The sequence below is a fragment of the Miscanthus floridulus genome, chromosome 9 (assembly GCF_019320115.1).
Source record: "Miscanthus floridulus cultivar M001 chromosome 9, ASM1932011v1, whole genome shotgun sequence".
Classification (NCBI taxonomy): Eukaryota; Viridiplantae; Streptophyta; class Magnoliopsida; order Poales; family Poaceae; genus Miscanthus; species Miscanthus floridulus.
In genome coordinates this window covers 59,797,749-59,869,837 of record NC_089588.1, presented here as the reverse complement: position 1 = coordinate 59,869,837, position 72,089 = coordinate 59,797,749, and the positions used below count along the sequence as shown (strand labels likewise).

Here is a 72,089-nt window from a genome sequence, read left to right as displayed (position 1 = left end):
GGGAGGAAAACCCTCCTCTTTCCCCTAATTTAATGCGGATAGGCATGCGGTGGGACATGTCTAGGCTGATGGGACATGCCCTGCCCAACAAAACATCACCTAGTTAAGACAAGATGTGGCCTGGGTAGGGCCCACCCCTACCACAACCCAGGCATAGGAAACAAGGTGCAACCACACAAAACAACCCTCCACCTTCCTAGGAAGGGCTTGGAAGGGCCCAACAATGGGATCGCCATCAAGGAGAGACCAATGGGCTACCTAAGTCGATCAGACGACTTAGGAGACTATCGAGAGATAGGTAAGGAGCAGTGGGATGCCTCGTGTGGGCTATGCCATCTTTGTCATGAACGATGGACATGGATCCCATTCGGACATATCCAATAAGAGCTCCTCAAACCTGTCACTAGAGTCATAAAGGTAACATTACCAAACTTTCTTACTTTATTTTATTTTTTGATGCATGATCATCCTTTCTCATACACGCATTCACACACTCATCCATACAATCATTCATTCATCCCATGCATCCAAAGCATTGCATATGCAATTGATGCATCACAATGCTTCGTGTTGCATCACGAAGCGGTAGTCGCCTCATTCGATATGAGCGACGACCAACTGGGGTTTGAAGGCTGGCCCACGAAGGGCTTGAGGCCACCTCACGTCAAACAGAGCTAGGGGAGAAAACATAGATGAGCCCCAGTAGCCCTTGCTCGATCTGCTCTGAAGCAGATAGGGTCATCTCAACCTTCTCGTTTGATCCTAACCTTGAGCCATGCCCACAGAATCTCCATCGAGGGGAGGCCAGTGAGCCACCTGAGTCAGTCTCCAGAACGGCTCAGGCATCTGCCCAGAGGCGGGTAAAGGAGAAGTGGAGTGCCACATGAGGGCCATGTCGACCCTGTTACGAACGATGGACCCGGATTCCACTCAAACATACCCATTAGAGAGCTCACCGAGCGTGTCACTCAAGCCATCGAGGCAAGCAATGTTAGCTCAGCCCCTCTAGTTGTGGAAACCATAGATGGGGTAACGCACAAAACTAAACCAACCCCTTGACCATGCCCAACACTTGGGTCCACGCTCTGTCATTTCCCGACCCCTCGGGCACGCCTGATGTTTGGGTTGGCGCCCGATGCCTGGGTCCGCGCTCCTAGAAATGATGGCTTAGAGCCTAGGAAGGGGAGACGTGCGAAAATAGGAGATGTTTTTTCCTACTGATTTCACTATCCTCTCCTCTATCTTTAGTGACATCTGACCCCAGCAACGGCAAGGGGTTGGATCTCACTCGGGGGCTACACCAACCGAGAGCGCTCGCACACACCCGCTGGCAACTCAAAAATCCCCCAGGTGATTCTACTCAAATCGCTTGGGGGCTACACCCAACGGGTGCGCTCACGTGGACCCGTTGGCAAGTCAAAAAAATCCCCCAAGCGATTTCTAGGACCACCAAGGCTACACCTCTTGCCTGCTTCTGCCTCACCTAACGTTTGAGGGCTGGCCCCGCCTCGCTCTCGTCCGAGGGTTGGCCCCGCCTCGACTAACCCCCAAGGGTAGGCTTTGCCTTGGCCGATGTCTAAGGGTTGGCTCCGCCTCACCCGATGTTCAAGGGATGGCCCCACCTCGACTGACCCCCGAGGGTAAGCTCTGCCTCAGCCGATGTCTGAGGGCTAGCTGTGCCTCACCCGACGTCTAAGGGCTAGCTCTACTTCGCCCGATCCCTCAGATATGGTTCCTAACGGAAGCTCACACCACCGCCAACCACTACGGGCCAGAAAGTACAACCCCAGGTCAAACTTCTAGCATCGTGCAGGGAGCGGTCACACCTCAGAATGACTCATCTCCATGACATATCGCTCTAGGGGACTCACATCAATGCACAATGACGGATGCAAGGTCACTATGCTGCCTACTCCCTGTACAGCCGCTAATTAGCATGCTGGTTTGTTAGTCCAACGCCTGGGTCCACACTCCGTCTCGCCTGACCCCTTGGTCGCGCCCAATGCCTGAGTCCATGCTCCATCGCACCCGACGGTGACTTACGATCTTACACCCACCCATTGCTCTTGTACAACGAGTATAAATAGCCCCTTCACGACTTCTTAGAAGTCCCAAAAGGGCTCGGGGGCTCCTATCGGGTTCATAAACCCAAGGTCCCCGATGGGCCCACTTCCCAGCGAAAACTTGGGCAAGCAGATGACATTACAACAACGCGTGACTCCTGGGCCAGCCCAGATACCAAACAACAGGCCAGAAGAGCGATCTAGTCTCTGACCAGAAGGCCGGGCCATGGAGGGGACGACGCTCGCTTCCGACTCCAACCTGCTTTTCCGACCGGGAATATGCCAAAACTCTACTTATAGCTCTTCTTCGACCGGCATAGTCGGAGCCGACTGGGAACGACCGATCGAGGACGCTCGCTCGGTGAGGACCCAAGAATCAAGCAGAGCAGATAAGGCAAGGCGCTCAAGTCAATCGCAATACCGAGGATCATACCCTGCATGCCTATAGGATGATACCGCCAGGACATCCCAGAAGGGTGCTCTACAACCTTCCAGGCATGTTAGAACCCAAACAGTGTTGTGGGCACTGACATTTGCCTTACAGTATTGTGGGTGGCGTCATTTGCCATACCAGGCGAACACGGTAAAACCTGCCACATGCGTCTGACATAAACAATATTATGGGCGCCAACAACCGTCTTGTACCCGACAGCGTAGGCAATAAGACTTAATAGCATACGCACACACGCACACACTCTCTCTCTCACTTGTAAGGCCATCCCCTTCACCTATAAAAGGGGATGCGCTCTCTCCCAACGCAGGACGGTCATTCCGACTCTCTCTCTACTAGCTTCAGACATTCTGAGCACTCGAATAGCTCCATGGCTCTAGAACTCTAAAGCTACATAGAGCATATGTTCTAATACTTAGTGTACGTTGGAGCTCCCGTCACTCTGACCCTTTAGTTCAGAGCCTGACTAGACCTTCGAACCCCCTTCTTATTCCCATTCGTTTGTAACCCCACAACAAACTTCGAGCACCTAGGCTCAGGAATAAAGTCACCGACCGACTAGAACTAGACATAGGGCACGTTGCCTGAACCATTATAAACCTTGTGTCTTTGAGTGCTATGCCACATCCGATCACAACACATGGCAAAACTATAAATATTTACTTGTTGGTTACTTTTCGCACTGACACTATGTGTGTCTGTGCGTGACTACTACTGCTACAAATTTCAGATGCTTCCAGGAATATTTAACCCCATACTTTACGCCAAATGTTTGTTCCAACGGTTTGCTGTTGACACGTATATCAAGATTGAGAGCTCTTGATTAGATTATATACGCAACCATCAAAGGGAGATTAGGGCTGACCTATACCAATGATTGGTGGATAGCCTGCATGCATGTGAAGGTAGAGCAGAAGCTGTTGGAAAAGCGGACAGTGATGCCTTCATCATTTATTAGAGGCCCACGTGACATGAGGCGTCGGTACATGGACGTCATGGCTCTGGTACGGAGGTTTGGTAAACCAGACATCTTCCTCACTATGACATGTAACCCGAACTGGGATGAGATCAAGCGTGAACTCTACCCTGGTCAGACGCCACAAGATCATCCAGATCTTATTGTTCAGGTCTTCAAAGCAAAACTAGAAGAGCTAAATGATAGGCTACTAAAATAGGATATTCTTGGAAAGGTCCGAGCGCATGTGTATGTTGTGGAGTTCCAAAAGAGGGGTCTACCGTACGCACATTTTTTGCTAATCATGGAGAGGAAGTACAAGATCACGTGTCTAGAGCAGTATAATCTTCTCATCTTGGCTATGCTCCTGGACAAGAAGTACCCAGTCTTATACAAGATGGTTACCAAACATATGATGCATGGCCCATGTGGAGTGCTTAATCGCAATTGCCCATGCACAAAAGGTTGTGACTCATGCAAGAACCATTACCCTTGACCTTTCTGTGATGTCACAGTATAGGGCAAGGATTCATACCCTGTTTACAGACGATGTGAAGATGGTTGAAAGGAAAAGGTTCGTGGCCACGAGCTCGACAACAGATGGGTCGTTCCTTACAATTTGTATCTCCTCCGTCTGTTCAACTGCCACATCAATGTTGAGGCATGTGGGAGTATCAAAGCAGTCAAGTATCTATTTAAGTACATCTACAAGGGTTATGACCGAGCGTTTGTGGCTGTGAGAGAGGCTGATAAGGAGGACATTGAAGGGAACATCGATGAGATCAAGCAGTATAGGGATGCTAGATGGATAACCCCTCCAGTAGCCTTGTGGAGGATATACGGTTTTGATTTGAGCAATAGGTACCCTGCTGTTTTGTTCTTACAGCTCCATCTTCCAGACATGCACATGGTGTCATTTCACCAGCATGAGGGGGGTTCGACGAGGTGCTTAATCATCCAGGTGTTGATAAGTCAATGCTTATAGTGTACTTTGAGATGAACAGAACAGATGAAAGAGCCCGAGGTATATTGTATCAGGACTTTCCCGAGCTCTATACATGGCAAGCACAGGGCAAAGTGTGGAACAAGAGGGTACATGATACTACATTACAATAGATTGGAAGAATCGTGTCTGCTAATCTAGTTGAGGGGGAGCGTTACTATCTTAGGGTTCTCCTGAACTATGTGGTAGGTGCAACCTCCTTTGAGTGTCTAAGGACCGTTGACGATGATATCCTACCAACCTTCCATGAAGCTACAGAAAGAAGGGTCGTAATCAAAGAGGACAACTCGCTTGACAAAAGTCTCTCAGAGGCAACCGGGTGGATGATGCCATATGCACTACGAAGGCTCTTCGCAACAATATTGGTATTTTGTGAGCCCAATGATGTATTCCGACTGTGGGAGAAACATAATGAGGCAATGTCGGAGGACTACAGGTGCAACAATCAATCCAACTTCATGGTAGAGCAGATGGTCCTCATAGATTTTCGAAAATTGCTACAATCAATGTAGAAGGATATGAAGATGTACCCACTTTCTGATATCGATGACACATGACGCATCTTCTGATATTCCTAGAGAGATTTTTGAGAAGGTTAGCATTGAGGCAAACGAGGATGATGTGGCTTTGTTAGACACCCTTAATGAGGAGCAGCGGGTTGCATATGATGAGATTATGTCATCGGTTGATACCGGTCACAGGGGTCTCTTCTTTGTGGATGGTCCTGGTGGGATCGGAAAGACTTATCTTTACAAAGCCCTTCTCGCCACTATACGTAGCCAGAAAAAGATTGTCGTGGCAACAACTACATCTGGTGTTACGGCCTCAATAATGCCTGATGGCAGAACTGCCCACTCACGCTTCAATATTCCCCTCACCATTGATAATGGGGCCTTCTACAACTTCACAAAACAGAGTGGTACTTGCTAAGCTACTTCGAGCATCATCTCTCATCATTTGGGACGAGGCTACCATGACAAAGAGGCAGTCTGTCGAGGCGCTGGACAATAGTCTCCGTGATATAATGGACCAACATGAGCTGCCATTCGGAGGGAAGATCGTGGTGTTCAGTGGAGATTTTAGACAGGTTCTTCCTGTTGTTCGAAGAGGGTCGAGGGCTCAGATAGTCAGTGCCTCGCTGTGGATGTCGTACCTTTGGGGTTCCATGCGACATCTAAAACTGGTGCTTAACATGAGGGCAAAGAGTGACCCGTGGTTTGCAGCATACCTATTGCACGTCGGTGGAGGTTCTGAGGAGGTGAGTGGTGATGATGAAATTTGTCTTCCTCATAATATATGCGTACCACACACCGGGGAAGATAGTGATCTTGATACTCTAATTGATTGCATATTCCCTAACCTCAATGCAAATATGTCAAGCAAAGATTATATCACCTCCTGGGCGATATTATCTATGAGAAACGACTAGGTTGATATGATAAATATGAAGATGATAGGATGTTTCCAAAGGGATGAGATGGTGTACCATAGCTTTGGCTGTGCGATAGACGATCCACACAACTACTTCCCTCACGAATTTCTTAACACTTTGACACCCAATGGTCTACCTCCACATGTATTAAAGCTGAAGATTGGATGTCCGATCATATTGCTTAGGAACATTGACCCTGTGAACGGACTTTGTAATGGTACTAGGCTTATCATACAGGGGTTCCAAAAGAATACCATGGACACAGAAATTGTGTTGGGATCGCACGCTAGAAGGCGGGGTTTTCTGCCTCGCATACCCTTATGCTCGTCGGACGATGAGATGTTCCATTTCCAATTTAAGCAAAAGCAGTTCCCTATTCGTCTCAGCTTTGCAATGACCGTTAACGAGGCACAGGGGCAGACTATCCCTAACGTCAGGGTATACTTGTCGGAACCAGTATTCTCGCACTGCCAATTGCATGTAGCGCTATCAAAAGCCACGACAAGATCAAACATTAGGATTTTAACCATGCCGGTTGCTTAGAAGGATGTTAACAATGGGAAAGGGAAAGGGAAAGTGAAGGAGAAGGGGAACAAGAAACTGATAAAAGATATATTCACGAAAAATATCATATATAAAGAGGTTCTAACTTCATGAAATGGTAATATCTCACGTGTTGATACATATTTTTTCAAGATAGTCAACAACACTTTAGCTTTAAAAATTAACGAACAATTTATATGCAGGATACATTCAACTATAGCTTCAGCCATTTGCATGCTTCACCTGCAAAAAGTCAGACACCTCATCTTAAAAATCTTATGGACCATTTTTTATTTGTGACCCGCTACAGCTTGTTGGTGTGCGTGCAAAGCACGCTCTTTTGATCGAACTATTTTAATTATCTTTCTTTCTTGAAGACATGTAATATTAATGTTCCAAACATCACATTGCAATATCTTTTGTATGTAACAGTAGAACACATGCTCGTACATATGTTATCATGGTATTAAGTTTTTCCGTTGCAACGCACGGGCTTTTAGCTAGTAATGTAAAATAATCATTTCCTTTAATTCCCTGCTTTGAGATTCGTACCATTTTTTTAAAAAGGGAGTAATGGAGCAGTTGCCCTTATCTTGAAGGTAAATGTGGAGTGACCTCCGACGGTAAGCGCTCAAATAGTGTGCAGTCTCAGTACCAAGAGTTCAAAAGGCAAAAAAAAAAAAAAAAAACTGTGAAGAACTCAATTACTATAATAAAATAAATATAAACAATCTAGTGTCTGGAATAGTAAAGGCCGAGATTAGAAGCAATGTAAAATTCTAAAACTGTTTAAATCTCTATTAATGGCTGGTGTGTCATCAATCACTGGAAAACGTTGATGCTTCACTTGGCCTATGTGCTCAGCTTCTTGGGCCGGCGCCGGCGGCTCTCGGCATCCTCCATCCGCCGCACGGTACACTCCAGCGCGTCCACACGCTCGGCCAGCGCGCCGATCACCGCGCACTGTTGCGCGCTCTTCTCGCACAGCGCGACCACCATCTCCATCACCTTCCTCGCGTCCACACCGTCAGAGGCGGCGCCGGCACTTGCAGTCCCCATGGTCTCCAACGGACACGCCGGTTCCTTGCGCGGTGGCTCCTGGTCGTCGGGCGTGCCTGCCACGAGTGCGTTGTCCTCCATCACCATCTCCCACTCGCCCTCCGCGTCCGAATCCTCCGGCTCGTCGACATCAACATTGGCGTCGCCCGGCACCACTTCCTTTTCCTCTCCCTCTCCCGCTTTCGCCTCAGGATCGCTAGCGGCTACTGCTTCGTCGACCTCCACCTGGGTGGGCGTGTCAACCGCTGTCTTGATGCTCTCCATCTCACCACCGCGCTCCACGGCGTCTGCCAACTCCGGCGCTGCCGCGCTCTCCTCCACCGTCTCGACGGCCGTCGCCTCAGGTGCGTCGACCTCTGTCGCGTCCTCCACAGGCGCCGACGACGGCGCCGACTTAGTCTCGAGCGCGTCGACGGCGTCCTGCAGCACAAGCACTCGCTTGGTGACCCTCCTCCGGTAGTCACGCGCGCCGCGCACCGCGTCGAGCCGTAGCAGCATCCTCATCAGCGCCTCGCCCACGGCGACGCGCGCCCTGGGGTCCGTGACTAGGGCCTCCGCCTCGGACGCCATCTTCTTCCGGACTTGCTCCGCCTCGTGCGCGACCTCGCGCACCGCCCGCACCGACTTCCTCGCCAGGAACCCGCGCGCCGCCGCCTGCATCCTCACCACAGCCTCCTTCGCGGACATCGCCGGCGCCACCGGTTTCGCGCGCGCTCCCGGCGCCTTCTGCTTCAGCTCCGGCTCCGGTTCGTTATCCGAGTCGGGCCCGTGGACTGGGATCGAGAACGACGTCTTCGTCTCCCTCGTCTTCCTCGCCCTTGGCGCGGGTTTCGCGGCCGCCGGCTCGGCGCCCGCAAAGATGCCCCTTGTGGACCTGCGGGTGGCCGCGGGCTGCTGCTCGTAGTAAGAGTCGTAGTTGTACGGGGCGGCATAGTAGTAGCCGTAAGGATTGTAGTCGAAGAACCGCCGATATGCCATCGCCGTTGCTGTCTCAACCCTCGAGCTTTTCTTCTTCGGTGTCTGCGTTTGAAGATGCAATAGGAACGTGGCGTGTTTATATGAGTACTGAGCAAGGGGGCAGGTGATTCGGATTCGGCCATGAGCCGACGAGCGGTGGAGCAGTCCGGAGGAGTCCAGTCCAGGGCCTAGGCGCTCGATTGGCTATTCTTGTAGCGGCAAATCCGGCGACGACCACGAGTCTTGACCTGCTCTTTTTATATGAAGTCCGGCAAATTAACTCGTGATCGAATTCGAATCAATCAACCGCAACGGTTCAAGTTTATAGACGCGTTCAAAATCTTGGCTACATCCATTATTGCAACCGCAGGAGATACTAATAGACATGTTTTTACTCTATTTTTTTCTTCTAAACTATCAAATATGTTTATAGTCGCATTGAGAAAAAAAAAAGCAATCAAACATTTATGCAAAACAACAAAAATATTACTTATCTAATCCTCGGTTTTTTACATGGCAGCTCTCATCATGGATTGCACTATTACATCATATCCATATAGTTTGCAAACACATTTATTTAAATTAGTTGGATAACAAGCTGCTCAAATTTTGAGTTCATCATAAGATTAGTTGGACAATCAACTTATCCATATTTGAACAATAATATGTTTTGTTCTTAATCAAAACTACGTTAACAAATTAATAGTGGAAATATTTGTATATTAGTGAAAGGTCAAGGTTCAATTTTTATGTTTACAAGCAAGCATGCCCATTCGTTGCAACGGGATCTAATACGTAGTGAGTTGTACCACGGGTCATAAGTTCGAGTCAAAAATTAAATTAACTTAGTGGTAAAAATCTTTGTTTCCTAAGGAGTCAAAGATTAAAATGGATGTGATCTCTTACTTATTATTTGTTTTTATTATTATTATATTTATTAGAACACAAAAAAATCAGGTGAAGAAAACAATGAAAACAAAATCAGAAAAGTGGAGCCAGTGTCAAAAACATCCACGAGAAAAAAAATCTGAGCATACTTGAAACCAAGTAGAAAACAGTCATGAAAAAAATTGGAATGTATTTTAGAAAATAGCCACGGAAAAAAATCAGAACATATTCGGAGCCTAATGAAAAACGTCTAAATGAATGTAAAGCAACACGTACTCGGAGCAAGTAAAAACGGACAAACCAGAAAAAAGTGAAAAAGAACAAAAAAGAAGAAAGGAAATAAAGAAATTCTACCCTTCTTTCCTCTTTATTAGATTTCTATTCTTATATATTTACATTTGGATTAAGATTCCTATTCTGGGTACTCAGGAATTAGAGAGTAATTGGATTAAGATTCCTAGTTGTTCTTATTATTATATTTTTCTATTAGGATTAAGATTCGTATTCACCCGAAATCATAGAGATCTAGTGGATTAGGATTTCTAGTTATATAAAGAGAAGGCTATAGACGGTTTTCCACATTCATAAAGTTAGTTAAGTAATGGTCGGATAAAAAATGGGTGGAGAGAAATTTTGCCTCTTTATTAGTAGGTATAGTTATAGATATTTATATATATATAACTTATATATCTATATCTATATCTATATAATAAAGAGGTAAAATTTTGGACCATTTTATTTGTTCATCTATTTTCTGGTCCGTCTTCCTTCTACTACCAGTACGATGGAGAGTTTTTTTGCATCCAGACTTTAATATATGACTTGTGCTCGTACGAGTTAAAATAACACTGGTATCAGTACCACTTCCATGCTGGCTAGGATTCGACGACAAGCAATTGCCTCATATGTGCAGTTGTGTACGAGTTTGATCCGGCCAACTATAACGAAACACGATCGTGTGCGTATGGACGATTATCACTATCTATTTATACTCCTAATAATAAAAAAACTAACCAGTCCTGACTATCAGTATACCACCCCGTCCGTGTTTCTCCGTGCCAGGAGTCTCGAGGTAACGCTGATAGTAATCCTAATGAATAAATTTCTCCGATCTAATCTGATTTCCTAATAAATAAACATCATGTATTTTTTTCATCGTTTCCGTTTCTGTTTCTGCCTGTTCCCGTGGTTGGTCAGATGTTTTTTTTCTTTTTTTTTCTTTCCTAATATTAAGCGGGAGAGGTAGTCCGTCCGCGGGTGTTTTTAGACTCCGTTTTCACGTGGTTTTGTTTTTTTAGTTTCGTCCATCTTTTCTTTTGTTTTTCTGTTTTGCATCTTTTTTTCTCGGTTTCCTCATTTGTTTTTCTTCCGTGTTTTTCCCTTTTTTCTCTCCTATAAAATAAAAATTTTGTCTGCTCTGACTTTTCCTTTCTTTTTGTGGTTTTTGTGTTTTTCAAACTATATAACGCTCATTTTGATTTCTTACTAATGCTTTGATCTCTAGTACTAAATCACCCGGTCATATTTTTTAATGAGTATTTTCAACTTTTTAATAGATATTTTCACCATAAATTTATTGCATCCATTATATCCTCTGCTCGAGTCATGTTACATTCACGTGTCCGCTTCCTAATGCATGTGTTTATCATCGGTTTTTATCTTCGTGTCGGGGTAGAGGTAGCTTTGTTCTCCTTCCCTCTCTTCGAGTCCTAACATGTTCCACATCTAGAGTCTCATTAGCATGTGCAAATGAATTGTCATAGAACTATGGGAGCCATCGAGAGGGCGTAGGAGAATAATAACGATGAGGCAAGACAAAGGACACATAAAGCATACTGAAATTATGAGGACCTGCTGTTAGGAAGAACGATAGTAGAGCAATCGACGGACCCTCACGTGATCCAACTTGAAAGGATCTAACAATACCTAGAGGGGGGTGAATAGGCATATCTAAAAATTAACTACAAATGCTAAGTTCAAATTTGTCAGTCAATGTCGGAAGTCCCGGCATTTAGGTCGGAACTCCCGACGTCGTCAGAAGTTCCGGCGCAAACGTCAACAGTCCCGACGCCTACGTGAACTATAAAAGCAGTGCCAAATTTAACTTTGCGGATAAAGAATCTTACAACCCCACTTTCTAGTGGTTTGGTGAAGATGTTGGGTCACTCCCTTGATGTCGTAATGCCTCCAAACCGTAGATCGAGTCCAAACCCTAAAATAAAACTCGAGAGAGACAAATACATACAAGTAATCTCTAGCAATCACAACAACAAGCACACGGGACACAAGATTTATCCCAAGGTTCGGCAACCCCACAAAGGAGCTCCTATGTCCTCGTTGTTGAGGTGACCACAAAGGTCAGAGTCTATTCCACCTCATTGCCTCTCTCAAAGCGACCACAAAGGTCACTTGAGCTTTCCACTAAGAAATCAAGGGTAATACAAACTTCCCAAGGCTCTTCCACAAGATGGAAGCTCTTGGGCAACGCCTAGCCGGCTAGGGGCAAAGTCCCAAGAGTAATAGACGCAAAATCAACGAACTTGACGAAGAAATCAAGTGATCAAGCTTCTCAAGATAATGCTCTCACTTAATCCACTCTCCTTTCACTCAAAACCCTAGGGGAATCGAAGATTGGAGCAAAGGGGGAAGGAGAGGGGTGCCTTTGTTGCTTGGGAGCTATTGAACACGAAGGTGTGAGCTGTGAATGAGTCTGTAATGATTAGAAGTGAAGAGAGGGCTATTTATACTCTTAGTAGAAATCTAACCATTCAAATCTACGTCGGAAGTTCCGATGCAGATCTTAGGACTTCCAACGTTAACAGAAAACACTGTTCACCCAGGGTCAGAAGTCCATACGAGCAAGTCAGTGTCGGAACTCCCGACAAATGTCAGGACTTTCGACGGTCGGGACTTCCGACGGTCGGGACTCCCGACGTACGTCGGGACTTCTGATGTGCGCAGTCAGTCAGCCAGCAGAACCTTAGATGTCGGGACTCCTGACAAGGGTCAGGACTTCCAACGGGCGCAGACAGCCAGCTAGAAGAACTACTAGTGTCGGGACTTCCGACTTGGGTCGAGACTTTCGACTGTCGAGAGTTTCGACTCACGTCGGGACTTCCGACGACCACAGTCACTGCACACGCTAAGTCACTGGGCGTCAGGACTCCCAGCATGAGTCGTGACTTCCAACCGTTGTGAGTTTCAGCTTATGTTGGGACATATCTCATTGAATCTTTCAATCTCCCCCTTTTTGATAATTGATCAACTCTTTGAATCTTTCACAGTACTAATAGCTGCGACATATCTCATTAAGATCAACTTAGTCCTAATTTGGATGTCATCAATACACAAAAACCCACAAAGGGGGCAAATGCACTTTCAATCTCCCCCTTTTTGATAATTGATGACAACCAACTTAGGCTTTTATAAGAATGAAAGAATTTAAAGCTTTTGAACCCCAAAATTTATGAAGAGCTCCCCTTTGATGTATGCATTAATTTGAATTTCAATTAGAATCATCTATACATGATTTGCATACATCAAGTCAAAAGGCCCCCCTAAATTTTGCAATCGTGGGGTGTAACAAGTGTGTGTGTGTGAACAAATATATATCCGTGAAAAGAAATGCAATATGACATGTTATTTCACACAACAAGTAAAAAGAATATGATGGCCAAGATTTCAAGGTAGAAATTTGAAGCAACACATGGCCATCACAAAACACATCCATCATCACAAGTAGAGACAAGCACAAGCTAATAATCTAGATAGATAACCATAAATTGTCCTACAATCATTCATCACAAAAAAATATAGATAGTTGTCCACCACAAACTAGCCACCACACGGCATAGTTCATACACGCTGAAGGTTTTAAAGTTTTGAAACCAAAAGACCAACTAGCTTATTACAAGATGAATCAAAGCCTAACACTCCCCCTTTATCAGCAAGTGCCAAAAGGGGTAGGCCACATGAATAACCAACTACTCGTCCTCATAGTCATCATCGTCATCTTGATCACCATCATTGTCACCACCGTCGTCGTTGTCATCCTCTTGCATGTAGTCCTCATCATCGTCGGTGGCTTTGCCCTTGCCATGAGGGCGAGAAGCAGCAACATCCTCATATGCCGCACATGCCTCATCATATAGTGCCAATGGATCACGGGGAGGCACAAACGGCGGCGGAGGAGAAGACACAATACCTACTTGCTGCTCCAAATGATAAAGCCTCTCTTGCATATCGTGCTCACGTTGAGCACTAGCACAACACTGTCCAAACATGTATGTCATGAGAAACTTGAAATTGTTGGACCTTTTCTAGAGGAGGAAGACGAGAGGGGCTCAGCACTAGAAGAGTGAGCAGCAGCAGCAGGTGGTGAAGCACCACGACGAGAACAAGAACCCAAAACACCTTTGCCCTTGGCTTGGGCTGCAGCACCCTTGCTCTTTAGTTCTTTAGCAGCAATGATGGATGTCTTATTGGAGATCTTGAGGAGATTGTGCTGAGTGTCAATGGGGAACTAAATGCTGGACACTTGCTCAATGACATGCATAATGTATGGTGCATAGGGAAGATGCTTCACTGGATCCTCAGTAGCATCATGGATCTTGTTCCAAATATAGCGGTTGATGGAAAACTTCTGAAAATCATCGCCAAAGCGCTGAAGCACCTTCTGAGAATCATCACGGAGGAAGGTGGAGTCACATACCTTCGGATACAAGATTTGTCGTAGGATGTTATTTAGGACGTAATAGTAGGGCTTCAGAAACACTATCCGTCCATCAGTTGTATGTCCATCAAGATACATGTGCTGGTACTCCTCCAAAGCTACCTCCTCATACTCAGCCAACTTAGGTGCAGTGCGGTCGGTGTGACTCAAACCAAGAAGGTGAGAGAAAGTGATGAAGTCCATCTTATAATGCTTGCCTTCCGTGGTCCAATGAATAAAGTCAATAGCACCGGTAGGGTCTCTCTCATGATGATAGGAAGCATAAAACTAATAGATGAGCTCATTGTTCTAATGCTTTCTAAACTCCAGCAAGTACGACAACCCCATTGAGTGTATATCATGAACCATCTGCTCCAGCTTGGGCTCTATGAACTTACCAAGAGAATAAGCATCTATGCACTTCATCTGAAGAACCGGTGGCTCCCTCTTCTTCAAGTACTTCTGATAGATGATAGAATCATAAAAGTCAAAGTGGAAGGGGTGCCAGAAGCGATACTCAAGCCAGAGATCCTTCTTGTCCTTAGCATAAAGGTTCCTTCCCCTCATGGACCTGATGTCCTTAACTCGGTGACGATAGTCAACTGGCAGCGGAGGAGTCCAACCACCAGCATGATTAGGAGCCATGGCAGGCTCCCGCATGATCGGCAAAACACCCGGGAAGGGAACAAGCTGAGAGATGAACCTCAGACCGCGAGTCGGTGTGCGAACAGGTGGAGCAGTAATGGTGCGGCCAGCACGCTTAAGAGCTTCCTCTTCTTCATCAACAATTGGCACATCCCCAACAGAGGCAGGAGTAGGAGGAGGAGCGGCAGCCGATGGCCCTTGATCATCATGGTGACGGGTAGCACAGGAACCACCAGCACCACCACGCTGATATGCTGCCTTGGTGCGGCCAGATGGCCTGGGGACAGTGGCCTAGTCTTGATTCTTCTTGGACCTCTTCTCCTTGTGACGTGAGGGACTGCCACCGTCCATGACTGCGGAAAACACGAAGGGGAACTAAGAACCAAGACAACGAGAAGTGAATGAACATCAAGAATTGAAGAAACATGAATGGAGTGGTCACCCTAGGGTTGGGAGTTCCGGCCATAGTTGGGACTTCCGATAGCCAGGAGTTCTGGCCTGGCATCGGGAGTTCCGACGGGCGGAACCACTGATGCTCACCGGGACTTCCGACGCACAAGATGACGATCCCATTCACGGGGCTTCAAATCGCGACACACATTCATACAAGGAAGATAGAGGAGTAGAGAGGAAGAAGGAATAGAGGCAAATCGCAAGGTACATTGGATTAGGGTTAGGGTGCCACGGTAGTACCTTGAATTGAGGAAAGAGGAGACGAAGAGAAACGAAATCGCAGTCCACGAACAAATCTATGAGCACGAGCACCTCCACTAATGGAATCTCCACCACTGATCTAAGGAAGAACACCAAGGCACGGGCGGTGGAACAGGGGGAGAGAAATCGAAACCTTCGACGGTGCAACCGGAAGGGAGAAGGCGTCGGAGCTCCCGGCGACCCAGAGCACGCCGGAACCGCGGGCAGGGCGCGAGACAGCGCGAGGAGGCACAAGGGCAGCGCGTGGAGAGGAATGTGATAGCGTGTGGAGAGGAATGCAGGGTGACGGGAGGGTGGGGAGGGAGAGAATAACCACAGTAAAAGGGACCGGTCCGGGTAAATGAGAAGGTGAAACGGTGCGGCACGGTCAAAACGGACGACGTGGCGTGGTCAAAACCCAGATCTGTGTTGGGACTCCCAGCATACGTCGGGAGTTCCGGCGGTCGGGAGTTCTGGCGCGAGCTATGACTTCCGGCCGTCGGGAGTTCCGACCTACGTCGGGACTTCGGCCATCGGGAGTTCCGACCTACGTCGAGACTTCCACGTAGGGAAACTAAGAAACACCTCAACCTACACTCACTCTACCATGTGGGGCAAAATATGATGGACACTAACATTTTCACAAGTGACTAGATGTCATTCAACCAACGCAAAGCAATAGTCACTCATAAAAATTATAAAATAGATTTTGAAAGTGTCACACAATGTTTTCTTAATTCTTTTCTCCTAACTAGATCAAACAAAATGTGTATGCAAGGGATCAAGCCATGTTACGAGAATCAATGATATTTAGTTCACTCCTCAAAGCACAAAATCTTGACTCATCTAGGCGCTTTGTGAAGATATCGGCTAATTGTTTTTCGGTGCTCACATGGTGAATGACGATATCTCCTTTGGCTTTGTGGTCTCTCAAAAAGTGATGTCGGATGTCTATGTGCTTTGTTCGAGAGTGATTTATAGGGTTGTTTTCCAACTTAATGGCACTCTCATTGTCACACAAAAGTGGAATTTTGGTTAACCCACATCCAAAATCTTTTAAGGTTTGCTTCATCCAAAGTAGTTGGGCACAACAAGCACCGGCTGCCACATACTCGGCTTCGGTGGTGGATAAAGCAACGAAATTTTGCTTCTTAGAGCTCCAAGACACCAAGGATCGACCAATAAATTGGCAAGTCCTGGTAGTACTCTTTTGGGTTACTTTGCAACCGACATAATCTGAATCGGAATAGCCAAGTAACTCAAAAGTGGAGCCCTTAGGATACCACAAGCCAAGATTAGGAGTGTGCACTAAATATCAAAAAATCCTCTTAACAACCATCAACTGACATTCTTTCGGATTAGCTTGAAATCTTGCACACATGCACACGCTAAGCATAATATCGGGCCTAGATGCACAAAGGTAAAGAAGGGATCCAATCATGGAGCGATATACCTTTTGATCGGCGTCCTTTCCTCCTTGATCAAGATCAAGATGTCCATTGGTTGTCATGGGTGTTTTGTTGGGCTTGGCCTTGTCCATGTTAAACTTGTTCAACATGTCGTTGGTGTACTTGGTTTGACTTATGAACGTGCCACCTTGAGTTGCTTGATTTGAAATCCAAGGAAGAACTTCAACTCTCCCATCATGGACATCTCAAACCTATTTGTCATAATCCTACTAAATTCCTCACAAAAAGCCACATTAGTACTACCAAATATTATGTCATCGACATATATTTGGTAAACAAAGATATCATAATTGACTTTGCGAGTAAACAAAGTAGCATCGGCCTTTCCTATCTCAAAACCTTATTTGAGTAGGAAATCCTTCAAACAATCATACCAAGCTCTAGGGGCTTATTTGAGCCCATAGAGCGCCTTGTCGAGCTTGTAGATGTGGTTTGGATATTTGGGGTCTTCAAAGCCCGGTGGTTGCTCTACATACATCAACTCGGATAGGAGGCCGTTGAGAAATGCACTCTTCACGTCCATTTGATATAGCTTGAAATCATGATGAACGGCATAGGCAAGTAGAATGCAAATTGATTCTAGCCTAGCCACCGGTGCATAGGTCTCCCCAAAATCCAAGCCTTCAATTTGAGTGAATCCTTGAGCCACCAACCTTGCCTTGTTCCTTGTTACCACGCCATGCTCATCTTGCTTGTTGCGGAAGACCCACTTGGTTCCAATCACATTTTGCTTGGACCTTTCCACCAAGGACCAGACTTCATTCCGAGTTAAGTTGTTCAACTCCTCTTGCATGGCTATCATCCAATCTAGATCATCAAGTGCCTCTTCCACCCTACGAGGTTCCAAAGGAGAAACAAATGAGTAATATTTACAAAAACTTGCTAAACGGGAACGTGTAGTTACCCCTCATCGAATGCTCCCCAATATGTTATCAATGGGATGATCCCGTTGAATGGATTGATGCACTCTAGGATGTGGCACTTGAGTTGATCTTTGGATGGGTCCATCATCGTCATCATCATGGTCATGATCGATTGGAGGATCACAATCATGAGCTTGTGGAGGATTGACTTCACTTCTTTCTTCATTGTTGAGTTGAGGTTGAGCTTGCTCATTATTGACACCATCTTCATGAGAATGACCTTGTGCTTCATTTGATCTCCCATCTTGATTATTTCTTGTTACGGAAGCTTCACCATGTTTATTGGGTGAAACATGATGAATGGTTGGATCAAGATCATCATGCACAACATGGTCTTCATCTTCGTCTTTGATGGGCTTTACTTCACCAATGGCAAGCTTCTTGATTGCTTTATGTGGAGCTTCTTCATTACCTACATTCTCAACATTGACTTGCTCCTTTTGAGAGCCGTCGGTTTCATCAAAAGTCACGTCTACCGCGATTTCAATCAAACCGGTGGTTTTATTGAAAACATGATATCCATGTTCGTTAGTACCATAACCAAGCATGAAACCTTCATCAACCTTTGGTGCAAACTTAGAGCTTTTGGATTTCTTGTTAAGTATGAAACACTTGGATCCAAAAACTCTAAAGTAGTGCACCTTAGGCTTATTACCGGTTAGAAGTTCACATGCGGTCTTTTCTCTTTTCTTGTGAAGATATAAGCGGTTGATAGCATGGCATGTTGTTTGACTGCTTTCGCCCAATAGTTGGTTGAAGTCTTGTACTCATCCAATATTGCTCTTGTGGCTTCTATGAGCGTTCAGTTCTTCCTCTCCACAACACCATTTTGTTGTGGAGTGTATGGAACCAAAAACTCATGCTTGATTCCATCTTCATCAAGAAACTCTTCAATGTTGGTGTTCTTGAACTCCGTCCCATTGTCATTTCTAACTCTCTTGATTTTGACATCAAACTCATTTTGGGCTCTTCTTGCAAACTTCTTGAAGATACCTTGGACTTCACTCTTTTCACGCAAAAAGAATACCCAAGTGAAACGAGAATAATCATCAACAATTACGAAACCATATTTGTTACCACCAATGCTTATATAAGCGATGGGTCCAAATATGTCCATGTGAAGCAACTCCAATGGCCTTTTGGTCATCACAACATTTTTGACGAGATGTTTAGCTCCAACTTGTTTTCTCGCTTGGCATGCACTACAAATCCTATCTTTCTCAAAAGGAACATTTGTTAGTCCAAGGATGTGTTCCCCTTTTTGAAGTTTGGCCAAGTTCCTCATCCCAACATGGGCAAGTCGACGATGCCATAACCAACCCATGCTAGATTTTGTCATTAAACAAGTCTCGAGATTTACTCTATTTGATGTGAAATAAACTAGATAGAGTTTTCCTTTTAAATGACCCATAAATGCAATAGAGGAATCCTCCCTTCTATAGACTTCCACACCCTTATCCGTAAAGAGACAATTGTAACCCATCTTACAAAGTTGTGAGATGGACAACAAATTGTATCTCAACAAATTCACAAGTAAAACATTTGAAATGGAATTATCATTTGATATAGCAATTTTACCCAATCCGAGAACTTCTCCTTTTCCATTGTCACCAAACACAATATTCCCACTTTGATCATGACTTGGTTGGAATGATGTGAACATGTCCTTCTCTTTGGTCATATGATTGGTGCATCCACTATCCAACACCCAACTTGTTCCACCAGAGGAATATTCCTACAAAGACAAATTAAGCTTTTGTTTTAGGTACCCAAAAAGATTTGGGTCCTAGGGGGTTAGTCACATAAAACTTGGGCACCCAAACACTCCTCATGATTTCTTTCCTCTTTTGGGCACCAACATACTTAACCACAATCTTGCCATCCTTGCCCCAACAACACATATAGTCACTAGCATAGCACCGTGGAAGTGGTGCTTGTGGCTTGGGGACATCGGATTGCTTTGTTTTGATTGTCTTGTTACTTATAGGTTGGATCTTTGGAATGTAGACCTTGTTGTTGGCCTTGCATATAAGCTCATCAAGAGCAACACCCTTGTTGAACTTCACACAAGGCACACCATTGATCATGTTCCTTCCATTGGCCTTTCCATCATACCTATTGTAGCCAATGCCTTCCTTAATTGATGGGTGCCTTGATGACTTGTATATGGTCTTGTTGGATTCCTCTTGACACTTGCACCCATTCTTCAAGATCATGTTCAACCTATGAATCTCCTTGTCTTTCTTCTCTAACTCAACAAGATTAGTTGTATATGCATTCACATCAATTTTATAGCATCTTTCACAACCATTACTAGTGGAGACATTAGAGTCTTCGGTTGCCTTAGGAGAAGTTGAAGTGCTAGCCCAAAGAGTACTATAGTTTAGCTCAAGATTTTGGTATTTTTCTTCCAAGCTGGTGAGGCTTTCTTGAGCTATACTATTCTCATTCTTGAGGCTAGCTACTTAATCATTAATCGAGGAATGTTCCTTAGTCAATTTCCCAATTGAGTCATTGGCTAAAGACAATTCAACGGTTAACTTCTCAACCTTCATCTTTTCCTCGGCGATAGATGCTTCAAGAGCAAGGTTTTCTCTCTCTCTCTCTCTCTCTTGAGTGATTATATCTCCTTGCATCTCTAAGCATCTATCCCTCTTCTCTAATTTCTTTATTAGTGTTTTTATTTTAGTGAAGGCCTTTTTACCAAATTTCTTTATCATGATTGCTTCAATTTCTTCTATGTTATCATCACAACTATCATACTCATCACTAGAGGGATCGGGTGTAATATGTACCTTCTCCCCTTTTGCCATGAGACAAGTTGGGGTGTAGTAGTCATTGTTGATGAGGTTGGAGAAGAGCTTCGGTGGTGAAGATAGGTTGGGGAAGAGTTTTGGTGGTTAAGTTGAGTCGGGGAAGATCATGGTCGGTGAAGAAGAGTGGTGGATGGCGATGTTTGCAGCTCCCTTCTTCTTTTTCTCATCATCACTTGAGTCACTATCACTTGACTCCCATTCTTCCTCAAGATGAGCTTCACCTCTCTTCTTGCCTTTGTTCTTCTTGTCTTCATCCTTGTCGTGCTTGTGCTTCTTCTTCTCATTAGGACAATCGGCTATGAAGTGACCGGTTTGACCACATCCATAGCAAAACCTCTTTTTGAATCTCCTTTTTCCATCACCATAGGTCTTGCGGTTGCTTTTCTTCTTCACAAACTTTCTAAGATTTCTAATCACAAATGCAACCTCCGCATCGAAATCTTCTTCTCCACTTGAGGATTCATCCTTCACTTTCTTCTTCTTCTCTTGACATAAACCTTGACCTTCATGTTGTTGAGTTGCTTTAAGGGCTACACTCTTGTTGTATCCCATTGCATTAGGATTTTGATTGTGAGCATTGATTGCATCTTCATCTAGACACTCATGATGCTTGAGTTTGGAAAGAACTTCTTGGGGTGTCATCTCATCATAACCGGGCCTTTCCATGATCACGGACGCTAGCATGTTGTTCTTGGCTCTATAGGATCTCAACATCTTTCTAGCAACCTTGTTGTCATCCCATTCGGTGCTTCCAAGAGCTCTTATGTGGTTGACCAATGCCATGAGCCTATCAAACATGAATTGTGTTGTTTCATTTTGCAAGAACACAAATCTTTCCAATTCACCATGAAGTAACTCAATGTTGCCTTTTCTCACACTCCTATCTCCTTCAAATGACACTTTCAAAGCATCCTAAATTTGTTTTGCACTTTCCATTCCATTTACTTTTCTAAACTCATCTGGAGCTAGGCTTGACACAAACAATGCTACGGCTTGTGCATTTTGATGGAGGTTGTGCACTTCTTCTGGAGTTATCTCTCTATCTTCATCGGTAGGAATCATCACACCAACATCCACAACTTCCCAAAGTCTTGCGGCAATGAGATGCATCTTCATCTTGTAAGACCAACCGGTGTATCTTGTTCCATCAAAGTGAGGTGGCTTGCCAATATTGACGGACAGAGTATGTAATGTTGAACCTTTTTTGAGTTGTCCATAGTCAAAGCTCATGTTTGAATATATTCCCTTTCCATGAGCATGCTCACCGGCTCTATATCACTAGCGGCATCTTTGTTTGCTTCATTCTTGTCACTTGTATCATTCTTGCCACTTATTGCATCATCAACCTTCTTGCTCAATTCTTCCTTCATCTTGCTCATCTCATCTTGCAATCTTTTTCATTTCATCTTGAAAGAGCTTGACTTGAGCAGCCATCAACTCTTTAGCTATTTTCTTGGCCATCTCGGTGGCAACGGCTTGCATCTTGTCGGACTCCGACATTGTTTCTTCTCACGCGGTGAAGCACTAAAAGAAGACCTTGCTCTGATACCAATTGAAAGGATCTAACAATGCCTAGAGGGGGTGAATAGGCATATCTAAAAATTAACTACAAATGTTAAGTTCAAATTTGTCAGTCAATGTCGAAAGTCCCAATGTTTAGGTCGGAACTCCCGACGTCGTCAAAAGTTCCGGCGCAAACGTCAGCAGTCCCGATGCCTACGTGAACTACAAAAGCAGTGTCAAATTTAACTTTATGGATAAAGAATCTTACAACCCCACTTCCTAGTGGTTTGGTGAAGATGTTGGGTCACTCCCTTGATGCCGTAATGCCTCCAAACCGTAGATCGAGTCCAAACCCTAAAATGAAATTCGATAGAGAGAGACAAACAAATACAAGTAATCTCTAGCAATCACAACAACAAGCACATGGGACACAAGATTTATCCTGAGGTTCGGCAACCCCACAAAGGAGCTCCTACGTCCTCATTGTTGAGGTGACCACAAAGGTCATAGTCTATTCCACCTCCTTGTCTCTCTCAAAGCGACCACAAAGGTCACTTGAGCTTTCCACTAAGAAATCAAGGGTAATACAAACTTCCCAAGGCTCTTCCACAAGATGGAAGCTCTTGGGCAACGTCTAGCCAGCTAGGGGCAAAGCCCCAAGAGTAATAGACGCAAAATCAACTGGCTTGACGAAGAAATCAAGTGCTCAAGCTTCTCCAGGTGATGCTCTCACTTAATCCACTCTCCTTTCACTCAAAACCATAGGGGAATCGAAGATTGGAGCAAAGGGGGAAGGAGAGGGGTGTCTTTGTTGCTTGGGAGCTGTTGAACACGAAGGTGTGAGCTGTGAATGAGTCCGTAATGGTTAGAAGTGAAGAGAGGGCTATTTATACTCTTAGTAGAAATCTAACCGTTCGGATCTACGTCGGAAGTTCCGACGCAGATCTTGGGACTTTCGACGTTAACAGGAAACACTGTTCACCCAGGGTAAGAAGTCCATACGAGCAAGTCAGTGTCGGAACTCCCGACAAGCGTCGGGACTTCCGACGGTCGGGACTCCCAACATACGTCGGGACTTCCGACGTGCGCAGTCAGTCAGCCAGCAGAACCTTAGATGTCGGGACTCCCAACAAGGGTCGAGACTTCCAACTGTCGAGAGTTTCGACATACGTCGGGACTTCCGACAGGTGCAGACAGCTGGTCAGAAGAACTACAGGTGTCGGGACTACTGACTGTTGGGAGTTTTGACTCACGTCGGGACTTCTGACGACCACAGTCACCGCACAGGCTAAGTGACTGGGCATCAGGCTCCCGGCATGAGTCGTGACTTCCGACTGTCAGGAGTTCCGGCTTACGTCGGGACTTCTGACACATGCAGTCATAGAAGAATATTCTACGTGCTCGGGGAGTGCTAGAGTGTCTCTCTATTGATTTTATTTTTATGTTTGAGCACTCTATCTTCCTTAGACCAACTAAGTTTGCATCCCTCTTTATAGTGCGGTGGATCCTAAACTCAAAAGCAAAAATAAAAACTTTGGAGAGCGCTTTGAGTTTATCCACCTTTACAGCTTCAAAAATTGAGGGATACCATTTCATCTTTATCAACTCTTTGAATCTTTCACAGGACTAATAGCTGCGACATATCTCATTAAGATCACATTAGTCCCTAATTTGGATGTCATCAATACACCAAAACCCACATAGGGGGCAAATGCACTTTCACAACTACTCCTTGTTGGGCTGACCTCCACCAACTGTTGCATCGTCGCGTGCACCAATGGCATGGACAGGTCTCCCATGCGTGCCACAGTTCTCCATTGTTAAGGACACTAAGGATTGCACGCTCGCTCAACCGCGATCATCGGGCCCTACCTATGCCACGTCCACTCAAGCACCACTAGAGCCACGGCGACACGAGTGTCGTACCGCCCCATCACGTCATTGCACAGTGCTAGCCCATGTCTTTGTCAGTGTTTGGCGCACTGACGTCCTAGGTTGCCTGATGGTGACAATAGACGCACGTGCTGTCGTGGCTGCTGTGCGCACGCACGGCTTCGCCATGCAGCCACAATCTTGCCACCAACAATGCATTAAATTATTCTCCCGTTGTAACGCACGGCCATATATATTTGCTAGTATAATATTAAAGAAACAAAATTTCTTCACTCATTCTTTTCGTCCCCTCCCAAACTACCAGGGTAATTGAGTGTTTCTTTCATACCAATTTTTTTACTTCTCAATCTGTACTAATGCCCTCTGTGTCTTGAATGCGATCTGAACTCATGTCCCACAGTTATACAAGTTAGGGCAACTCACGCCTAGCGATGATGAGTATGAATCCGATCTCAATACATATTGGGTCGCATCCTACGTCGTATCTTACCCGGACTCATGATTTAAGCTCATACGAGTTAAAACAACTCATACCTAGCCATGATACGGAGTTCAATTCCATATTTTTATATCTATATCTATATCTATATCTATATCTATATCTATATCTATATCTATATCTATATCTATACCTAATAATCAAGAGGCAAAATTTTCACCTCTTTTTTGGTTCCATTTTTTGGTCTGGCCTTCCACCTACTTGTGAGGACGGTGAAAACCCAATCAAGGTTTTCATTTTCGGAAATTAAAATTTATCGGGGGTCACAGATAAAGAGGATAAACATGATATATCGGAAATATCGGACCAAATTCAAATAAAATTTAATTTAAATTTAAGTAAATTTAAATAAATTTAAACAAAATTTGTACGAAAAAGATAGATATTTTCTTATCGGCACCTACGGATAAAGATGATATATCAGAAATATCAGGAGATTTCGGACGATATTGGAAACCATGAACCCAATTCCTAATCCAAATCCAAATAGGAAAAAAAAGAGTAGAATTCTATTCCTAATAATATTGTTATAAACAGCAATTTTCTTTTTTGCCGTAGAGACCAACGAGACTGGCCTTCCAACTACTTGTGAGGATGGTGAAAACCCAATTCCTAATCCAAATCCAAATAGGAAAAAAAGAGTAGAATTCTATTCCTAATAATATTATAATAAACAGCAATTTTCCTTTTTGCCTTAGAGACCAACGAGAGGACGGGGACGAGAACGGAGTCCAATCCAGATGCCTGTTTCCGTAAGTTCGGATTTCTTTTCCCTTCGAGAGCATGTTCTTTTTTTTCCCTATTTAATGGCTGGTCCCATATAGAGGATAGAGCACACATTCTCTCTTTTTTATATTTTTTCTCCCTTTCCCTTATCGTTTCTTGTCCGGTTGGTTCCTTTATTTCTTTGTTTAGATTTCTCATGATTTTTTCCTTTTTCCATGTTCAAGTAATAATATGAAAATAGAAATAGAAATAGAAAGACAAATAACAATATAGTAATAATGAATATATTCAAGAGCACGTTCTTTTCCCTATTTATTGGCTGGTCCCGTATAGAGCAGAGAGCACACGTCCTCTCTTTTTTATATTTTTTGTTCTCCTTTCCCCTATCGTTTCCTGTTTGGTCAGTTCCTATATTTCTTTGTTACAAACTCGTGTTTGGATTTCTCATGATTTTTTCCTTTTTTCCATGTTCAAGTAATAACTATGAAAATAAAAATAGAAAGATGACTAACAATATTATAATGAACATAAATATACACATCTATATCTATACTATCTAAAAATAATGGTACAATTTCAGCCCATTTTTTGGTCTGTCTCGCTGTAACTACCGGACAATGGAGAGTTTCTTCCGTCCAAACTTTTATATATATATATATATATATATAACCCGTGCTTATATAAGTTAAAATAGCTCTTGTCTATCGTAATACGGAGTCTGATTCCAAAATATATTGGGTCCGTGCTCATATACATTAGAACAACTCGCGTCTAGCGATGATACCGAGTCCGATTCAAATATATATTAAAAAAGAGTTTCTTAGTTTTGTTCTTTTTTATTTTTTTTTTATCTCCGAGGATGTCTGTTCTGTTATTCCCATGTCATACAGTTTTCAGTTTTTCCACGTTAGGTCCATGTCGTATGGGTTTAAGTTTCTTTTTTTTTCAGGTTTTGTTCCTTTATTTTTCCTTGTCTGTTTTTCTTCCACGTTCTACTTCCTTTTTTTTTACCTTTTCTTTTGTCACGTTCGGTCTCTGAATGTTGACTCCCGAGTCTTTTTCTTCGTTTGATTTTATATATTGTTTCGTTCTAATTTGTTCTCTTGTTTCTATAAAATTAAAAAAATACAAATATAATATTATGGATCTTTTAACTCTTGGTAAAATAATTATTTTTATTATAACCGGTTAAACTTTTGATCTAACTAATCAAATTTTAAATTGAAATATTGACCAATTTGTTTTTTGTCTGGTCTAAATAAGTTTGTCTCTAAACTTAGTGCAATCTCAAACAATGGTTACATGTGGCAAATATATAAAAAAAAGTCTCCCGTCATATTCGTCATAATCATCAGCAGATATGTTAGTTCTTGATTATGGGCCCATAAAGAAAGTCGTATAACTCGATATTTCACTATATCAATGCATATAGATGGTAAATATTAAGTGCTTTGTAACCGGAGGAGAGAAAAAACTATAAAGATTGTATTTTAAATTCGATACGGACTTAATAGGATATTGTTGTATTATTGCCAATATTAGCTTATATTATAATGTCATGATCATCGGTTTGAATCTCTATAAAAAAAAGTAAAATATGAATAGATATATACCATTTTGTCATCTTTTTCATAAATGTAAAATAGTTTTTTTTCTTCCGTTACAACGTACGGGCATATTTTTAGTTAATATAAAGAGCCAAAATTTATGTCGTAATAATATAAAGAACCACATGTGGCCCGTGCATGACTATTCTGGTGAAGATGGACGACTAACCTGTGTGTGTTGTAAGGTGCTTTAAAGGTATCAATACATATCGTGGTCGAGGGTGTCAATATAATATTGTCGCCGACGGATTCAAAGATGATAGAATTGTGACCGTGAGGAAGATGGTAACAACTTAAGAGTGAAAAAAAAACAACCCGTTATAATGCACGGGCATTTTTGCTAGTATTACTTATTAGGTTTCACTGCAACATATGTGTTTTTGCTAGTAAAAAACAGAAAAGAAAAAGAAAAAAGTGGCGGAACAGACGATGGAAAAACCTGCGGAAGAACTCAGAACTACCACAAAAAAAAAACCCAACCATGTAAAAACGGAAAAGAAGAAAACAAAAAGAAACGGATCAGAAAAAAAAGCGGAACAAACCAAACGAAAGAAACGGAAAAGAAGAAAACATAAAAGGCGGCGGATGACAGAAAAAGCGGACCAAACGTATAAAACAGAAAAGAAAAGATGGAAATTAAGAAATTCTTCCCTCGTTAATATTAGGTTAACATAAAATTAACACGTTTTCTTTTCCCTCGATTCGATTCAAAGTACCATGTTTTGACCATTATTTCTGGTTTGTGGATGTAATACCTGACTTCAAATTGGTAGGGTATCAAAGTATTTTCGGTTGCGAATCATATGATATCAGATTTGTATAGTATATATTTTTTAAATTTTACTAGCAAATATACACATGCTTTAGCCGACTTATTAAACTTGGAGATTTAAGCATGATCATGACTAGTTTACAACAACGTTTATATTTGCACTTCTCCTATATTTCAGATACCTAAATTTTAAAATGATTTCAGGCAACACTTTTGTACTACCAATTAGTATAAGTGAATTGTGACTTTTATGATATGTTATTTGTCTTTGTGTCATAACATATCAAATTTTTGTCCGTATCAGACTATAGAAATAATTATAAATTGTTGAATTGTCTTTGTGTCATATCAGATTTTGTTAGGTTTTTGGTTTTGTCTAATGAGTTTTTTATTCTCGGAACAAAAAATTACAGATTGTGTCTATAGAAATTACAACGTACTAAAACTACAATTTTAGTATAAAATATACGCAATAATTGTCGCTGAAAAAAAACTAAAATTCAGACACTTGAAATTTAGCAAATCCCTTATGTTTGGTTTAAACTAAATTAGAAAATAGTAAAGTTAATTTAATATTTGTGTATTATTAATAATATTAAAACCTATTTATAAATATACTATCAAATAGTTTCCATGCATCATTAGTAATATTAAAATTAAATAATTAGTCACTATTTATGGAAATAAAACTTTTAAATAGATTCATGATACATTGTTCTTTGCGGATATGAACGGATATTCCATATTTTTTACAAATACAGATCTAGAATCGGATAGAGAAAATCTAAAAAATGAATTATATACATTCATTTAGTATCCACATTAGAAACTGATAAGAATATAGATATCAATATTAAAGTTTTAATTGATACGTATGTTGGATAATTCATATATCTATTTTTCATTTTCCATCCCTATCTGGCCGTGCTTGTTGGCGTCGATTGGCTGCATGGCATGGCTGGTTTTGAAGCCGTAGCTGCAATGCGGTGTGGGAAGTCCAATTGAGTTGGGTTAGCACTTTGGCAGAGTGGAGCCGGGCCGGCAGCATGTCAGGGCCGTAGAGGAAGCTTGTCGTGGTCTTGATCATAGTGGCAGCAGCAGTTGTTGTGATTGGCTGCGGCCCTGGCCTCTGTCTTGTTCCAATGGGAACCTTAAGCAAGGCCGGCGGTGCCTGCATCAAGGAGCCGGGTCACCGCCATGATAAGTGCCAATGTCCAAGTTGCCTCAGTGTGAGTCAAAACCAGTGATCACCGAAACCACCCCCAGCTCCAGGACCTCATCCCTGATGTGTACATTGGAGAACTCCAGCAGCATGAACCGCAAACACCATCATCACCGATGTATTGGAGAACTCCTGCAGCACGAAAGGTTGCAAACACCCTCAGGTGATGTCGCATGCGACGACCCAGGCACCCTTTGTTGTTGCGCAACCCCTTGTTGAGGACTTTTACGGATTCCATTGCCATCTTGCATTCTCGGTGCCAGAGACCCTGCTCCAGCACCTCCACTACCATTCGCCACAAATCAAGTTCAAGAAATCGGCATCCGTCACAACTGCACTATTTTGTTAGTGACAACATTTTTTAAGTGGTAGCAACCCGATGATGAACAGATCACCTCTTATATGGCTTCATATGATAGAGTTTGAATTCATCACTGAATTTTGCTGCTTCTTCATCAACCCTTTGCTTCAGCCTCCTCCAGGTCCTAAGCATGTCTGCCTGTATTAGGCCACGATACAGCGTCTCAAAGGTGATCTTTTGGGGAAGAAAACCTTTCTCTATCATCTCCATGAAGAACTGGCATGCCTCCCTCCACTTCTGACTTGCACAAAAGCCATGGATCAACAAGGTGTATGAATCAAGATCAGGACCTACAGTGCTTTCACACATATCGCTCCAAATGTCCTTAACAGTTCCATGTCGATTCAGCTTTATAAACATTCCAAGCAATATGTTGTAAGTGTGAATATCCGGTGCAGTCAGTGAACCAGGTTGCTTCATCTTATTGTACAGTTGCAAGGCACCACTCACATCATTTCTCCCCCGATATTCCATGAAGAAGCAATTGTAGGTAGCTGGGGAGGGACATACTCCCTCAGCAACCATCTCATCAAGCAAGGTCTCAGCATCTTCCAATCTCCCACAGGAGGCAAGGCACTTTATCACAGATGTGTATGTTGCCACTGTGGGGCAAATGCCTCTATCTTTCATTGAGCGGAACATACAGACACACAACTCAGGTTTATGTGCACGACTGTAAACATGCAGGATGATTGAGTAGCTGGTTACATCCGGGTCAATTCCCCTGTCACGCATCTCCTTCAAGACATCCTCTGCGGAATGAACTGTTCTATCAAATCTGTAATCAGGGTGCAAACTTGCATGTCTGCAGATACCATTTAGAAGAATGTTGTATGTAACTATGTTGGGTTCTATCCCATGATCAAGCATATCTCTTAGTAACTTCTGAGCCATGTCACTCCGGTTAACCTTGCACCATCCATATATTAAAATAGTGTACATCTTTTCATTTGGATCATACTTGTATTTCCTCTTATTAAATATCTCCATAGCAACCTGCAATGGTGATAAAAAATTGAAAAGAAAAAAATAGTAACTGAATCTCATGAATTCCTCAAAAAGAGAAAATAATAAGCTAACCAAGGTTAGAGTGATAGCTCATAGCTGAGATATGAAGTTCAAACACTAGGTAGCCAGATAGTGTTTTTATTAACTTTCTGATTTCCTAGTTTGGTTGTCAATTCAAAAGCAGAGGCTTCCACTCAAACCATAAGCACTACTGCTCAAACTGTCACTAACATTGAAGAATTTATCCACTAGTTATGGTAGCTACAGCCTACATTAGTAAGATGTTAACTTTATGATAAGGCTAGCTCATAGTCAACACAAATAACGTCACAAAAAAAAGATCACTTAACTGAAGTCATCTTCTTTTTAGGTAAGTCACTAAAATTGTCATTCCAAATCAGAATCCAGAATAACATAACGAAAACTGTGTCATAAGATTCCATACTCAGTTACAGACAAGTTATGAGATGAGATTAGAGTATAAAATGGCAACTCCAACTTTATTCAAATACACAAAGTAAAAATAAAAAATTAGAAGGACATCATATCGAAAGATAGCCAATTCTCAGGTTACTAATAACATAAAGCAAAAAAAAAAAGCTTAATTTGATAAAAGCCTCTTCAATAAACTAGAGAACCAAGTTTAGTGAACAATTTAAAAACGCATCACTCTTCCATAGCAACCATAAGCAGTAAGCAAAATATCTAGTTTCTGTCTCCTGAAGCCCTTACAGATACTGAGTATTGATTTCTCGAACATGCTACCTTTGACCAATATGCCATTTCATTTTAGAATAATAAATTGTCATATTGTGGTTGATCTCAACTCCGCCTATGGTGGGGCGCCTTTGGTGTCCCAGCATAGCAGGTCCCAAGCCCTGGTAAAGGAGGAGGGTTGTGTTAGGCGTGGCGAGCCAATGTAAAAACTTAGCCACTTAAATGGAGATGAAACCCGAAAGAAAATCGTTGGGGCGTAACCCTCTTAGCGACGCGCCATATCGGAACCCGGGTATGGTGTTAAATGGGCAAGGGCCGGGTCGTCACCCCCGTGACGCGCCGTGTCGTGATCTGGGCATGGTGTCAAGTAACCAAGGATCGAGTCGTCGCTTCCTTAGTGGCGCGCTACATCGGCGCCCGGGTGTAGTGAAAAATGAGCAAGGGTCTTCGCATCAGAGTCGACGGGTGCGAAGGGTAAGGAAGCTAGTCGAACCAACTAGGATCCGTTTAGGTAGTTGGAATGTAGGGTCACTTACAGGAAAGTTAAGAGAATTAGTTGATACCGCGACTAGGAGGCGTGTAAATATATTATGCGTTCAAGAGACTAAATGGAAGGGTCAGAAGGCGAAGGAGGTAGACAATACAGGTTTCAAGCTTTGGTACACAGGGACAGTCGCGAATAGAAATGGAGTAGGAGTTTTGATTGATAAGAGCTTCAAGAATGGTGTGGTGGGAGTGAGAAGGCAAGGAGATAGGATTATCTTAGTCAAGCTTGTCGTTGGTGATATGGTCTTGAACATAATTAGTGCGTATGCCCCCCAAGTAGGCCTCGACGAGAGTGCTAAGAGACAGTTCTGGGAAGACTTAGATGGCCTGGTTAGAGCTATACCTAGTAGTGAGAAGCTTTTTATAGGAGGAGATCTTAATGGGCATGTAGGTACTACAAGCGCAGGTTTCGAGGCAGTTCATGGAGGTTTTGGGTATGGTAGTAGGAATCAGGAGGGGGAGGAAGTTCTGGACTTCGCGGTAGCTTTTGACCTGATGATAGCCAACACTTTCTTTAGAAAGAGAGAATCTCATCTAGTGACCTTCAGTAGCGGACAACACTGTAGTCAGATTGACTTTGTCCTCGCAAGAAGAAAGGACAAACGAGCATGCTTGGATTGCAAGGTGATACCAGGGGAGTGTGTTGTTTCTCAACATAAGCTTTTGGTGGCAGATTTTCGTTTTCAGGTGCGTGCCCGTAGGGATAAACAAGCTAAGATTGAAAGAACAAAGTGGTGGAAACTGAAATGGGAGACGTCAGAGGTATTTAGGGAAAGGGTTATCAAAGAGGGCTCTTGGAATGAAGAAGACGACATAAACAATATGTGGGACAAGATGGCAACCAACATTCGGAAGGTAGCCTCAGAGGTGTGTGGAGTAACCAAAGGAAGGGGACGCGAGGCTAAAGATACTTGGTGGTGGAACGAGGAAGTCCAAAGGGCTATTAAGAAGAAGAAAGAATGCTATAGACGCTTGTACCATGACAGGAGTGTGGACAACATAAAGAAGTACAAGGTGGCAAAGAAGACTGCAAAGCGAGCTGTAAGTGTGGCAAAGGGTAGAGCATACGAGGATCTTTACCAACATTTGAGTACGAAGGAAGGAGAGAAGGACATTTATAGGATGGCTAGGGTTCGTGAGAGAAAGACACGGGACTTCAACCAAGTTAAGTGCATTAAGGATGAAAGGGAGCATCTCTTGGTAAAGGAGGATGAGATCCGACATCGATGGCAAGAGTATTTTGACAAATTGTTCAATGGTGAGAATATGGACACAACCTTTCAGTTGGATGACTCTTTTGATGACACCAATAGGCGCTTTGTGCGGAGAATCCAAGAATCTGAGGTCAGAGAGGCGTTGAAAATGATGAAAGAAGGTAAGGCGATGGGACCGGATGGTATTCCAATCGAGGTGTGGAGATGCCTCGGGGACATAGCTGTAGTATGGTTGACCAAGTTGTTCAACCATATTTTTCGATCGAACAAGATGCCTGATGAGTGGAGGAGAAGTATATTGGTACCGATCTACAAGAATAAAGGAGATATTCAAAGTTGTACAAATTACCGGGGAATTAAGTTGATGAGCCATACTATGAAGCTATGGGAGAGAGTTATCGAGCATCGCTTGAGAGCAATAACGCAGGTCTCTATGAACCAATTTGGTTTCATGCCCAAAAGGTCAACCATGAAGGCAATTTTCTTAATAAGACAAGTTATGGAGCGGTATAGGGAGAAGAAGAAGGACCTACACATGGTTTTTATTGACTTGGAGAAGGCTTATGATAAAATACCAAGGAATGTTATGTGGTGGGCTTTGGACAAACATAAAGTCCCAACGAAGTACGTCGGGCTCATTAAGGACATGTACAACAATGTTGTGACTAGAGTTCGAACAAGTGATGGAGACACAGATGACTTTCCGATTAGGATAGGACTACATCAAGGGTCAGCTTTGAGCCCTTATTTGTTTGCTTTAGTGATGGATGAGGTCACAAGGGACATACAAGGGGATATCCCTTGGTGTATGCTTTTCGCGGACGATGTAGTGCTAGTTGATGAAAGCCGGACAGGAGTGAATCAGAAACTGGAGTTATGGCGGGAGACTTTAGAGTCCAAAGGTTTTAGACTTAGTAGAACTAAAACTGAGTATATGAGATGTGACTTCGGCACTACTACTCGGGAGGAGGAAGATGTTAGTTTGGAAGGTCAAGTAGTGCCTAGGATGGATACCTTTCGATATTTAGGATCAATGCTACAGAGGGACGGGGATATTGATGAAGATGTTAGCCATAGAATCAAAGCAGGGTGGATGAAGTGGCGGCAAGCGTCTGGTGTCCTATGTGACAAAAGGGTACCACAGAAGCTAAAAGGCAAGTTTTATAGGACGGCGATTAGACCTGCTATGTTGTATGGTGCAGAATGTTGGCCTACGAAAAGACGACATATTCAACAGCTAAGTGTCGCGGAAATGCGTATGTTGCGTTGGATTTGCGGGCATATAAGAAGGGATCGAGTTCGGAACGATGATATACGTGAGAGATTAGGGGTAGCGCCAATTGAAGAAAAGCTTGTCCAACACCGGTTGAGATGGTTTGGACATGTGCAACGGAGACCTCCAGATGCACCGGTGCGTAGTGGAATCCTAAGTCAGGATAGTAACATGAAGAGAGGCAGAGGAAGACCGAAGTTGACTTGGGTAGAGGCAATAAAAGGAGACTTGAAAGGATGGAATATACCCAAAGACTTAGCCTTAGATAGGAGTGCTTGGAAGACAGCTATTCACGTGCCTGAACCTTGATTGTTTCTGTTGGGTTTCAACTCTAGCCTACCCCAACTTGTTTGGGACTTAAAGGCTTTGTTGTTGTTGTTGTTGTTGTATTGTGGTTGATCTCAAAGATGGCCTAGACAGAGATCATAAGCAACCAACAGAGACAATATATATGCTTTAGTAATCTATTGCTCAAAATAAACCACTTGTGATGTTTAGCGTAACACAAAACAATTCATATGAAAATATGAATATTGAGGATTCACATGAGACTAAAACCCGAAGCCCATGTCATATACCATGTGTGCAACTCTCATACCACAAAATAATCATAACATGATAATCTCCGAGCAAACACTTGTATGCATCAGAATGTAACAAAAAGGTCAGAAACTGAATAAATCATCCAAATAGCAGATAACAACAGTTTCATTAGAAGTTAATACACACCGATCACCATTAAACTACAATCATGGAACACCAATATTCATTCAGACCTGCCAAACTGCATACAACAGACACCAAACTACAATAAGAAGCTAGGATCTTGAAGCCAGGCCACAAAGAGCCGCAGTATGTTGGATAATCAGACTCAGGGCTCCGCGCTCTATCAGCTATCAGTTAGTTGGCACTACGTGTGACTTCAGTTGACAAAAGCGAACAAGATAGCACTAGCGCCCCCGGAGAACTTTCGTTTGTTCGCCTTCTAAAAGGCCTGCTGACCTGCCGGTGAAAAGCCGGTTACAAAATCCATAATAAGACGTAGGTAGCGCAAAAGTACCAAAACAACTTTAGCCTACATCCCACTACGCCCGGGTTCCCCTTCCTATATATGAACCTTGAGTAAGGTAGGGTCAACTATACCAATCGTACAGAAAACCAAAAATCTACCACACCAATTTGCAGAAACCGAATGACATCTCATATGAAGATGAAGGGGCTACTTCAAAGCAATGAACTGTCACTCGAATCTACAGAAATGGCCTACAAGTTTCCGACAAGCCAAGAATTCAGGATAAAATCTTTTACACTGAACTTATTCAGTTCAAGAGCATCAGAGGCTAAACGATAAAGTTGGCATATAAATGAACAATTCACAGAAAACACACCACATTTCATCAAAATATTGAAAAATGAAGTTCTAACCAACCAATCAAACAACAGTCATATCACCAAAAATGCAACTATAGGTTTCCAGATCAAAAACCTTCGGGTACTTGTACTTGCAGAGCGTGTCGAGCAACGTGGCAAACACGGCAGAATTGGCCTCCCTCCCAACAAACGCTTCCATGTCGTCGAACGCGCGGACCGCCTGCCGCGTCATACCCGCGGCGATGTACCTCCTGGCGAGCACTGCGAACGTGCGTGGCGAAGCGGCGCCGTCGGCGGAGGCGTCAACGACGACCCGCCATGCGGCGTCGAACTGGCGCGCGCGGGCGAGGGCGTCGATCACGGCGTCGTAGGCGTCGGGCGGGGGGCGCGTGTTGACGAAGGATGGGTGGAGGCGCGCGGCGTGGAGGAGCGAGAGGGCGAGCTTGGACGCGCCGCGAGGACGGAGGAGGAGCTGAACGAGGAAATCCCCGGTGAGGGAGACGCCGCCGCCGGAGAGGAGCTGGAGCGGTGACTCAGCCGAGTGGAATGGATTGTGGTGCGCGAGGAGGACTCGCGCGAGCTCGTCCGCATCGGGGGACCGGGCGATGGGCGGCAGCGCGAGGGCGTGGGATAGGGAGGCGGTCTCAGGAGGAGCCACGGCGGTGCAGAGCAGGCGGATGGAGGCGGCACGAGCGACGGATCCGCCGTGGGCTGGGAGCGGCTGCGGCATGGCAGGCGGCGGCGAGGCTTCGAGTGTGGAGACTGGAGGACGATGGATCTGCACCGTTGGTAGTTTTGACTTTTGACTCAAAGACCATGACACGATGAGGCCATGTCAACAGTGTCATAAGGGCACCAGCGATGGGTTGGCTGCTTAGTGTATGCATTCTAATTCTAATATTCTAATATATTAAGGCAGATGGGTCTGGCCGCCGACCAGACAGTCCACGTCACCTCCATTTCTTTCATCCGTTGGATCTTCCATCCTATGGCCCAGAAAGCTCGGAGCAGCTTTCGTTGGAAGCAGTTTCCGCCGCTCCTCTTGCCTTCCACCGGCTTCCTCTCTTTTTCTCTCGCTGCTATCCGACTTCTCTTCCAGAGCCGACCCAGCAAATATATATGCGGGCTTTCGATTCTCCATCGTGATCCTTCCCACAGAAAAAAAAACGCCATGCCTTCGCCTCGTCTCGTCCGCTCCTCCCGCAGCGCGCCGCTGCCGCTCGCGTCCCTCCCGCGCCTGCGCCTCCCCTTCCTCTCCCTCCCTCCCGACGCACCGGCTGGGCCCGAACGCGGCCGCCTCCATGCCCCGCGCGGCTGGCCCCTAGGTGCCCATGCTCAAGGAAACCCTAGGTACCTGTGCTCGAGGGTCCGGCTATGCGTGGCGTCTTTCTCTACGGCGGCACAGCGACGCACCAGTGCGGTGACGTGGATGCCCCCCTCCCCCGATGTGCCCCCCCCCCCCCCCCCGACGCAGCATTGCGGGGCGAGCGCAGCAGTGTAGTGTGCGCGGATGGTCCCAGAAGGTGTGTGCGATGGGATGCTCCTACGTAGGCACACCTCCCCGCCTTCATAGGCGCCGGCAGCGCGGTGCGTCATCGCCTCCTCCTCTCCTCCCCTTCTATTCCCCCATCCTCCTGTTCCATTCGTTCTCTCTCCATCTTTTTTCCTTTTTCCCATAGCTATATCTGCCTTCTGATTTTGGCGTACTGCTCATGCTGGAGTGACGTGGGCTACCTCTCCCCAATGATTTGTTGGGCCCCCCTCGATTTTGGGTTTCCCCGTTTTATGTCCATTCTGATTTAGTTAATTAGTTCATGTTTTATATTTAAAGTATATTTATTGAAAATGATCTACTAAATCGTGAGCTTGTTAGGTGGTTTATGTTATTGTGGCAGTGTTCTACTTTTAGTAAGTAGTCAATGGAATGGGGGAATTTTTGCAAACATTTACAACAACTAAAGTATATAATATATGAGAATAAGAGGATTGGTGCTCTTGTTATTGCTTGAATAATAGGTTATAGGATTAGTTTTTACATGACTTTTACCGATGTAGGTCACAAAAAACAGCTTATGTGGATTACAATCAGCTTGAATTTGTTTCCTACTTAGACAGGTAGCATGGCAGCTTGCAATCCTGGACTACAATTTTATTATCAGTGCTCACTATTTCCGAAATTGTCTTGCTGATTTGCCAATGTAGGTGTTTTGTGTTTGAGAACAAATAATTTGTACACGTGGATGGCGAGCAACGCAACAAAAAAAATGGCGATGAGGATTACAACCACCTTGAATTAAGAGTTACCATTCCCTTCATTCTAGAGAGATTAGGTAAGTGCTAATGTCACCTATTTGCTTTTGTTTGGATTTTGTGAGTTAGGAGCTAAAACAAAGAATTTCCTGCCAAGGGTGATTCCTCTAAAGTCGAAATATTAGGTCATTACTATGCCATCTTGAGCTTGGCATAGGATAGCTAAATTTTTATAAACAATGGTCCAGTGGTCTAACTGAAATTTATCCAACAGAGAATACAGAGAATATTGCACACTCTCTTTTATTTGTCGAAGTCTGAGACTTTATCTGTAATGATCACTGTAGATTTCTACTCAGTTTATAGGTTTCTTGATGAACATTTATTAATCATGCCACTTTGTTTCGTGCTTTTATCGCAAAAAAAAATGGTTCATGTCCTTGTTCATGTCCTTATTCATGTGACTGTTGCTGAGCCCAGTGAGTGTGATGTATAAACATAGCATCAATTTCATTGATTCGAACACAGTAAACATGCCTCTTGCCGCAGCTATGTTTATGTTGTCCTTGCTTCCTCCTAACTTCCTATTCTAAAAATCTTTGACAGATTTATTTTCTTAGTTCCTAAACTGATGCTCCAATTTGTTTGCACATTTTCTACAGGTTTCAGTATGCCATGAGGATTTTAACTTAGCTTCGTAACATTGAAATGATTTCAGGTATGTTACGGCTATCTGGTTTTTAGTAGTGTGGAAGTTCTTAATCACCACTGTTACCTTACGGTGCTTTGTGTGGCCTTGAGGTGTCAAGACGCTGTTCTAAAATTTGCGTTGTAAATTTGGTGCTTAGGTTACCGTACCTGTACCTATGTGAAGACAACCTCACAACTTGATTCATCCTTGTAGGAAGCTACGTACCCTCTACTGTCATATGAGACAGATCTGCTCACCTATCACTCTTTCATTCTATGCTATCTACTCTTATCAAAGCAGTTTGCTTTGGCCGCCTCTATAGTTTTTGTACGTGTGTATGTTCCATAAAGAGAAACAAATTCTTTGCCAACAAAAATTCTATATCTGTATATGATAATCGTCCTAATATACTAGGCGCGCAAGGGCGCGCGTGATTGACTAGTAATCGTACTAAAGCCAACTTCTTCTCATTTTGTTTAAATGAACCAAAGTCAGTCTGTTAATCTTGCAATATTATTTGCTGGAACATTAGAGGGCTAAATGCTGAAAACAAGTAGGAATCCCTTAGAAATAAGATTGTCAGCTGCCAGAAAACCAAAAGGAGTGTGTTTGACTTAGCTTTCATTAGAAAGTTTTGCCACGGTGCCTTTGATGCCTTTTTGTTTTCTCCCCTCGGTAGGGGCTTTAGGTCACATTTCAGTAATTTGGAAAAGCTTAGTTTTTACTGGCATTGAAATCTTTCAGAATAGGTTTTGCCATATTTGAATTCTCTTCCCTCCACAATGTTGACTCTTGGATCCTCACTTCGGTGTATGGACCTGTGATACTGAGGGGAAGGAGGCCTTTCTTGTCTGATTTGGCAATATCTAGATGCCTGATGATGTGGATTGTCTTATTATTGGAGACTTCAACCTTCTAAGAAAGCCTGAAGACAGGAATAGACCTGGTGGTAATGCAGGTGAAATGTTGCTCTTCAATGAGGCCAATAGTTCTTTAGGGATTGAGGAGATTCGACTTCATGGTAGGTGGTTCACATGGACAAATAAGCAGCAACCTCCCCTCCTTGAGAGGTTGGACTGGTTTTTTTCATCTTCTGCTTGGACCCTCAGGTATCCCCATACTATTGCTCAGTCGCTCATCATAAAGACCTCTAATCATTGGCCGTGTGTTATTGAAACCAAGACTTTCGTTCCAAAAGGAAAGATTTTCAGGTTTAAAAACTGTTTCGATGACCTAGGAGAGCTTTCTTCCCTTAGTTGCAAGCACTTGGAATAGATCCTTCCCTCAACAAGACAATGTAATGCTCCTAACTACCAAGTTTAAAGCACTTAGATGTAGCCTCAAGACTTGGCAATCCCAACTGTCAAATCTTAAAGCCACAATCTACAATGTCAAGACTGTCATTTCTCTATTAGAGGCCATTGAGGAATGGAATTTCAGAGAGATTCTTAACTAGAAACTAACCACACTTTTACACCAACAGAAGTTATATTGGAGGTAGAGGTAAACCATCAGGTGGGTAAAGCTAGTGGATGAAAATTCTAGATTCTTCCATGTTAATGCAACAATAAAGCATAGAAGAAACCTCATTACCACCTTGAAGACCCATTGGCCTCACTACTAGGAATATCCACTTCTATGACGAAAATTTTAATGTCGAATCCGAAACCATCATAAAAATCGCTTTTTATGACGAAAGTTTCGGTTTCGTCATAGATCACCGTGACGAACCTTGAGCCCCCCTTATCCATGATGGAATCGGGTATCGTCACACAAAAACATCATAGAGCAGCACATCATTTCATCACAGATCACTCACGCGACTGTTCCTGCTTGTCTGTGATGCTCTTATTCAGATTTGTGATGAACAGGGCTTCGACATTGAATTAATTACTGATCTATGACGAACAATATTCGATTAGTAACGAGGGCGCTTCATCATAGATCTCCACACGGTACCTTCTCCATCCAACGTGTACCTATGGGACCTGCAGTTACTCATCCGTGATGCTTGCAGTTCATCATAAAAGTCTCTGCTCGATCTTTTCTCCATGCAACGTGTACCTATGGGACCCTTTCTCCATCCAACCTGTGAGACCCAAACCTGTGGGGCCTGTCTCCATGTCCATCCAACCTGTGGGACTCGATGTCTTGCGTGTCACTTATGCTTGTGGAGCCTTCTCCATCCAACTTGTGGGACTCGACGGCACCTTTCTCCATCTCCATCCAACCATGGGACTCGACGGTTTGCGTGTCACGTGTACCTATGGGACCATCTGACCTTTGGGACCCAATGGCTTACATGTCACGTGTACCTATAGGACCTTTCTCCATCTCCATCCGACCTATGGGACTCGATGGCTTGCGTGTCACTTGTTGCTGCTGGGGTTTAATAAATTCAAACTAAAAAACCATGAGACCTGGGAGTCGAACCTGAGACCCAGAGCAAGGAATAGACCGTCTTCACCATTACGCTAGATGCCTAGTTGTGTAGACATGTCTTTGGAGTAGTATATGTTCTCTGTGTGGATAGGTTCACTTATATATTAGATATATCCCTATCCCCACAAATGGAAACAAATTTGTGCCTGTTAGACTTGAGACGGCGGTGGTAACGGAGGATCCCTAGTGTGCTGTGGTGGCTCAGGCTTCCTTTTGGAGGCTAGGCGGTGGGTCTTCCTGATGGAGCACGGTGGCATTGGCGTCTATGTCCATCATGTGCCACGGTAGAGGCGATAGATCCGATCCACAGGTCTTCTTTCTCGCCTTTTCCTGTTCGCTTCACTGTTTTGGTCCTTGCTTGAACATGAGGTATACAAGAAATATTGTAGCGTTTTAGATCTGGTTAGGCCAATGATGATGAAAAAAACTAGGAGGTGACACTGGTTAGTTTTCTGCGGGCGCATTCACTTGCAGATCTGTCTAGGCAAACAAACAGGCCCTTCGTTTCTGCCTTAAACTATTTTTTCTATCTAGTGCTTGCTTGATTCTACATTTCTGTTTCGTATGCTCCAGTGTCACCAGTGAGTCCTTATGGTATTTTGAACTTGTAACATATCTGAGGCCATATTTCTGAGCCAATGATGTCTACATGGTTATTGGATGTATTAGGATGTAGTTCATATGTTTGCTTTCTATGTCTTCTCCTTGTTGACAACCAAGTTATCCATTTGGTTCCAAACAAGATGAAGGCATCGAAAGCAAATCAATGCTTTGTGTCCATCATTCACATGACTGGGGCCACTAATTAATGTCTAAGCTGCACATGTTGTTACTGATGCCAATTATGATCACTACCACTTGTTCACTAACATTCTACTTGTGAAAACTGAGACAACCTATTCGGTTTGTATAGATTTAAGATGAGTCATTCTTGCTATGTTGTGTTCGATGGCCATGAGCTAGGAGTTTACTACAACTGGCCTGACTGCCATAGACATGTTCATAGGTTTCATGGTGCTTATTATAAAAAGTACAACTCCTATGAAGAAGGAATTGCTGCCTTTAAGTCAAGAATTAACTCAAATCTAGCCTTACTTCATGATGATGACTTCTATCTTCAAAACCCAACAACTGCTCCACGCTCTTCGTCCTTCAAAACTATTGTAATTGTAGTCCTCTTAATCTTTGTATATCTCCTATGGAAGAAGCTTTGAGCTCATGTATTAATTGTAAGTGTGATGGTTAGACTTGATTTAGCTAGAATTGTAATGGTTACAGCTCCATTAACTGCTACTCTAGTTTGAGTTATATATATCTATGTGGTGCTACTCTAAATTTAGATGAGGTCGTACCATGAAAATTGTTCATGGTTGTTAAAGTTGCACTTTGGTATGAGTTATGGACTTCACTGATGTATCTTTGTTGGATTATTTTCCTCCTCAGTGATCTCATTACTGAGCAAGCTCTCATCCAACTGCATGCACATGACAAAATGGAGGAGGCCCCCAACAAGAGGAACGCACTGGCCAGCCTCATGGACGATGTCTTTGTCGAGATCCTTCGCCGCCTCCCCACCCACTCCTTATTCTGCTGCAAATGTGTGTATCGCTCCTGGAGATGCCTCATCTCGGGCAACCATAAGTTGATGCCCTAGACTATGGCCGACTTCTTCTACGATAGAATCTATGGCCAAAGAAACTTCACCAGCATCACCAGTGTTTACCCCTCCTTGTCTTTCTTGCCCTTCACCATGAACAATGTAGCTGTCTTAGATTGCTACAATGGCCTCATCCTATACTAGTGCCTTGGGACTAATGAATACCGCTATGTCGTCTGCAATCCGATAGCCCAAGAGTTGAAGGTACTGCCGCCTAGAATCCATTTTGTTGGTGAGGCTCGATTAGGGTTCGATCCGATAGCCTCCTCGCACTTTCATGTGTTTGAATATATGGAGGAGGATGGTTAGTGCATGGGTGTGGACATCTACTCATCTAAAACTGCAACAAGGATCTTTAAGGAATCTAAATGGGGCGAGGAGGCTAAGTGGACATTGTTAAAATCAGCAACTTTGTTTCTTAATGGTTGTCTGCATTATATTGGGTTCTACGAGGGTTACCATCGTATACTTGCTGCGGATATGGAGGGAAAGCCATGGAGGAAAATTCCTAACTGGCCACGTGTTTTTTCACGCTCCATCCAACAAGCTTAGGGTCACTTGTGTTAATGTATTGTTGGTGGTCGTAATATGTCCAAGCTTTCAATCTGGATCATTGAAGACTATGGTACTAATAATAAATGGACATTGAAGCATACTATCAACCTGCGTAAGTTGTTTGGAAAGACTAAGAAAAAATGAGTTACTTTGATTTTGAGTCGTGCTACACAGCGGTTATAGTTCACCCAGAATGGAATTTGGTTTTCTTTGTTGGGGTTGGGGTGGAAAGAGCCATCGTCGCATATAACATGGACATCAGAAAAGTTCATGTCATCCCTACACATTACATTTCGTATGGTAGACGTGACATCCTGCCAGAAATTATCAGCAAACCTTACTATCTTCCCTATGTTCCCTTGTTCTCGGAGTTGGAGTCATTAGCAAAGTAGTAAATAAAGCTGCATTTGATGTATCTCTCTGTCATGACTTGTTTAAATGGATCAATGTTGTTTGATTATCTATGGACATGTTAATTTCCTCTTGGATGGATGTTGTCATTATTTTGCAGCAACTTTAACTTGTTTGTAATGTAAGCTAAGGTTTGTGTAGTGTGTCAGACGCATTTCAACACCAATGGCTCCTCTTTGTTCCCCCAAAAAAACACAAATGGCTCCTCTATAGTAGTGATATATTAACCTCCGCGATCTCTTCTGTAACTCCGCTTGTTTTCCTTCCTTCCCTGAGCCCTCCTATTACCACTGTAGATCTAAAATTGCTAGGAACGTGTGGTTGCCTTCTCCAAACCTACTTCACTCTTAGCCACCGCCATGGTGAAGGGTGAGCCTTTTGCGAAGCATGCACGGGAGGGGGATGATGTCATGCCCATGGTGAAGGACGATGACGCCGTACGCCGTGCCCATGGTGAATCAAGATGAAGCTCCGGTGGATCCCTTTGGAGATAGAGACGATTGGGCCGTTGGCATCATGAGTAAGGCTTTCTTGAAGATCATGCATGTGCTACAGAACACTAGGGTAGGCACCCTCAGCCCGCCTTGGGAGGAAAAGGTGAGCAGTTACGTCTTCATTTTTTACCAACTTACCGATGTCCTAGAAGAACTGCTAGCCTACCTGAACAAGAATTGCGTAGACAATGCAGAGTACATCCTCGCCTGCTACTGGAGCCAGATAGATGGCTTCGACACTAGTGTTGCAACGTAGGGAAGAATCAGCATCGCCCATAACACCGAGAAGCACTAGCGCAACCTAGTTCGTGCCGATGCTGAGCAGGTGGCCAACAGCATCACCGCTAATGAGCAAAAGGGCCTCATGGCTATAGAGGAGGAGGACAATGACGTTGATACCAACGACGAGGATGAGGACGAGGACAGTGATACCAACGATGAATAGAGGAGTAAATAAAGTTCCATTTGATGTATCTCACGTTGCATTTGATGTATCGTCCTTATGTTGGGAGTATGGATGGAGTACATGTTGTTACTCTTTCCTTATGTTGTTACTCTTCCTTATGTATCTTTGATTGCATTTTATGTTAGACGCGTTCAAATGTACAGTGGTTTTGATTTGTGAAGTCTAATTTGCATGTATGTGTTTACTTTTGTTGAACTTTGTATGAGATCGGTCAAACTCTATTGAGCATGGTGTAGATCAAGTCCTTTGGTCAATTGGTAGCCGGTTTCTAGCCCCTATTGGTTGGTTTTGCCTGTAGGTTTCTTTCTGGTACTTTTTCTGATCTATAGTATGGTAAACATGCATAATAGATTTCATCCGATCAAGTCTCACATCGATGTAATGCCTAACAGAGGAGCCACATAGCTATTCAAATTTTACAGCACACGCAAGAAAGTCCAAGCATCATAAATCTGACCGGGCTGGACACATCTCACGTTATATTATATAGGGAAACCTATTTCGTATGAATACATTCATTGAATCCCTAAAGGAAATAAATAAAATTGAAACTAGTTACATGTCTGACCCATTCAAATTTACGCTGCTCGGACTATCAGGCAAGCAAACGGTTTACCAGAAATAGGTAAACGTCATTTCGTCGAATATACTAGAGGGGTGTGGTCGGGGGAAAAGTTATGATCGTTTGTTGGAGAGTACACATCCATGGTATGGTAACTAGTTGTCATCTGTAAGCATGATTTCGGTTAGTGTCAATTGATGGAAGGGGAAAGCCACTCATTACTACTACTACTACTATTGATACAAATGTTGTGACCGAGTGCACTCTATACGCAATAGTTTTACTCATAGCTCTGTACTGTATAGTGTCCGACAAGATCAAATGTGCCGCATTCGGACTTTCTTGCAAGTGTAGTAAAATATGAGAATGAAGCGAATGCGGTAGGAAAGCTAGACTCAAGAAGTGAATCGAGAAAAAGAGCTTTTGACCACCATGACATGCTTGAGACTTGAATGCCTGGTGCGGTTGTGATAGGTCTTTTCTATACTTATTTCACTTCAATCCAAGTAGTGACAACAGTCGAGGGGTAGACTGGTTGCTACGACATTCAAAATTGACGACCCTTTATACTGTGTCCTACAAGATCAAATATACAGCGGCTAGACTTTCTTGTGTCCGTAGTAAAATTCAATAGCTATGTCTCATCCGTTATGCATTAGATCTAAGGCGATACTTGTTGACATGAACTCCTCGATGCATGGTTCTTGCAAGTTCAACAAATTTTATCAAAGACTACTGATACGTGTTTGGTTCTTGCAAGATCAAAGCCACTCATGACTACTAGTACTACTGATACATGTTTGGTTCAACAAACAGAGGCACAAAGCAACTCTTGCGTGAGTACGATGAATGAATTGAATGCATGAGGAAAGTCTCTGTAGTTATTTCACTCCAAGCATTCACAACAGTCGAGGGGTAGACTGAAGAGTGAAGATGAGTTGCTCTTGCTTCCGTAAGCAGTTTCTTTTGCTTGGTTTTGCAGAGCAGTAGCTAGCTAGAGATGGCTACATGGTTTTGATCGTCTACACTCGCTCGGCTGTGGCTGAAGATGCCGTTTCAAATCCGACTACCTTACTAGTACTTCATGCATGCAACCATAGCCGGTGCAACTGTTCTTTGTAGCATAGCCCATCTGGCAAAAGTTCTAGTCATAGCTTAGTAGTAGAGTAAAATGTCCGGGCTGCTCAAATTTACACGACTCGGACTATGAGGCGTGCATACGATTTACAAGAAATAGATAAACATCATTTCATCAATATTGTACTTGTCTATATATATTTGGTCAACAGAGTTTAACCCACCTAATACAAAGTTCAACAAAAGTCCATTTACATGGATATTATTACAACAAGATAAACTAAAGAACATCACAATTGTCTCTAGTGAACATTAAAAACACAAATCAGAACATTAGTGTTATGAGATACTAAACGTTAACATCATCTGACCATGTTGCTACTGCTCAGATGAGAGGAACTACATGAACTCCACCAATGTTTGGATCTCTCTGACGGATTGTAAGATAACAAATACGATGAGAAAATACTTCAGCACCATGGAACTCATAGAGGTATGAAAGTAAAGTCTGGAGATCTACATTTGAATGAACCGCAACAAACACATAGGGTCCTAGATGATCCTTAGCAAGATGGTAGTTTTGATGGCCAAAAACTTGTTGAACAACTACAGAAGCAATGTACCACCTATTGTAAAAGTTAGAATGCACTGCAAGCACTACAATCCTTGTTTGTAGGCCATGGTGAACATGAAGCTCGTGGAAGACATAGCGATACACAGACGTGTCCCAAGAATGATCATAGTTATCCATGATCTGTGTAAAAAAACAATATGTAGAAAAAAACGAAGAACAAAGATGCCTAGTAGTAGGGAGGAGGGCAAAAGCTTTGGGATGGAACTAAACCAGGAGCTCTGGAGAGCCTTCTTCTCTCCCCTTGTCTCTGCTGTTATATAGTTTGCGGGTCATGGACCACCCCACGACCCATGCGCATGCGGCTGAGCGCCCACGACCCCACATATACAGCGCAAGAGTTGACACGATATGTATTTTGTTGTTTCATCAAAACTATAATCTGGTCCGTCAAGATTTCTTTAGTATCAGACTGTCTTAGGCCCTGTTTGGATGGACTGTGACTAGTTAGCCATGGCTAAAAGATAGCCAACTAAGAATCAGACAATTAGTTGTGTTATTAGTCCATACCTGTTTGTATCCTCAACTAATTGTTGGGCTCTATAGATTAGAACTAGTTGTTAGCCCCTAGGAGTTGGGTTCTATGGACTACTTGGATGGCCCCTGTATTTCGTAGTGATCTGGATGGTCTATATTTTGTAGGGTCAGACTGTCTTAGGGTCCAGAAAATTTCAACATTTATACACACACGTCCTCTGATCAGAAAGGGCAAACACTATTAGTATAACCAATTACTAAATGACCAAAGGACCTGAGCTACACAATGCTCAAAAGAGTTTAACCGACTTAATACAAAGTTCAACAAAAGTTAACATAGATATGCATGCAAATAAGACTTCACATACGGTCATCCCACAGACCAAGCCTAGTCATGACTTGTACTACTGATACGTCCCACCGATCAAGGGTCAAGGCGGGCATGCAAGATGTTGTCGTCCATGTTCACCTTCACTAAGAAGGCGTTGGCGACCGACTTGAGGCTCACAAACAATGGGGACATACTCGAGCGATGGAAAGTACAACACCGATTGCGACTCCAGCAAGGAGGAGGACGATCCGGAGTACTAGCGAGTCGGTGAATCACAAGAGCGCTAGCCAGAAGGAGGATGCTTTAATTTTTTCTCTTCTTTGGAAACTCAAAGCACCTTAGAATCCATGACAATTTTTTCTAGGGTGGGAAATCCATGGGAATATCATTTGAATAACCCATTTAGTTTTTTTGGAGGGTTTTCCTTCCCTAGACGTGCCTTCCCCTTGCTTTCTAATTATAGGCCTTAGTTCAAACAGCCACAGATGCAGTCACACACAAAAAAATCGCCAGTTGCAACACAATAAGCTACAACGAGCAGGTTTATTTTTTCTTTTTTTTGTAATCTTTTGGTGTCAAATTCATGGATCTTTTAATTATTTATTATCATCCTCTTTTAGTTTTATGTTTATTTATATTATGAAAAAACCAAAAAGGCAACAACTAAGGCTGCCCGAAATTCCGTTCTCTGCTGAGCAGACAGGGTGGTCTGCCCGCCTGAAAATTTGATTTTGCACCGCACCGAGCAGTCCCGCCAACATGCACCAAAAATTAGATGTCTCTCTTTTGCCCTTTGCACAGAAAATAGGTTTACCACTTCATCGATTTTAGACAAGGGAATTTGTGGTAATGTGATGGCCACATAAAAGCGCAAAGTGTCACCGTCTCCGCTTCCATCTCCATTCTCTGGCCGCATCGTCTCTCCTCCAACTCCAAATCCTAGTCACATGGCCTCTCTTTCCACTCTCTAGCCGTCCCCTCTGCCACCCCACTTCAGACCCTAGGCGTTATCAGAATAGTAGCTCGAATCCCTCTCCACTCTCTAGCCGCACCCTCTCTCATACATTTCCAAACCCTAGCCAGAGCTAGATCCCCTTCGATTCATCGACAGCAGGTCAATTAGCTGACGGCGGAAGGACCGCCTTGACAATGGTATAAGCTGGATTTAGATCCCCTACCTAGCTCGACACCTGTCATGATCGACCGGATCTGATCCCTAGCTAGAGCCAGATCTAGTACCCCTTCATCAATGCCGACCACACCAGCTCTACAACCATGATGACAGGACGGTGGTGCCAACGACAAAGCAAAGTCAGGGAACATGGAGGAGGAGATACCCAAATTCCTTTTATGATGTGTGCTCTACTGTAGTGGCTGAACCAAGGATATGAAGATAGCGATGGGATTACATATTTCCTATAGTTGAGTGTAGCTGACATGTGCTTTATTGGATTAATGACTTCCGTATAAGCTGTAGTTACTAGTTAGGCGCTTATTTACATACTCTTGTGCTCTGCTGTGTTGACATTCTATAGAAGCTTTAGTTAATAAATGCCTTTGTAATCTAGATGAACAACCACTAACTTCTTATGAACAAGCACGTGATGTACAAATCGCAAGGAACCATAGAAAGATGGAAGACCTTGGAATACTATGTGTGGGCCCAAAACCTGTGTCTCCAAAGGCAAAAAAGTCAAGCACAAAGGGTAGACATGGTGAAGATTTAGAATATATCCCTGAACCAGGGGAGGTAGTTGAGGGATTTTATGATACAGATGAAATATATTTAGATTTAGAAGATGAACCAGTGCCCCTATCGATTGATGAGGTGCTTGTTCTATCTTGTATTTAGTTCAGAGGGAGAGGAGGGTAGGTAGTCATGCAATGCTTTACTGTTTGGATAGCAATGTAATTTGTTTGGATAGCAATGTAATTTGTACATGCTTGCTACTTAAGTTTGCATCTCCAATTTCAGTGTTTGGGTCAAAGAAGCCATAGAGGAGGCTCTGCCAGTCGGACAAAAGGCAGCGCTGCCATGAGTCCTGAGCGAAGGCCCTCCAAGCGAGTGAGGTCAACACCACCAGAAGAGGCTGCTCATCAAGTTTCTACTCAGAGGTCTGCCATAGGCAAAGGGGTGGAGGTAGCAGCAGTAGGTGAACATAATTCTCCATCACGACCGACACCCGGACCCAGGGATCAATTCCAAGTTCATCAATTGACTGGAGACATTGGTCGAGATGGCATCCTACCTAGCCATGAGAGAGACTCCTCATGGCTAGATGATGATAGCCCTCTTGAAGAGGAGCCCTCTCAGCAAACTCCCATCCCCCCCACCTGCAAAACGATGAAAGTTGTCTATATTGGTATTACCTTACAGATGTCTATCAATCAATTTGCACTAGCTATTTGATATTCATGTAACTTTTCAAACAATCTGAATGTATGAAAACTGTGTAGTACCATTGCTGGGAAGAGCGAGGAAGCTGAGGCCTCGAACTCATGGAATTATGCTTGACAAAATGAGCAAATCACTAGGAGGAGCGAGGATGCGCATCTCTGTTACTAAGGGGAACAGATGGCCACATGATCCAGTGCAAGCTGCCAAGTTTGCCTCAGAGGCAGGTGTAGTAGTCAGGAAGGAAGTACCAATTTTGATGCATTGGAAAGAATACTAGGAAGTGCCAACTATGCAAGCAGAACCTGTTGCTGATGGGCAGCAACCAATTACTAGTGCTGATGTTGTTTGCAAGGTCCTCTGTGTCCACCAAGGCAAGGCCCCCTCCGAGGGAAGTGGCAAAAACCTATTTTTGAAGAATGTTGGTATCCTAACAAGCTCCACCAGAACAGAGACATCGACGGAGAGAATGCTTTGGGAACAACTTGCTGCTAAACAGGAAAGTTCCGCTGCCCTCATCGATCAAGTGGATGAACTGAAGAGGAAGACAGAAAAGACTGAAAGGGAGCTTGAGGAATACAAGAAATGGCAATAGGAGGAGTACAACAATCTTTGTGAGCTATGCATGCGCTTTAGCTCTTCTGGTAACTCTTAGTCTTCAACTTCTACGGCTTGATGCAGTAAACATTTGTGGTTTGATGTGTGGACTCATGTGCCGGTTTGATGTGTGGACTCGTATGCCGGTTTAATGTGGTGATACTCTGTTAGTGGTTCGTTGCTGACATGTAAAATGTAAATTGTTATTATTTGATTGCCAGGCTAAATAGTTATGTAGTCAGTCTATACAGTAGTGACGATCTCGAATTACTTCTATGACGAATTAATAGTACTCCATGCGGTAGAACTAGGATAGGCCATATGATCAAATAAAAATGCGACACGTGGACGAACCAGTGCACGACACGTGAATTGGCCGGGGCACGAAACATGGGCCATTAAAAAACTGACACATGAAAGAAAATCGTTAAGCCACGTGGATGTATAAAAACATGACACGTGGACAGACAACATAGTGACGCGTGGTCAAATAAGAAACAAACACGTGGACCAATAAAAATACAACACGTGGTCCAATGAAGAAGTGACACGTGATCCAACAACAACACAACACGTGTGCTAGTAGAAAACTGACATGTGAAACAATAGGGAAACAACACGTGGTCCAATAAAAACCTAAAACGTGCAAGAACCAGAGATGGCCACGTTGTGCGATAAGAAGGTGACACGTACCCGAACCATCTCCAATGCAATCGGCTATAGCATGTACACGTGGGCTATAGCATGTACACGTGGAAAACATCTCCAACGGAAGCGCCCGCCAGCGTGACAGCCCCCTACTACGCATGCCACAGATCAAGACACTTCTATGACGATTTTGTCAGATTCGTCATAGATATGCAAGAGTGACGCGAATTCTATGACGAACCGGTTTTCGTCATAAATTCGTCATAAAACTGAAATTATGACGAATTTGGCTGCTTCAGTGACGAAATCTATTCGTCATAGAAGTGGATATTTCTAGTATCCCTGGTTTATGAACATTCCCAGAAAGCAGCACTTATCTAGAATGATTTCAAGGAAAGGCTGGGCACCTCGAACTTTGAAAGCATGCAGTCTGACTTGGACTCACTTTTAGAGCATGGAACTGATCTGAGCTCCATGAAACTTCCTTTCAGTATGAAGGAAATTGATGACATCATGAAGCAATTGCCTACAAACAAGTCCCCAGGCCCAGATGGATTTAACAACTAGTTTATGAAGAAGTGCTGGCCCATAATTAAGCAGGACTTCTATAATCTTTGCTTTTCTTTCCACATTGGTGAGGTCTGCCTCTAGAGTATTAATGGATCTTACATTACCCTAATCCCAAAGGTGGATGTGCCAACAAGAATTAATGACTTCAGACCAATTTCGCTATTGACCTCCTCTGTCAAAATTCTTACTAAACTTGTTTCCAATCTGCTGTAGCCCTTTATCACGAAGTTAGTCCATGTGAATCAATATGGCCTCATCAAGTCCAGGTATATTCAAGATTGTTTGGCTAGGTCTTTTGAATATCTCCATCTTTATCAAAAATCATGAAAGAATTTAGTTATTCTGAAGTTAGACTTTGAGAAAGATCTTGACATAATTGAACATTGGGCAATGCTGAACATTATGGAGAAAAAGAGTTCTGGAGCTAAGTGGATTGCTTGGATGAAGCTGAGCTTTAGCACTGGTACTTCTTTAGTTCTTCTAAATGGCAGTCTAGCCAAGGTGTTCCACTGTGGAAGAGGAGTTAGACAGGGTGACCCCTTATCCCCACTCTTATTTGTATTGGCTGTAGACCTCTTACAGTCTATCATCAACAGGGCAAAAGATCAAGGTTTGCTAAATCTCCCACTAGCATTGCACAACTCTAGTGATTTTCCCATTCTGCAGTATGCAGACAACACTCTCATCTTCATGGAAGGTTGTGGTAGACAGCTCTTTTTCCTAAAAGGCCTTCTAAACTCCTTTACCACTTGCACTGGGCTCAAGGTCAATTTTCAGAAATCAATGATGGTTCCAATTAACCTGTAAAAAGAGAAATTGAACCACTTAGCAGCTACTTTTGGATGTTCAATTGGAAACCTTCCTTTATTTTACTTATTTAGGGCTTCCTTTGGGCCTAACTAAGCCAAAAGTTGAGGAGTTCTTGCCCCTGGTCACTAGGTGTGAAAGAAGACTTGACAGTACATCGTTGTCCCTCTCTAAGGTAGGAAACTTCAGCTTACCAACTCAGTTTTTACTACCCTTCCAACCTTCTTTATGAGTACCTTTCACTCTATGTTACTATAAGAGAGCAGATTAATAAATACAGAAAGCACTATCAGTGGAGAGGCGTAGAGGAAAGCAACAGGATTAATGCAAAGGCTGCGTGGCATTTAGTCACAAAGCCAAAGGAAGAGGCTCATTAGGGAGTTCTGGATCTCAAAACTCAGAATGAAGCTCTCTTAAATCAAGAATCTTCACAAGTTTTCAACAGAGCCGACATACCTTGGGTGCACCTCATTTGGGAGAAGTATTACAAAAATGTTAAACTTCTAGACCACATCAAAAAGGGTCTTTCTGGTGGAAAGACATCTTGAAGGTCCTAGATAAATTCAAAGGCATGGCTTCTGTCACAGTCTCAAATGGCTCAACATGTTTCCTTTGGGATGACTGCTGGCATGGGCAACCTCTGAAGTTGACCTTTCCTGAACTTTGTCTTTCTGCCAAGAAGCCGAATATCTGACTTGTTGTGCCTCTTCTATTACTCCACCCTCTGCCCTTTTTAACCTCCCTTTGTCTGTTGAAGCCTTTGAGCAATGCCAGCAGATTAAAATGTCCCTTCAGGGGCTTTAGACAATAGATGGTAGTGGTGTCTGGTCTTATATCTAAGGAAGCTCCCTTCTTTTCTCCAAGAGAGCATATCGTCACCTTATAGGTACTAGCTGGACTCACCCGATCTTCAGATGGATTTGGACGTCCTCCTGTCAGCACAGATATAAGGTGTTTTCTGGCTGCTTGCTCAAGATAGGCTAAGTACTTGTAACATCCTGCGAAGAGAACTTCTAGTTGCCCTCTTTCAGTGTGTCCTCTGTGTTAGCAACACTGAAGAAACAGTGGGGCACCTTTTTCTAAAATGTGGCTTTGCCAAAGCTTGTTAGATCAGGACTGGGCTATCTGTTGATGACTCTCTTAGCCCCTTTCAAATTTTGAAAGCTTAAGAAGTCAGCTGAATGTGCCATTCTTCATGGAGATCATTGTCATTATGAGCTGGAGTATTTGGACAGTCAGGAATGATGCCATCTTCCGAGGAATTTCTAAGAACATCTTGCATTGTTTGGAAATCTTCAAGTATGTCTTTGGCCTACTGCTGTGGCACGCAAAGAAAAAATAATTCCCTCAAATTGAAGCATAGCTAGAGCATCTTGTGTAATTGGGCTCGTCTTTTTTGTCTCTTGAACCCTCCTTTTTGTTCCTGTTGTCCTGCTGTTCCTTCTGCTATTTGTTTGTTGCTGTCGTATCTGTCTTGGTTACGTTAACAAATTCCAGTAGGGGTCCCAACCCCTCCTGTTCCTCAAAAAAAAAAAAAAAAACTAGAGCACTTAGGTGAATTCTATAAGAATTCAGTACATTAGATCAACTATTAATCTCTATTTTTGGGCTTATAACATAAGGAAACATGCCATTTGAGCCAATTATGCATCAGTGCTGATTGGGTAATGAGGATACGAAAGAGTATAGTTAACTAATTATTTTTTTGTTATGAAGGAAACCTATTAATCTGCATTTGGTTGCTTGAGTTATCTAGCTAACAGGGCTACAGTAGTATGGTGGCAACAACGGTGGCAGACGGTGGCAATCCCACCAAGCTGGTGCTGGTCTTAATTATGGACTAATTGGACGGAGATTACAAATCAGTCTATGGCATGCACTGCATAGCCTAATTTGTTTATGCCTGATAACCAATGGCAGTACCATTGTGCTAGTCACTTAATGAAGCATGGCTTATCATATGCCATTTGCATAACAATGTTGCATGTATTTTGGTTGCTATGATTTTTGTAGTCACTTCTTTTGTTTACCAACATTGCCCAATTTATTATGCCATACATAAGTTTGTTCATGGCACATTTAATTTATTAGGTTCAATCATTGTAATTCCTTTGACAATTCTGTATATTATCCCCGCTATGCAGTTCCAAATAGGTTACTTGATGTGACTACAAAGAGTTATGCTAATTTTTTTCTCTTTCCATTGCTCCAGATATACTCCTCCAGTGCTCCCATAATGTTAGAAAGGTAAAGAACAGGAGGTTCTTGATTCCAAATATGCCTTAAACTTCTAATGTATATGATGTGTCTGCATTAATAATGACAAGCCTTAACCACTCATCTAAGAATTTCTGCATTTGACAACACAGGAGCATGAACCATCATATCAGCCTTTGCACAATTCGCCTCTGCTCTGGATAAAACAAGTCAGAATCAATTGGCATTATTTTGGCAAAGGTGTGGGATAAAATGATAACAGACAGTACAAGTGATAACAAATGCAAGACAAAGAATGCTCATAAAAGACCAGACAGGGTGCTCATAGAAGACCAAATATTTTGTGAAACTGACACGGAGCCGCTGCAGGAGATTATTGGCAACGCCCACATGGATCTTCCACCCAACAGTGGACACAAATTCAGTAACTAAGCTCAGGCGACATGAGTGGACTCCATTTGCGCGCAAACTTGGACGCTCCCCGTGCCGCACCAACCACCAAAGGTGACCGGATTCCCATGCCGCAACACAGGAGGGCCATTCTTCCTGTTCTATAGCTATTCTTCTGTTTCACGAGGGCCTTTGCTTATTGCTATTATTGCAGGGGAATCTGCACTCAAGTTTGAGCATGATTCACCGATGGAAGGTGCACTTTCCTGAATGTCTGAATGGAGGACGAACAACTATGAGAAAATGCACTTTTGAGCACCTGATGGCTTTTTGTAAGCATTAGATTGGCTACTGCACTTGTTACTGTTATAAAGTACCAAGCAACGTCTGGATGCAGAATTTTTTAATGTTGGTTTGCACTAAATGCCATGTATTGATGCTTGAAAAATTCATATAGAACTTATGTCCGAAAGTCTTACAAGAACTAAGTATGAATGTCTTTTCGCAAGGCAATTGGACCATGGAGGTCCCCTTGGAAATTGCTTATGCAGATCTCTACAGCTTGGCTGATAATATTGAGTGTAGTGTGGCTGACTGCTGGATTGATGGTGATTGGTATGTGGATTTCAAGAGATCTTTATCTACTCATGAGTAGAGATGGCTGAACCTGAAAGCAGAGTTATCTGAAGTTTCTTTATCAGACAGATTGGACTCCATTTCTTGGGCCTTAGAGCATCTCCAGCAGTTCCCTAATACCTTCTCCTATCCCCATAAAACTATCATATTGAAGACAGCTATGCTTTTTTCTTCCTCCAGCAGTTTCCCAATACCCCATCCTTTTTTTGGTGGCCACCAATATTTCTCTCATCTCCCCTGAAAGAAAGGGGGAGATACAACTCCCCCAATACCATGCAGACCATCCCATCTACCACTTTTCAGTCATATTTTCTTTTACACTCCTGTGAGACCCACCTTTCATATGGGTATTGCAGAAGATATATTGGGGTACTGTTACAGCAACAAAATCTAGAAAATGATATTGGGCTACCCCAATACTATCTTATTGGGGGAGTTGTATTGGGGGACTGCTGGAGATGATCTTAGACAAGTCTAGAATTTTCTCCACCAAATCATTATATAGATTTATGACTGATAGAAGGGCGGCCAGCAAGGTGGCTGGGCTTATATGGAAATGCAAAGTCCCACTGAAGATTAATTTTTTTCTCTGGCAAGTTTTTAACAATAAGCTTCAAGTGGGTCAAAGTTTGCTTAAGAGAGGTTGGAGAGGTTCTGGAAATTGTTGTGTTTGTTGTTGCCCAGAAACTGTTGATCACATTTTCTTTAGATGTCATCTTGCCAAGCTTATTTGGAGTGTTATCAAGGAAATCTGGCAGTTGGGTAGACTACCTAGCTCCTTATCTGATCTGTGTTGTGAATGGCTACAAGGCAAGGGGCCTTTGCTTGCTCATGTTCATTTTTGCAGGTTTTGGGTGGGCTCTCTAGACTTCTAGGAACAAGATGGCAATCGAGAAAAGCTTCCCTAAGACGCCAACTGATGTTTATAATGCAATTTCATTGATGCGGAAGTGGAGCGCTCTTCTTAAGGAGGAGGACAAGGAATGATATCTTCAAGTGAAGGAGCAGATTCTGGGATGGCTGAAAGCCTTCAGGCCTAGCAGTGTAGTACCTACGGATGTCATTGACATAAGTGCTAGGAGCTTGTTCTTTCTTTTGAACATTCATGTAGCTGGCAACCCCAGGAGATGGTTGTATCAAACTATGCTTTCTTAAAAGCAGAGGTAAAACTCGTTTTAAAAAAAAGTATGAATGCCTTTAGATGGGAAAGGTACCTGCACGCGAAAGGTCTGGACTCTGGAGTCATTGGATAAAGAAGAGATGACCCGGATGGAGGCTACGTTGCGTTGTGACTTATAGGAGGTGAATCTGTGACTCTATCCCCAACCAAGAGGACGCACTCCAGTTGTGCAAATCCACGAAGGTCGGCTTGCGTGTCTGTTGACCTCGACTATGTCTGTGGATCGCCATAGCGGTCCACACTAAGGTGATGGGACATTATTTTGTTCTTGTTGGAACGCGCAGAATTGATCTCAGTATTACATAAAAATACGTAATCTTATCGGCTTATAAGTCAACCCTACCAATTATCACTACTCCACAAACTTTACTGGAGGCGGACGTTTTCGGTTTCCCGCGGCGGGCAAAGCCGTCCACCGCGACCTAGAGGCCACGGGCGGCTTTGCCCGCCGCGGTTAAGCCACGATTTACCGTGGCCTCTAGGCCGCGGCGGACGGCTTTGCCCGCTGCGGTTAACCGATTTACCGTGGCGAACGGTGTAACGTGCCCGCCGCGGTAAATATACTTTTACCACGGCGGGCACGTTACACCGCCCGTCGCGGTAAATTATTTTACCGCGGCGGACACCTTTTGTGACCCGCCGCGGTTATGTTCATTAGCCGTGGCGGGCTTTATTATTTGCCTGCCTTGGTAAATTATTTTCTGAATTAAAAAAAATACAGCAGGCATATAAATTCAAATTCAAATCACATCCAGATTTCACAGATTAAACTTAAAAAGTATGCAGGCATTACACATGAGATAATATACATATATATACATTCACTTAGTCGTTCTTGTCATCGTTAATTCATTACATTTACATATTAAAGTCGTTATACATGCGCTAAGGAGTAATCCTGCGGACGCATCATCGTGGGCCATTTCCTCAGCCTCTCATACTCTGGTAAAATCGCTAGCGGGCTATTCTCATTGAAGAACGTGCCTCTTCAAGCACACATTTGTCTAAGACAAACTTATATATGTCCGCCTTTGTCTGCTTGAAGGAGTGTTGGGTGCTCTGTACGTCTCTCCACCAGTTCAATCCATTCTTGAGCACCCTCCAACTGCTGCTGTACTGCTTGCACGCCCTCAGGAACTCACAGGTGTAGAAGCCACAGGTTTGTGATCCTACCGGTTGTTTGGCATACTGCATGATCGATACACAAGCATTACAACACAGGCATTAGAACGCATATGAACAGAAAGCACAATTAAACCTTTCAAATACTTACCGGAAAGTTGCGTCTGATTTTGATGCGATTCTTATGCTTAGCCTTAAAATTCTCTGTTCTTTGATCATAGCATTCAGGATCCTTCACGTACTCCTTATAAGCGCTATACGAAATATGCTAGTATTAGGCAGGGCATTAGAACGCATATGAGAAGACAGTTCAGTCACTTACACTCTGAGGCAATCTTCAAATGCCTTGTACCCTTTTAAGTTTGGCACTGTCAACGAATCAAATATGCAGGCCCTGCCATCCTGAGGGTAGATGATAAATGCAACCCAGTGACCCTCGAGGCCTTGGCTGCGCCATTGAAACAAAATATAGGTTACGACGAGAAATAATAATACTAGCTAGCTACCCACTTATCTCTACAGGCATGTCTTCGACTTACCCAAAGTGGTAGGCAGCTAGGATACACCCATTTCCCCTGATCTTCTTCATTGCTCCTAGTATGTACCTTGAAATGTTCAACTTCTCATTGTCCATCAGTTTCTTCCTGTGCGCCTCTCTCTGTCGCTTGGTCAAGTCTTTCATGGTTGGATGATTGTCATCTAGGTGGTAACCAATGATGATTCTTTGAGCAATATGCATTGGAGATAGATAGATAACATCAAGTTTTAGTTCCTTGGATATATAGGCCATCAACCTGCAAGGACAAGCCATCATGGCATATATAAGTAGTCTTGACCAATTCAAAGGCAGGTGATATGTGAAACTCGCAATTCATCACTTACATAGAGAACAAGGTGACTTGGGCGATGTCAAGGTCTTGTTCCTGTAGTAGTCTGTACATGTTGTGGAAAACCATGGGGAGTTCTACATCATTGCCGGGCAAGTGGAAGTACTCCGCCACAACCTTGACTAGAAAACCATGCAGGCCAGCTTTTACCGCTTCCATGTACTAGAGATGAAACCTCCTTGTCTCCCACCTTTCCTCGTCGACGAGCTGGGCCATGGTTATCATGAACTTCCCATGCTCGTAATGGCTGGGGCAGTCATCCGATTCAGGAAATAGATGGAAAGGTGATCTCGACCTGGGATAGAAATGTTAGTACCATATTATGGAAAAGAAAAGTTATTAGCAAATTATGCTCGCCGCTACCATACCTTTCGAACTCAAGTGAGTATGTGAGCTGCCCTTGGTCGCCTTTAGTCTTCGCCAGCGGTGGAGGACAGTGGCTTGTGCTCGCAATGGCAGCAAGTGGTGTCTTTGCCCCTGGTTCCTCCGTGCCTCCCGGTCCTTTGCTCGTGCCCTTAGACGGACTGCCGGGAGGTGGAGGTGGACTTGTTGTTGGAGGAGGAGAACGAGGGTGAGGGCTTGTTCCTCGGGGTGAGTTCCTTCCCTTGTCATCCCCGCCATTGCCTTCGTCATCGCCATCGCCGTGATCTAGATCATCGGGGGGACAAGATCCGACAACGGATGGTTGTGATGCTGGTGTCGCCGTCGGTGTAGAAGTCGGCGTCGAGAGAATGATCTCTATGTCGTCCTTGTTCCACAGGACTTCGGAACCCATGGCAGCTCCAAAGATCGTTACCCCTTCTGTAGTTGGATATTCCATTTCAAATTCTTCGTATTCGGTCGCATACCATGTAAGTATCATGGTAGCATAGTTGACAGGGATCTGGTCTTGGTTGAAATCTTTGATATCTTCTTTGGGGTGCATGTAACCCTCACCCACGGTCAACTTTTTCGCCCTGCCGAACAGGATCGTGAGGTGGACGCGCATGGGTTCCTGGATGTCGTCGATGGGGTGCCTTGGGCGATCCTCGATCATCGACAGTGGCTGCCCTTGTGTCTGCCCTTGTGGAACTTAAGGCACGGCCATGCTAGCCTGGCGAAGCATCTGTGACCTCATCGACACCATATCTGGGTCATTGCTCGTGAAGGCTTCTTTTATGGACTGGCTGATCATTTCGGCCACGCCTTGATCATAGCCCTTCTGAAAGATGCCCTCCTTGTACCTCTGCCTTGACCGGTATGTGGCAGTGTCGGATTGCCATGACTCCACTGAGTTCCAGCTCATCTTTGACGACATGCCACGGACGCGGCCACGATGCTCGAGGGTTCCCAGCGCCAGGGTCAGCAAGTCCTAGCCCCTGTGAACCTCAAAGCTGTCCTTGGATTTAGCAGCCTCGATGAGAGCCCTCTCCACCTCCTCGAACTTGGGCTCATTGAACTTGCTCGCGCCCTCCTTGAGCTTCTTCGGCTTGCGGGCATAGATGAAGCCCTTAGCCCTCAAGTCTACACCGTCGTACGGATCGGGAAGCCCGGCGGCAGCTCTAGCCCTTTCTTCCTCCCGCCACTGGGGCCTCTTACCAGCAAACCCAGTCATGCCCAAGTGGTGGGGGTGCAGGTTCTTTTTCTCGAGTGTGCTGAACTTGGCGCTCTTTGCCTTTGCTTCTTCTCTTGTTCTTTGTTTGCAGAACTCTTCCTAGTGATGTTCCTTCACCATAGTGTATTTGACACAGGGTGACTTGCCTAGCTTTAGGTAGTACCTGGTCAGCATGGACTTGAAGTTTCTAAAGGCTCTTCCTGCCACGTGCATGACCCACTCCCTGCACTTGTTTAGATCGGCGTCCTCGGGATAATGGAAGCTCCTCGTCACCTCACATTAGATATGTGTCTTATAGTTGACCGGGACATTGTTCCACTCCTCCCAAGTGATCTCCACCTTGTCCTTGACTATACATGCCACCTGGTTGCTGAACTTGGCAAGGACCGTGGGTGGCGACAACGGGTTTCCCTCTGGTCCCACCTCATGGATCACATGGACTTCATCATGGGTTTCCCTCCGGTGCCTCCTGTGTTCCCCCCTCCTCGGCTTTGTCCTCTGCCCCCTAGACTTGCCTGAAGTGGTTGGAGATGGAACGGGGTGTTCTTTGTCCCTGACTTGTTCCTCCTCGAAATTCAATTCTCGAGGCACCATCGGCATCTGTTCAGGGTTTGGAGACCGTGCACTTTCAACTTTGTCATCCCTCGGTTGGTAGGTCGGATCATCTTCCTCCTCTGTACGATGTTTCTTTGTTGGCCTCGGGGTCACGGACACTTGGCTCTCGAGGCTAGTTGATGATGATGCACTAGGGGTAGGGTCGCGCCATTCGCTTATCGGTTCCTCCGCCATTGGAAAGCTACAATGAATACATATTTCAGTTGTATAGACACAGTTATAGAGTAGTAAAGTAGAGTAGTACTAGAGTAGTAAAGTAGAGTAGTACTAGAGTAGTAAAGTAGTAGTAGTTGGCTCAGATTTGCCCCATTGTCATCACATCGCTTTTAAACTGGTTGCTTGTATCTGGTATACAAGCCATCCTAGTTTAGCGAGGGCACTCGATCATCATCGCCACTGCCTCAGCATAAAAGGGTTCACATCATTGCATATGCCATTGCCTCAGCTTAGAAGTGTGAAAAGAATCATCATTGCAAATACCAAACAAAAGCCATCAAGATAGTTTCTATAGTAGAAGGACACTGAGCACTCAAACTGAGCACACAGTGGTAGGGCTAAGTCTTCGACCATCAAACTGAGCACTCACACTGTTGTAGAAGGAAGCAAGGGAATGCAAAATCGCATCATAGGCATCATAACCTATTAGAGGCATCATAGGCAGTGGTATTGCTCAGCATTGAAGTCTGGCATCACAGGCAACAACAGAAATCCAAAAATTGACACTGCCAAAAATAGCATTGAAGTCTAGCATCACAACTAGGCAGCAATACAAATCCAAAAATAGGGTTAGATACAAGCCCACTTGATCTCATCACCAAAAATAGGATAAAATAGCATCACATCACAATATAGTATTATAGAGAGATAGGGGTAGTAGTAGGGACAGGGGAGGATCTTTATTCACCGGTGATGCTGTCGTCGTCGGCATCGAAGAGCTCACTCCAGATGCACCGCCACTCGCACCAACTCTTTCGCCGTAAAATGTCCAGACTGTGTAGCCCTCGACGAAACCATACATGATCAAATGAGTTTGCCCCTCGCTGTCTTGGTGGGCTTTCAGGTTCTTGCAACGAGAACATGGACATATGGTTGTCATCCGCTTCAGTCTCTCACGGTGAGCTTTACCAGCAGCAATAAACTTCCTTAATTCAAAGAGGTATCGCGGATCATTCACTCTATCGATCCGGTACATCCATTCCGACCTATCCATCATACCTGCGAACATTATCTGTCACAATCAACAAATAAAGAAGAATTAGGAGAAATTGATGATTTTTACGTCCAAAATCATGAAAAAGAGAGAAAATGACGATGTGAAAGATGAAGCATGCATCTATGATGAATCTAAAGTTAAAGAAATACATGACATCATTTTTTCCATTAAAATTGATCTAGATCTAGATCTAGATCTAGATCTAGAGAGAACTCTAGGTGATGGAAATAGAGAGAGAGGATGGAAGGAGAGAGGGAGAGCCTTTATGAACCTCTTATGATGTCCTCCTCCCTCAAATCCAAGCCCTTCAACTCAAATCAAAAGTTTTCTCAAATTTTAGGGCGAAGCCTCCCCCCTGAGTTTGAGAGAGGAAGACCCGTGGAGAAGATGAAGGGGTGGTGCTGTGTATTTGTACATGCTTTACCGCAGTGGGCAAGATAAAGCGCCCGCCTCGGTAAATCAACTCTTTACCGCGGTGGACAGTTTAAAGAGCCCGCCACGGTAAATCGTATCAACCCCGGCGGGCGATTCATACCGCCCGCCGCGGTAAATAACGATTTCCTGTGGCGGGCAAGTAAGGTGGCCCGCCACGGTAAACCCTTTTCCCGCAGCGGGCGCCTCGGTGGCTAGCCTCGCTGGCCGGCCACCGGTTAACCGTGGAGGGCAAACGAGGTGCCCGCCACGGAGCCCATTTTGGCCACGCTGCGCAAATTGATTGCTGTAGTAGTGTATAACCAACATGAACATTGATGTACTCTTATTTTTTTAAGGCCGTTTTGTGTATATTTGTCCATCGTTTATACCGTGTAGTCCTTAACAACTGTTTCACAATGATGAATCCATACTGTGTAGTTCTTAATAAATCCTCGCATAATCAAATGTGATATGATGATAGTCACATCTTTCCATGCAAGATGGTTTTTGCAATCACTACATGGATAAATAATTTCAGTATTGAATCACAAAAAAAAAAATTAAGTATTATTATGCGTCCACATTGCATGCTTCTCTGCGGCTTCAAGAAATTTATCCACTTCAATACAGAAATCTGGCTCCCACCTTTTTGTACCATCCATCCAAGAGTTCTCGTAGTCCATCTTTTAGAACAACAATCAAAGAAAAAAAGTTAAAGGACAATATTCAGATATATATACAGGAATGTTTATTTCTCCACTTTGTTGATTACAATAAACAATTTTGATTATAACAACAATTAATATTTTACCCACTATCCTTCGTGCAAACTTAATCCCTTTTGTCAAACAAAAATTAATAAGAATGTAATTAGTAAAAAAACCAAACCCTAGTTCTAGATTTAGATGTAGATCAAATATCCATAAAACTAACTAATATTTCACTAAAATCAAGGAAGGACTAAATAAGGGTACCATTTGCTTCATAAATGGCTCAAGCACCATAGAAGAGAGAGAAAAATAAAACTCTAATTAAGCACCAACCCACCACTAAAACTTCAAAAAAAAATGTTTGGAATAGTATTTTGTTACCTTCTACAACCTCTCCACCAAATGAATTGAAATCAAAATCTTCCACCCTTAAAAGAGCAATTTTTAGGAGATGCCCGAGGCCTCCCTTCCTTTTCTTCTCAGGTAAGAGGGACTTACTCGAGGAGGAAGAAGGGGACTGCAATCCTTACTTTAGGGGCGACTGGTGAGTGAGTTGCCCCTACAAATTGATCCATTTCTACCAGCCGCCTCTACTGATGAATTTCTAGGGCAGTTGGTTTAGTGGGTCCTGAGCATACCACTGTAGGGGCGGCTGAGTGAGCCGCCCCCTACTAAAAAAGGAAGCTGTTGCTATAAATCATTCCTATAGTAGTGGAAGAAACTCATGATACTTCAACATACTCCTGGTACTGCATCTATGCAACTCCTATCTAGGAGCCTCACTTGATTATGTGAACCACAATAAGATTACCCTCAATATTTCACCACCATCTGATGTGCACAGATTTAGTTTTGGAAACAAAAAAAGTTCACATCAGATGGCATCTATGCAACTCCTATCTAGGAGCCTCACTTAATTGTTGTATACTTTGCTTCATGATTGGGCACTGCCATCTCTTTACCATCACTCTTTTTTTTTTTCTAAATGAGGGCAAGAGATTTGCCGTATTTTTATTAGAAGAGAAAAAGACAAATACAAAAGGTCACGAGGTGACCGCAACCCATACCACTTACAACCAATGAACACGATCATTTGTAAAAACAACCATCCGGTACAACCTTAGCCCAAAGAAAATAAAACAAACCGAGGAGGAAACACTCAAAGAGCCAAAAAGAGATCAAAGCGACTAAGGAATTAAACATCGCTAGCTGAGGTCGACTTTGCAATGTGAAATTGTTCAATCGATTCTTTGATCAACATTGCCACCTCTTCCGTAGTCGGCTCTTTTGCTGAAAAATTCTTCTATTTCGCTCATTCTAGACATTCCACTATAAGTAGATTACTAAGCCATCAGAGTCTTTACAAACTAATTTGTCCACTTAGCCTCAGAGCGCTTCTACCAAGAAAAATGGAGCCACCAGAAGGGACAGTATGTAGGGCATGCAAGTCTCCCCGCATAATGATCTTATCCTAGTCCTGCTCGGTGAAAGACCAATCTTTGCATAAGTATGTAGCTGTTGCAGGCTGCAGGTAACACAACCTGCAAATGGAATTCTCTATCCATCCCTTCTTGAATAGGTTGTCTACGGTTAGGATTTTTTGTGGAGGGTCCATGCAAAGAACCAGCATTTAGTCTCAGTTTTTGCTCTCTGGATTGGGTTGATCTTGAGCTTGTTTGTATCCCCAATAAATTGAATTAGATAATAAGCACTCTTATTTGTGTATTTTCCGTCTGAGGTCCAGCCCAAATGATTCCGTCTTCTCTCCCGGACTCTCTATGGGTATCAATGATTGCATAATATAGTTTGACAAATTTGTATGTCTCTGTCTGTGTTGTAATCAGGCAGACATGTCTAATCCATCTATTGTCAGTCAAAGCTTGTTGCACAGTCTAAGTTTTCCCTACGAACTTTGTGGAATAGAGCCAGAGCGATGATCCTAGGCTCTGAGCCCTCAATCCAGTTGGACTACCAAAACATGGTTTTACCCTTTTCCAGCTCTGATGATTTTTGATGCGTGAAACATGATCTCTGTCCGTGGTATTGCAAGGAATGTCGAGGCCCGACCATGCTCTATCCCCCCACCCCCCCACCCCCCCACCCCTTTGGTTTGCAAGTAGTCATCCAACGCACCAAGCAATGGCCATAGCTAACCTTTTCTGGCTCATCTTCTTTCTAGAGGAATGCATGTCTTATCCTATATATCAATCTTGTTTATGAGCCACTTTTGTGCTTGAAAAACAGTCAACTGGTAGATCGGTTGGGAATTAATTTTACCATCACTCTCAAAACTTACATATATATCAGGGTGATCGAGGGTCTGATTACTTGATGGCCAATTTTTTATTACTGGGAAAGTCAAATTTCTTTTTACATTCATTTGGTTTTTGGACTCGCTAGCATCGCGTCCAGACGGTGCCCACACAGGGAGAGAGCGGGCACCTAGCGCGTCCGGCTCGCGTGCGAGCACACCAGCAGTGGGCCCGTGTCGCCTTGGACATCACCCGTGCTGCCCGAATGTCGCCTGTGCCGCTGGCCGCTTCCCATGTGCAACACCTAATCTACTTTTGAAATATCCTGATGCAACAGTTACAACATACAAAAAAAAAGACCGACGAATGCAATATAAAAAAGACAGATGAAATACTTGAAACAAGTGTCTGAAACATTTGCGAAAACGTCTGAAATATATTTTAAAACCATTGCAAAATATGCAACATCCAGATGAAACACTTGTTAACATACGTATGAAACACCTAAAAACATATGCTTGCAACATGTATGTATATGCAACATTGAGATCTACTTTTGCAACATCCAGATAAAACACTTGCAACATGTATTTGGAACATATGAAACATTTAGAACATACACTTGAAACATACGGATTACAACATGTGCAATATCCCAATCTACTTTTGCAACATCGATACACAACACTTGCAACATATCTCTGAAGCATCTGAAACACTTGAAACATACTCTTTCAATATGCGCTAGTCAAGGGGATGTCAACGGCCTAGCATACACCGAGGCGCAAGTCTCCCCTTCCTATCGACGTACGAGGTTGATGGGGGCGCAAGCGCAGGCCTCCTAGGCACACGCGCATGCCTCCCTAGCCTCCCCTTGCGCGATGGGCGAGCTGGATGGTGGCGCGGACCGCAGAGCATCCAGGGTTGGGGCATGCGAGCATTCTGAGATGGGTGCGGGTGCAGCGCCGCCGCGCTAGAGAAGGCCGGGCGGGCAGGTGCGCTGCGGCGAGCGGCCCTGCGCAGCTGTGCTGGAGAAGACGAGCGATTTTTTTAGGGAGATACAGGGGTGGAGTGTGGGCGTGCTCTGAAGCAGCGAGCTGAGTGCAGGTGCGGCGGCCGCACCCTATCATTGCCTTTTGGTTTTCTACCGAAGTTTGCCAACATCTCATATTTGGCTAATCACATATATTTAGCAAATATATTTGTCCAAGCTTTGGCAATTTTGACTTGTCAAATCTACGGTAAAGCAAACTTTGGTAATAAATACAAGCAGGTCCCGAATATTCATATGTCTACGTCAAATTTTCTTGCCGTAGGATGACATCTATGAACTTAACTTTTTAAAAGAGTGAATATAATTTTTTTTATGTTCTTAATAGCAAATTAGGATGAACTCCGGTGAACATATATACGTTACGTGAAACAGGGGCTTCCCGCTCATATATATGTCGCTTTTCCAGCCGTCGCATGGTGGTGGAGTAGTCTGGTTATTTGCTTCATCGGCAAGCTAAATCAAACGCTTTGCTTAATACTGCACACTTGCAGACTGTTGGTTGATTTGCCTGCTGAACTTGGTGGAAACCTGCCCATGCTACATACCCTTCATTTGACTCTCCGACTGGAAACGGATGTTAGTATTTTCTGTTAGGGAGTTTCATTTGGGTTTCTTATGCAATTTAATCGATTGGCACATATATGTATTTTTGAACATGTGTCAATGTTTTTAAAAAGAAAGAAGAATTGAGTTTTATGGGCTATTGGCTCGATTTCTATGAGTTATGAAATTAAATATTTATAAAATACTAGAATGAAACTATGCATTGGGTTGTTTCATTTATTTTTTTATTTTTTATCTAATATGGTATTTTTAGAAACAATGCAATAAAACTCTTCTCTGAGAATGGTCTAATTATTCTAGCGGAGTACTCCCTCGGTTCTTTTTTTAAGTGTTGTTCACACATATCCATGAGTCAAAAGTACCCAACTTAACCAAATATACACAAGAGATTACTAATATTTATAATACATAGTAAGTACTATTAGATTAATTTTTAGATAAATTTTTATAATACACTTATTTAGAGATATAAATGTTAAAATTAAGAAAGTTTGATCAGCACCAAAGCCTAGATGACATTTAAAAAGGGACAGGAGGAAGTACGTGACATGCATGTCATGTCAAAATAGCTTACCATTTTGCTTGGTCAGTCTCAAAGACTAATGAATGGTTTATAGTACCTTAGAACGAGGCTCTAGTACAGTGCGCGCGTGTTTACAGGAGCGTCGAGTGTACGTACGTCTACACATATGAGCCCCTAATGCGTCTGTATCGTGTTTTGAAAGAAAGCTTAAGATTTTTTTTTCCAAAAAGAATTCATAATTAAAGTTAGTCAGCTTGTTAGCTCTCCTTATAAGCATAAAGACGACTAGTCGGATTCAAGCTTTTTACTATACAGCAGTGTATAACATGGTGGCGTGAAGTGTATTTCACACCCGTTTAGGAAAAAGACAAGGCAACTTACTCCTTTGTTTCTCTCTACGCAGATAACATCATACTCCGATCCCTCGGTATATATATAATTCTAACAAAGTACCATGTTAAAATATAGCAAACTTTAGAGACACACTAATAAGAAACGCACCTAAATTATATTGTTTCTCGGATAGAGGTAGTATTAATGTGCAACACATTATCTAAAAAGAAGTATTAATGCACAACATGATGCCGTTCAATTCGCGTCAGTTCATTTGACCGAGATGGGTAGCTTGTGATGTGGAAAAAGGCATTAATCAAGGTCATATTGTTGGTAAGAGGACCATGCATGATGCATGTATAGAGGGTCCTCTCGCATCAACTTGGCATGCGTTATAATTTGAGATCCAGATTGCATACACTAATACTTTTTGGGGGAAGAGCATGCAATAATAATTAAGCATTTCTCCTATATTTCAGGTGCCTGAATTTTAAGATGATTTCAGACAACACTCTTACACCACCAATTAGTACATATAAAAAAGTTTTTTTGTAGTACTGACTGATGCACGGGTGAAAATGGAACAAGGACACAAGGAGAGTACCGACCGGCAAGCGCCATCTAACTCTGAAGCGCTGCCTGAATTGCTTCTTCAGAGCACCGAGGTCGCCTGCCACGACGGGGCTTGTGCTTGCTGACTCTCTAGGTTTCTCTAACTAAAGTCATCGTCCTGCGGAACTTATTTTTCAAAGCACCGATTCAGAATTTTTCATCTGGAATCTTGGCGTGAGCAACGGCCATAAGATGAGCGAGTGTGCCGCTATGCTAGCATGCATGCCACTATTTCACTCACTACGCAGCTAGCGCGTGTAGCCAAGCTCGATTGGTCTTGTCTTCGAGATGAAGACGAACACTTACGTTCAAAAAAAAGAGATGAAGATGAACACCACTAGGGGTTTCTTGACTTTCTTGTGCGGGGTAGCTACCGCCGCGGCCTGCTTCGGCCTGCTCCTGCTGCATGTTCCGTGCCCCCGCAGCGTCTTGCCGGCAGAGCAAGAGCTCATCTTGGGTAGGAGTACTAACAGAACACACGCTGATCCCAGCACCAAAAAACCTGCCATGGTATGTGCACATTTGTCTCCAAAATTTATTCCGATCCTGTGTTACGTTCATCTCCAATCGGTCGATCATCTACACTGGATTCATTACCTTCATAGGTTTAATCAATTACCTTCTTTTATTTTTCTCTTAATAAACAGACCTCTGCTCCAGCTCCAGGTGATGAGAAGCTCCTGGAGCTGCTGCGGCGAGCGTCCATGGACGACCTTGACAAGACCGTCATACTAACCTTCGCGAGCCAAGCATGGACGGCGCCGGGGTCGCTCCTGGACCTCCTCCTCGAGAGCTTCCGCCAGGGCGTGGGCACGGAGCCCCTGCTGAAGCACCTGGTCATCATCGCCGACGGCGCCAAGGCATACGAGCAGTGCCAGCGCGTGCACCCGCTCTGCTACCACCTGCAACTGGAACCCGGCGGCGTCGACTACGTGGCGCAGCAGTCGTACATGGCCAAGGGTTACCTCGAGATCGTGTGGCGCAAGTTCCTGTCCCAGGCCCGGGTCCTCCAGCTCGGCTACAGCTTCGTCTTCACCGACATGGACATCATCTGGCTGCGGAACCCGCTGCTGCGCATCCCCATCGGCGTGGACCTGGCCATGTCGTGCGACAGGTACTACGGTAACCCCTACGACCTCGACAAGTGGGCCAACTCCGGGTTCATGTACATCAAGGCGAGCGCCAGGATGGTGGCGTTCTACGAGAGCTGGTACGAGGCGCGGCTGTCCTATCCGCGCACGCACGAGCAGTTCGTGTTCCAGAGGGTGAAGGACACGCTGCCGGCGAAGCACGGCATACGGGTGCAGTTCGTCGAAACGGCGTACCTCACCGGGTTCTGCCAGCTCAGAAAAGATTTTAACAAGGTGTGCACGGTGCATGCTAACTGCCTCGTGGGGCTCAAGTCCAAGCTGGAGAAGCTCACGGAAGTCTTCAACGAGTGGAAGGAGTTCAAGAAGAAGGCTGGTTTGCTAGGCAGCAACACTACCACTGCCCTAACTCACTGAACAATTAACACCTTCAGTGGCAGATTCATGAAAAACATAGTAGTTTAAATACATTCTCGTTAATTAAAACATAGATGAATAATTTAAAATACAGCATGAGCATAAGATGTAATTTTTCAATACCAAACTAATAGTTCATGTGTGACGCCACTTATTCTTCATGAGGAACAATGTAAACTACTAGATAGGCATGCAAGCTTCACTGCGCTGCTGTTCTGCCGGCTTTGCCGCACACGCTGATGATGACCGATAGCGGTGAGCTGCGTGTTGTGCGCGAGAGAGAATGGAAGAGAAGGCACGGACCAAATGGTCGGCTGATGATTTCACCAACAGGTAACGTGACCGCCTCATCCCCACGTGAAATAGAAGCAAGACCAACACCATATGTCCCTCTTCCATTCAGTTTTAGAGGTAGAGTGCTACGAAGACGCCGATCCTCCGGCAGTTATAGATTTACTAGAGGAGGTGGATATTTGGTTTGAACTAAAATCATAAACATTAGGTAAACTTATTAGTAACACAAGACAACTCTAATTTCTACTCTTGCTAAGCTAGGTGAAGGTTTGCAACCCAGGGTGAGATGCTAAGGGCATGTTTGGTTCCTTGTATCTGTCCCGGCCTGGCCCCCGGGATGCAGTTTTTGAGCGTTTGGATGCCTGGATGGGGTCGTCGGCTTGACCCTCGGCATGAAAGGTGCTCCCCCGAGCCTTGCTGTCGGGATACGAAAATGGATTCTGCTTCTTGGCAGCCTAGATCACGCAGGACGCGAGTGAGGGCTGGATGGCTAGAAAAATTGGCTCTCTGCATGCAGCGGGAGATGCGGGCACGTGGGAGAAGCTAGGGTTACCGCCACCCCTTTCATGCCATCTGCGTTATATCCTCACCGCCGCCCCTCTACCTATTCCATCCCTTGCACTCGCCCTCTAGCTCTCCCCGCTTCCTCGTGTCTTCCTCTTCCTACTCGTCTAGGTCCTACTAGTGCTAGCAAGTGATGCATCCTCTCTTCCTCATGCTCTAGATCCACGGTGTTTGAAGCTCGATTCTATCGAAGGCTAACCTTTCTCTTCTCCCTCTCCATTTTCCGCAGGTTTGAGATTTGATTCGTCAGGGTTTCGTGGAAAAAAGAGCAGGTAACCTGTAATCCCTCGCAGATCTAGTGTTGCTCCCTTTCCCCCATCGGTTTTTTGGGGTCCTAATGTATATGAGCATTTGTAGGGTCTGATATGTGCTGTTGTGTCCTCCTATATGCCACGGCAGCAGCGCAAGCACGACACTGGTTGCTAGGCCAAGCTGGCCTGGGCATGGTGGCTACTGTGTCGAGTCGGGTTTGATCTGGGCCAAAAATCCATGCTTCGTACTAGATACCAACCACGGGCCTTATGTACAACTATACCCCACAAATCCGCTACCAATATATGCGTGGGCACCTAGCCGGAGCTGCAAGCTGATGAAACATGGAGAGAAACTACTTAATTCCTACACTAGCGAAGCCAAAAAGCCTACCTGCACCTCGGGCTTGTTTGGTTGAGGACTATCTAGAGGTGCCTAGCCTAGGCATCACTCCCAGACGTTGGATTTTTCATGCCTGGAGTTGAGATGGATGCCTGACCACATCTGCCTCGCTTAGGGTCCCAACCAAACACACCCTAATGTATAGAGTGTGCTCCACCATTAGCCATGAGCATTATAGTCCACAAGATATTAATAGTCAAAAGTGTAGTCTTAAGGTTTCCAATTTAGTTATTTCAAAGAAAACAGAGACTTATGTGGACAACGTCCACGGCTCGTTGGAAGAGACCAAGAGAGGCATCTTCCTGCTAGTTATAGAACTATAAGTTGCCAAAATGTTATCAGCCCACATGTTCGGCTGTCATTAGCATATTTTTG

At 43.8% G+C, this 72,089-nt stretch overlaps 3 protein-coding genes across 3 annotated transcripts; 1 reads left to right on the top strand and 2 right to left on the bottom strand.

Annotated features, from left to right (window-relative positions):
• Positions 1-7,299: 7,299 nt before the first annotated feature.
• Positions 7,300-8,484, bottom strand: LOC136479989 (cilia- and flagella-associated protein 91-like). Its single transcript, XM_066477678.1, has one exon. The coding sequence runs from the start codon at positions 8,482-8,484 to the stop codon at positions 7,300-7,302; it is 1,185 nt and encodes a 394-aa protein (XP_066333775.1).
• A 19,810-nt stretch (positions 8,485-28,294) lies between these two features.
• On the bottom strand, positions 28,295-36,114 carry LOC136483747 (pentatricopeptide repeat-containing protein At2g13420, mitochondrial-like). The gene is made up of 2 exons (XM_066480905.1): positions 35,436-36,114; positions 28,295-30,187 (listed from the first exon to the last, which is right to left on the bottom strand). Exons 1-2 carry the CDS (start codon positions 36,048-36,050, stop codon positions 29,222-29,224), a joined length of 1,581 nt encoding a protein of 526 aa, XP_066337002.1. The 5' UTR covers positions 36,051-36,114; the 3' UTR covers positions 28,295-29,221.
• Positions 36,115-69,018: 32,904 nt separating this feature from the next.
• On the top strand, positions 69,019-70,202 carry LOC136482007 (uncharacterized protein At4g15970-like). Its single transcript, XM_066479265.1, has 2 exons — positions 69,019-69,207; positions 69,345-70,202. The coding sequence occupies exons 1-2, from the start codon at positions 69,019-69,021 to the stop codon at positions 70,200-70,202; spliced, it is 1,047 nt and encodes a 348-aa protein (XP_066335362.1).
• The last annotated feature ends 1,887 nt before the right edge of the window (positions 70,203-72,089 follow it).

Excerpts from the sequence above, each read along its gene's own strand:
- LOC136479989 (XM_066477678.1), bottom strand. The coding sequence starts at position 8,484 with ATGGCATATCGGCGGTTCTTCGACTACAATCCTTACGGCTACTACTAT.
- LOC136483747 (XM_066480905.1), bottom strand. The coding sequence starts at position 36,050 with ATGCCGCAGCCGCTCCCAGCCCACGGCGGATCCGTCGCTCGTGCCGCC. Across the intron at positions 30,188-35,435 it reads GCAAGTACAAGTACCCGAAG|GTTGCTATGGAGATATTTAA; the intron begins GTTTTTGATCTG and ends TCACCATTGCAG.
- LOC136482007 (XM_066479265.1), top strand. The coding sequence starts at position 69,019 with ATGAAGATGAACACCACTAGGGGTTTCTTGACTTTCTTGTGCGGGGTA. Across the intron at positions 69,208-69,344 it reads GCACCAAAAAACCTGCCATG|ACCTCTGCTCCAGCTCCAGG; the intron begins GTATGTGCACAT and ends CTTAATAAACAG.